Source organism: Arachis hypogaea, chromosome 4 (genome assembly GCF_003086295.3).
Source record: "Arachis hypogaea cultivar Tifrunner chromosome 4, arahy.Tifrunner.gnm2.J5K5, whole genome shotgun sequence".
NCBI lineage: Eukaryota > Viridiplantae > Streptophyta > Magnoliopsida > Fabales > Fabaceae > Arachis > Arachis hypogaea.
The window spans coordinates 61,951,260-62,012,207 of record NC_092039.1 but is presented as its reverse complement, the minus strand read 5'-3'; the positions used below and the strand labels follow the sequence as shown (position 1 = coordinate 62,012,207).

Sequence of the window (60,948 nt, the reverse complement as noted above, 5' to 3'; positions counted from 1 at the left end):
TAACAAAAAATATTATTACAAAACATCCATATTTTGACACAAAAATTTTTTGTAACAAAAAAAAGGTCAGTTGCAGTAAGTCCCGTTACAAAAAGATTTTGTAACGAAAAATAAAACTGTTACAATTCAATAGCATATTTTGTAACAATTTTTTTTGATACAAAAAACTAGAAACCGTTACAAAAGTGGTAACAAATTTTGATCTTGAAGGTATTTTTCGTGACAGTCAATTTTTTTCCTATCAAAAAAATTTGTTACAAAATATAACATGATTTGGTAACATTTTTTTTCTTCAGTTACGAAAGCAGATTAATTATTTTGTAACAACTTTTTTTTATTACAAATTACATACATAATTTACTAAATTATTTTTTAAATTAACTAATATATTAACGCTTTTAATAAACAAGTTTACATGTATTTAATATGCAAAAACATACATAAGTCCAATAAGATCCTTTTAACTAAAATCGTCTTGAAACAAAATAACATTAGCTAGTGAGTACATTGATAAGTTCAACCAAAACATAAAAGTTCTAACATAAAAGTTCAACCAAAACATAAAAGTTCTAACATAGATTAGTGTCTCTATGCATCAAAACATTCTTGAGCCCTCAAGGTAGCATATGGTCACCATTTCAGCACTCCTGTAAATAAGAAAAACCGAAACCAAAAAGTTAGAAACAAGATATAACACTATCTATAATTTTTCCACTAAGTTTTATCCAAACTGTTTAGAAAAAATTCGGCAAAACCTCCCCTAAAACTTGGATATTTTCACCGTCCACGGTTCCAACAAACACAACCAATTCACAACTTATGTCTCAGCCATACCCAACCAAATTTATCAAACCAAATAATAGGACATTTATCATTTTTCAACCATGACACAAGTAAAATGTGATAAATAGATCCATATATAAATTAAAGTATACTAATATAAAATGGGAATCACCTACGAGTTCAAAACTTAGAAGTTAAAATTAACTAATTCCTTAAGAATATATTCTCAGAGTTCAAAACTAGCCAATCAAAAATGCAAATTATCAAAAATTAATAATTCAATATGCAAACTTGGGCTAACTAATCACAATTCAATCACAACTTAGTGAACAAATTTATTAAATTTATATAAGTATCAATTGTCAAACAATTAAACTTAGGACTCGTATAACAGAGAGTGGCATAGTTGATGATCCATCAATGTCAGCAAACTACAACAACAACAACAAAGCCTTGTCCCACTAAGTGGGGTCGGCTACATGAATCAAACGACGCCATTGTGCTCTGTCATGTATCATGTCTACAGAGAGACCGTTTACATGTATCAATGTCAGCAAACTAAGATAAAAAAAATCAGATGATGTGCAATAATATTCAATTATTGAAGGAATATAATTAAAACACAACAAAGACTCATATAAGGCTTTTTTTAAATAATTATTCAGTATTTTACCCAAACCAATGATATTGTTAAACCTTATATTCTAAATAATTTTTTAAAATAAAGTATGAGAATCACAAGTTCCCATGTACAAGCCATAATAAGCAATTAAGCATGACTTGAAATATAAGCAGGAAACAAAAAATTCAGCAGCTAAGAAACAGAGACAAAGTATATCATGAAGCTCTCTAATCAGAAAAGTAATCAATGTTTGCCAAAATTAATATCCTACTTAGTCCATCAGTCGGAAGGGCAAAAGAAAATGTAAAATATGAAATAGTAATGTGATACACTCATACACTCAAACTTCCATTATTGAAATGAAGGTACCTTTGAAAAGTCTTTGTATACGCGACGCTGCAGCTTTGCGAACCACAACAGCATCAGATACTACTTCCAGTACATCCTCGACTAGGAGTCACAAATGATCAAAATGAAAGAATTATGACTTGGATTTGTTAACATAGGATGTAGACTTTCATTTCCAATTGGATTGGCAAAAATTGCATGCTATTTTGAGTTCTAAACTTGGTTTTATTAACCTTACAAAGAGGCACTAACTTACCAAACTTGAAGGCATAATTGATAGTCCAAATGAATCAAGCTCAAGTTCTTCAACAGCACCTGAATTGAGGCTGAACGTGTATCTACGCACCTAAGAGACACTTCTAGAATTTTTTTATCAAGTAATTTGTAGAACTTCTTTTTAGTGTTCTTTCTTTATCATCAAATGATTTACGAAATGATAAGGAAAAAAAAACAAGAGGATAGATAAGGGGGTTTTTCTACTAGACCTCTAAGATACCTGTTCTTAGCAACCTAGGTCACCAAAAAGGATTCCCTACTAGACCTTCAAAGAACTTGTCCTTGACAACCTAGATCAGAGGGGCGAAAACTAAAAGAAATCACCACGCAGATCACCTTAGTGTTGGATCCTCCAATCTTTCTCATGCAACAAGTGAAGCAAATCACTCACCTCAGTTCTCACACAATAAAAAGTGCTTAAAAGCAACTGAAATTTATTCATCAAAGTTATGTAAATTGTCTCACCAAAGGTGTTTAAATAGGCACCTAACAATTAACTAAAAGATAAGATAACTAATTTAAATCAGATTTGATCTTATTGGATTAGATCAGATTTGATTTAAATTTTAAAATCCTAAAGATATGATAACTAATTTAAATCAGATTTGATCTTATTAGATTAGATCAGATTTGATTTAAATTTAAAATCCCTAAAAATACTACTAAGCATAGCAGATTTAAAACAAATCTTCTAACAAACTTTTGACCACATAACAAACTAAAACAAAAGTCTAGAATTTCGAAATTTAAAGATAAATTATGCCTCCCACTGAATTCGGAAAGCATTATTGGGCTTCTTGCTGTCCTGACTTAGCCCAATGGGCCTTGCCCATTCTTCCTTGGTTAGAACTTGATGTAACTCCATATGCACAAGCGCTGCCAAGTTCCCAAAACTCTCCTTGAGCTTCTTTGCACGTGCTCTAGTGATGGGGCCCTCTGGAAGTGTGAAATTTCCATTATGCCCTTTTGTCTTAAAATGCCCCTATTGTCTTTCTGAGCATGTATCATTCTCTCCTTCCTAAAAAAGATTCATCCTCGAATCTGTGTCCATATCAAAAGGAGAGAGATCAAAAACATTGAAAGTAGCAGAGACATTATACTCACCTGGTAGGTTAATCTTGTAGGCGTTGTCATTGATCTTCTTAAGCACTTGGAATGTGCCATCCCCTCTAGCATCAAGATTAGTCTTCCTCTGAGCAGGAAATCTCGCCTTCCTCAAATGTACCCAAATCCAATCTCCTGGTTTGAAGACTATATGCTTTCGGCTTTTGTTAACCCTTTCAGCCGTGGTTTTGTTCTTCCTCTCAATTAGGTCACGAGCCGTTGCATGTATTGCTTTAACTTTCTCAGCCTTGCTAGCTCTATCTAAACTAATAAGATCACTCAAAGGTAAAGGCATTAAATCTAAGACAGTGAGAGGATTAAAACCATAGACAAGTTCAAAGGGTGAAAAACCAGTAGAAGAATGGATTGTCCTGTTATAAGCAAACTCAATAAAAGGTGAACAATCTTCCCAAGTTTTTAAATTCTTACCAACAACAGCACGCAATAAGGTTCCCAATGTCCTATTTACGACTTCAGTTTGACCATCAGTTTGAGGGTAACAAGTAGTTGAGTATAACAATTTTGTTCCCAGCTTACTCCATAAAACTTTCCAAAAGTGACTTAAGAATTTGACAACACGATCAAAAATAATAGTTTGGGGAACACCATGTAAGCGTACAACTTCTCGAAAGAATAGGTCAGCAATATGTGTGGCATCATCAGTTTTATGGCAAGCAATGAAATGAGCCATTTTACTAAATCTATCTACCACAACAAAAATGCTATCTCGACCTCTCCTAGTTCTAGGCAAACCAAGAACAAAATCCAGAGAAATATCAACCCATGGATGCACAGGAACAGGTAAAGGAGTATAGAAACCATGTGGTAAAGATTTAGATTTAGCTTGTTTACATGCAATGCATTTAGCACAAAATTTCTCAACATCTTTACGCATGTGGGGCTAGTAAAAATGCTCAGATAAAATATCCAAAGTCTTATGCACACCAAAATGACCCATCAAACCCCCACTATGTGATTCTAGAACAAGTAACTCCCAAATAGAACAAGTAGGTACACAAATCCTATTACCCCAAAAAAGAAAGCCATCATGCTTATAGAATTTGTTATATCCACCATGTTCACATGCAGCATAGATAGAGGCAAAAGCAGAATCAGTTGCATACAATTCCTTCACACGCTCAAAACCTAACAGTTTAGAAGTAAGGGTGGTGATTAAGGAATACCTTCTAGATAATTATCAGCAACCACATTCTCTTTACCTTGCTTATAGGCGATTACATATGGAAACGATTCAAGGAATTCTATCCATTTCGTATGTCTCTTGTTCAGCTTCCCTTGACCCTTCAAGTGTTTGAGGGATTCATGGTCAGTATGTACCACAAAATCCTTTGGTAGCAAATAATGCTGCCACACTTCCAAAGCTCGCACCAAGGCATAAAGCTCTTTATCATGAGTGGAGTAGTTGAGGTGGGCCACATTCAACTTCTCCCAGAAATAGGCGATTGCTCGCTTTTTTGCATCAAAACAGCACCTATACCAATTCCGGAAGCATCACATTCGATTTCAAAAGTTTTAGAAAAATCTGGTAAAATAAGAATGGGGGCAGAACACAATAATTCTTTCAAGGTGTTAAAGGCAAGTTCTTGTTCCTGATCCCATTTAAAGTTGACATGTTTCTTGATGATTTCAGTTAAAGGTGCAGCAATAGTAGAAAAATCTTTAACAAACCTCCAATAAAAACCCGCAAGACCATGAAAAATTCTAACATCAGAGACACTCTGAGGTGTGGGCCATTCTCTAATAGCCTTCACCTTCTCATCATCTACCTCAATTCCTGCAGAACTTATCACAAAACCTAGGAATACGACTTTACTCAGTCAAAACGAGCACTTTTGGAGATTAGCATACAATTTTTCCTTTATAAGTACCTCTAAAATAGATTGAACATGCAAAATATGATCATCAAGACATTTAATGTAGATAAGGATATCATCAAAATAAACAACCACAAATTTACCTTGAAACTCTCACAAAACATGATTCATTAGTCTCATGAATGTACCTTAGTCAAACCAAATGGCATAACTAACCACTCATACAAACCATATTTAGTTTTGAAAGTTGTTTTCCATTCATCACCAAGTTTCATTCATATTTGATGATAACCACTCCTTAAATCTATTTTAGTAAAAATAACAGAACCATGCAATTCATCAAGCATATCATCAAGTCTAAGAATAGGATGGCGATACTTTACCGTAATCTTATTTACAGCTCTGCAGTCAACACACATCCTCTATGAGCCATCCTTCATGGGTACCAATAGTACCGAAACAACACAAGGACTCATGCTTTCTCTCATAAAACTCTTAGCCAAAAGGTCCTCGACTTGCCGTTGCAGTTCCTTTGTCTCCTCAGGATTGGTCCGGTAAGCTGGCCATTTAGGAATGCTTGATCCAGGGACAAAGTCAATCTGATGTTCAATGCCTCGTAATGGAGGTAAACTTGAGGGCATCTCATCCGGAAATACATCGCCAAATTCCTGTAAGAGTGAGATAAAAGTACTAGGCAGGTTATGGTTAGTTTCAATGGTAGAAAGTAAAGACTCTCTAAATCGTACTAACACCAATGCTTTTTTTCCTAAACTAGCATGCTTCAGATCCCTCTCTTTGGCATAAATACATATTTTGTGAGCACTCTCACTCTCCACAGATGCTTCTCTTTTAGAACTCTCTTTTTCACTCAGACCTTTACTTTTTTTCTCACACAGTTCATCTCTTAAAGCCCTCTCTTTACCCTCTTGGTTTTCAATTTTCTCACATCCTAATGACTCTTTAGTAGATTTGCGCATGCTCAGTTGCTCCAGGTACACTTCTTTAGGTGTCAAAGGTGCAAGGGTAATCTTCTTCCCAAGATAAGTGAAGGAGTATCGGTTTGTGAAACCATCATGGACCACTTCCTATCATACTGCCATGGACGGCCTAGGAGTAGATGACAAGCCTGCATGGGAACCACGTCACAAAGTACCTCGTCACTATATCTCCCAATAGAGAACTGTATGCGGGTTTGCTTCATAACCTTCAACTCACCAACATCACTTAGCCACTCCAGTTTGTAAGGGTTAGGGTGTTTGGTGCATTTCAACCCTAATTTTGTGATCAAAGTAGCGCTAGCAACGTTTGTATGACTTCCAGCATCAATGATCATGAGTCCAACCTTACCTCCCAATAAAACTTTTGTATGAAATATGTTCTCTCGCTATTCTAGACGATCATCCTTGGCTTGTACATTTAAGATCCGCCTAGTAACAAGGGTCTCACCACTAATAGCATACTCAACTATATCTTCATTATCTGTATCATCATCCGCATGTGGCATGTCTTCGTACCCATATGAGTTATCAGATTCTGAGAAAATATCATTTGCTTTAATTACCATGGTCCTTTTATTTGGACACTCGGAAGTATAATGGCCTAATCTGTGGCACTTAAAGCAGGTAATATCACGATGCCCTGCAGGAGGTTTAGAAGTGGAATTAGGTGTGTGCGGATTCCTGTGCTGCTATGTGGGCTTCTCCTTTGATTCGGTAGGTTTGGATCCAGTATTCTCCCTGAAATTAGCATCTCTCGAATCCCACCTTGAAGTAGAATTACGCAGCCCTTTCGCCTTTTGCTGTCTTTCCACTTTGATAGCTAGGTTCACCAAGTCTTACATAGTCACAAATGGGAGATGTTCTACAGTATTTGCAATGTCTCGGTTCAGCCCACTCAAGAAACGTGCCATAGTAGCCTCAGACTCCTCCTCAATGTTTGCTTGGATTAGCAGCATCTCCATCTCCTTATGATACTCATCTACAGACTTAGAACCTTGGTATAACCATTGGAGCTGTTGATGTAGCTCCCTGTAGTAGTAAGAAGGGACAAACCGTTGTCGCATGACCTTCTTCATCTTTTCCCAAGACAGAATTGGTGGTTTTTCATTCTGCCTTCTCTGTTTGTCCAGCTCGGCCCACCAGACAAGGGCATAATCTAAGAATTCGGCAGTCGCTAGCCTTACCTTTTTCACATCAGTGTAGTTATGACACTGAAATAGGAGCTCTACCTTGCGTTCCCATTCCAGGTACGCCTCAGGGTCACTTCTGCCTTTAAATTCTGGGATGCGCATCTTGATAGCATTAAGGTTATTATCAACATCTACCGGTTGTCTATGATGCCGGGATCTGGATGAAGTTTCCTCCTCATACTCCGTAGAATCATTATAAATAGATTCTCGTGACTGTGCTTTTCACCTAGGGGAAAAAGAGTTAATTCGAGAATCCATGTCAGCAAGATGTTGTTGAATCCCTATAAGGATGCTGGCAAATGCGTCGAGGCGGAAAGTTAGTTGTAGATCGGGGTTCCCTTCAGTGTTAGCCATCAATGAACCTATAAAAGAAAAGACCTTACAGCACTCTTCTCACGTGTATCACTCGGAATAGGACACTCATGTTTCACTCAATACGTGGCTTTTACCCTCTGATGAGCTTACCACTCTTGCCTTTTTCCACTCTTGGATTGCCTTAACAAGTTGCACTTCGGAAGATGAGGAATTGAGACACCAAACTAAGATAATCTGAATGATAGAAACGTTCAACTTGACAAGAAGACAATTAAAGTATGTGAAAAAATAAAAAGGAAATAAGGAGTGATACCAGGATGACAAAAACTAGCAAAATTGAATCCTAAGTGGAACCCAAGGAAAATTTGAAAAGATAAAACAACGGGAAAATTTAAAATTTCGTTTTTTTGTTTTTTTTCACTTTTTTTTTACGTTTTTTTGTTAACTGGAATAAACAGAAATTGCAGTAATAGAATTTAAGGAAGATTTTTTTCGTTTTTTTAAATCTAAAGTAAATTTGCAGAAATTGAAGAGAAAAATAAAGAGATTAAACAAGACCCATGGAACGTGTAGATAAATAAGAATTTACCTACGACCTATAACTGATACCAGATGATAAGGAAAAAAAACAAGAGGATAGATAAGGGGGGTTTTACTACTAGACCTCTAAGATACCTGTTCTTAGCAACCTAGGTCACCGGAAAGGATTCCCTACTAGACGTTCAAAGAACTTGTCCTTGACAACCTAGATCAGAGGGATGAAAATTGAATCACTCAATTTTTTCCATGCAACAAGCGAAGAAAATCACTCACCTCACTAAATCACACTAAAATAAACGTGCATAAAGCACTAAAGAAATTTTATTCATCAAAGTTATGTAAATTGTCTCACCAAAGGTGTTTAAATAGACTCCTAACAAACTAGCTAAAAGATAAGATAACTAATTTAAATCAGATTTAATCTTATTAGATTAGATCAGATTTGATTTAAATTTTAAAATACTAAAGATATGATAACTAATTTAAATCAGATTTGATCTTATTAGATTAGATCAGATTTGATTTAAATTTAAAATCCCTAAAAATAATACTAAGCAAATCAGAAGTAATTCAAATCTTCCAGCAAACTCTAATGACAAAACAAACTAACATAAATGCCTAAAATTCGAAAATTAATAATAAATTATGCCTCCCATTGAATTTAAAAAGCATTATTGGGCTTCTTGCTGTCCTGACTTAACCTATTGGGCCTTATGAGTTGTCGCCCTTTCAGCACTACTGTTTTTGAGACAGACTCTTGGTCTTCTTGATGTCCAAGACTGGCATGGTACAATTCTTCTAGTATTCAAATCCTTGAATATTAGAAGATTACCATTCTGTCCCTTAACTCCAAACTGACGAAAATGCCCTCCTGAGCATGTATCATTCTTTCCCTCTTCAAAAAGATTCGTCCTCGAATCTTGAATGAGATGCTCTTCGTCCCTCCAAGGAATCCAAACCCAATCTCCGGGTTCAAATACCATTGTTTGATGGCTCTTCTCTATCCACTGAATTGTAGCTATGTCCCGCATGTGTGCAAGTTCAATCTTTCCAACCATACTTTTACCATCTTGTCCAAGGTGTGCAATTTGGCTTTCTTCCTTTTCACCCCTATTAAAGCCTCCATAATTGACCAGTGAATCTACAAAGCCTGAAAAACTTGATATAAAAACACTAGGAATTTCATGGTTAGATGTATGAGAAACTAAGGACTCTGTGGATTTTAATGAGACTAATGCACTCTTATCTAAGCTAGAACTTTCTAGATCTCCCTTACAAGTGTGTTTATTGAACTCAGTTTCTTTTTCGCTCATCGACTCCTCTCGCTCACTATTCTCATATTTTCTCTCAAAACTCTCGATTTCAATCAAACATGGATTCTTTTCACTCAAACACTCAATCGCTTCTCTCATATTCTTCAAATTGCTCACATCCTAAGGACCCAGTTGAGAAATTTTGCATTGTTAAATCTTCCAAGGACACATCATCCTCTACAGCATACGCAACAAATTCTTCCATCTCTGGCTTTGAAGAAGAATGAAAGATAGGTGTAGAAGAATTCCTCTTTTTATGGCGATCTATCATTTGTTGCACTTGCTCCCAGTCAATGGCCAATTTGACCAAATTGTCCATGGTCGTGTAACGGTAATGTTGGACTTCATCTGCAAGTTCTTCACGTAATCCAAACAAAAATAGGTCCTTAAGAACCTCAGGACTCCTTTTAATATTAGCCATGTCCATCAAATATAGAAACTCCTTGTGGTACTCCATCACTGATTGTGAGCCTTGTTGTAACGTAAAAATTTTTCCAAAAAATGTATTGTGGTATGATGATGGTACAAACTGCCTCCTCATGATTTTCTTCATCTTCTCCTAGCTTCTAATTGGGAGCTTTTTGTACCGTCTTCTAGATCTTCCTAATTCAGTCCACCATATATGGGGAGCATTGGAAAAATTGGCTTGTACCAGTTGAACCTTCTTTTCTTCTGAAAGGATACAATTTGCAAAAATCGATTCTACCTTCCTTTCCCATCTGAAATACGCTTCAGGATCATTCCTCCCTTTGAATGCAGGGATTTGAAACTGAGAACTCTTTTTTGCATATAAGCTTCCTTCATCATCACTATCGTAATACTCAATCATTATTTTATTTTTATTTTTTTCCAGACACTGACTTAAAGATAGAATAATTGCAAAAAAAAAATTAAAAAATATTTTTTTTCATTTTTTTTCGTTTGACTCTAACGTGAATTTACAGAAATTAAAGAGAGAGAAAAAAAAAGACTAAACAAGACCCATGGAACGTGAAGATAAATAAGAATTTACCTACGACCTAGCTCTGATACCAGATGATAAGGAAAAAAAACAAGAGGATAGATAAGGGGGGGTTTTCCTACTAGACCTCTAAGATACCTATTCTTAGTAACCTAGGTCACCGGAAAGGATTCTCTACTAGACCTTCAAAGAACTTGTCCTTGACAACCTAGATCAGATGGGCGAAAACTGAAAGAAACTACCACGTAGATTACCTTAGTGTTGGATCCTCCAATCTTCCTCATGCAACAAGTAAAGCAAATCACTCACCTCACTTCTCACACAATAAAAAGTGCTTAAAAGCAACTGAAATTTATTCAACAAAGTTATGTAAATTGTCTCACCAAAGGTGTTTAAATAGGCACCTAACAATTAACTAAAAGATAAGATAACTAATTTAAATCATATTTGATCTTATTGATTAGATCAGATTTGATTTAAATTTTAAAATCCTAAAGATATGATAACTAATTTAAATCAGATTTGATCATATTAGATTAGATTAGATTTGATTTAAATTTAAAATCCCTAAAAATACTACTAAGCATAGTAGATTTAAAATAAGTCTTCTAACAAACTTTTGACCACATAACAAACTAAAACAAAAGTCTAGAATTTCAAAATTTAAAGATAAATTATGCCTCCCGTTGAATTCGGAAAGCATTATTGGGTTTCTTGCTGTCCTGAATTAGCCCAATGGGCCTTGCCCATTCTTCCTTGGTTAGAACTTGATGTAACTCCATATACACAAGCGCTGCCAGGTTCCCAAAACTCTCCTTGAGCTTCTTTGCATGTGCTCTAGTGATGGGGCCCTCTGGAAGTGTAAAATTCCTATTCTACCCTTTTGTCTTAGAATGCCCCTGTTGTCTTTCCGAGCATGTATCACGAAACTTGTTTTTAGTGTTCTTCTTTAATGGGCTTGTTTTTAAAAAGGAAAAAGTTCACGCTTCCATGTTTTCGTTGAGTGGTGGATAACTTTACTATTTTAATATATCAAAAGTTAGTTTTTCAAAAAAGGAAGGTCTGAATTTAAATTATACTCACCAACTCCAACCACTCATGAGCCATGACTCTACATCTACAAACGGCATTATTTTCAGATCCATCCATAACAAATGAATTGTGAAAACAGATCTAAAATGATCCTAAAGAACAAACCACTTATACAACAACAAAAAGATATTAGATCATGTAACTATGGATTCTTCCACTCTGCTTGGGGCACGGATTCTATGTGTCGAAGACGTTTGGTGTTTCGGTGCGCATATTCTTTGTCTTCGACTGACCGGTGCGCCTGATGATGATGGCCGTCAGATCTTACTTGTTTTTTAATCCAATGACATAGATCATCCTAGCTCTTCCCTCATTTGATTGGCTAGTGGACATCTTGTGTCACAGGGGATAATTTGCAAAATTTATTTTATAGCTGATAAACTCCAATTTTGTAGTTTATCTTGTGCTTAATTTGGGGAATTTTATCAACTTTTCTCACATTTATTCAATGAAATAGCATGGTTTTGCAATTCTCCCTTAATTTGCGCTTAAATGTGAAAACATGCTTTTTAGGCCTTAAAATAGCTAAATTTAACTCACTTTAATTCCATTCGATGCCTTGATATGTTTGTTGAGTGATTTCAGGTTCATAAGGCAAGTATTGGATGGAAGAAGTGAGGAGAAAAGCATGCAAAGTGGGAGAACTCATGAAGAAATGAAGGAACCGTAAAGCTGTCAAGCCTGACCTCTTCGCACTCAATCGACCATAACTTGAGCTACAAAGGTCCAAATTAGGCGGTTCCAGTTGCGTTGGAAAGCTACATCTGGGGCTTCAAAATCATATAAAATTTGCCATAGTTGCCTGACTTCTAGGGACGCACACGTGCACTGTACATGTGCGCGCCGATGGAGCAGCATGATTCACTAAAGTGAAATCGTGGCCTGCGATTTGTAGCTCATTTTGGGCCCAATCCAACTCATTTCTGATGCTATTGAACCCACGGATTGAGGGGGGAATGAATCAAGTAGTCATAGTTTAGTTTTCATCATGTTTTAGGATAGAATTCTAGAGAGAGAGGCTCTCTCCTTTCTCTAGAATTAGGATAGCAATTAGGGTAAAGTTAGGTTAATCACACTCAAATTTCTCTTTCAATTCTTGTTTTGATTTTAGGTCTCATTATATTTTAGTGTTCTATTGTCTTAATCTTCTTAGTTTCTCTTGTTAATTTCTTGCTTTGCTCTCTTTTATGTTGATGAACCATTGTTGAATCTTAATTTTCTTTAATGTAATTTTATGTTTCTATGTCCTTTTTATGTTCATCTTAATTGCTATTGTTGATTTCTTGCTTGTGGTAGTCATGGATTTCACTAATTCTTGCATTTTGTGATGTTTACTTTTATTGCATATTAGGTGTTTGATAGAATGTTTCCTTTAGTTTTTTAGTAGTTCTCTTTACTCTTGGCCTAGGCTAAGGGAATTGAGTGACCCTGAGTCATTGGGTCTCAATGATTTGGTGATTTGAGAACCCTTGGTGATCAATTTTGATACTCATTGACACTAACCCACTACTAATCTAATTAGTAGATAGGTTGGGACTTATGGGTTGATGTGATCAAGCCTATTTGACGTATTTCAAGCTTAGGAGTAGATATTACGTACTTAAAGCTTTTAGAAGTAGACTTAATAGGTTGGCCTCTCATAATTATAAATATATGGTTGTAGACAAGGATGGTGATCTCAATTACCTATGTCTAGCCAAGAGAGTTCTTCCTTTCTTTTATTAATTTTTGCCATTTACATTTCTTGTTCCTTATTACAAAAACCCCAAAACATTCCTTCATAGCTAATAGTAGAGCATTTCATTGCAATTACTTGTGAGACGACCCGGAGTCTAAATACTTCGGTTAATTCTTATTTGGGGTTTGTTATTTGTAACAACCAAATTTAATTTGATGTGAGATTTATTTGTTGGTTTGGAGCTATGCTTACAACAAAATTCTTCTTTCTATAAGAGAAATTCCTAACCAACGCAATTCTCGTTATCAATAGTTGGTTATTTTTATTACATTCGAAAATTATTTGGGTTTAAGTAGAATTAGTTTAGAATGTTTTAACACCTAAATTAATGGCAGTTAGTGATTCTGTTTAACGCTAAATCAAAGATGATGGAGGTGGGCTTGGAAGGAAGGAGAAGCGCCGTGAACGTACGGTCAATGGAGTTACAGGAAACTTTCTCCTGCAGAATTACAGTGCAAAGTTGACTCTTTAAATGACGCATCTGTCGCGACTCATTGGTTAGGAGGATGACGATCTGAATAGTGTCATCGCTGGAAGGGGTTTCGATCGCCGTTGATAACAAGGAATATTGTTTCGGGTAGACGTATGGCTTTGCTGAAGACAATCAACAAGGAAGGTTTCAAGCGGTTTCGTCTTCCTCGTACGTGCTTCTTGTTTTCTGTGCCTACCATTTTTCAAAATTCCGTCTTTCACTTGTCCACAGTTACCTTCAATATCCAATTGGAAGATGGAAACTTTTCAGATGCCAAAGAACAATTTGCAACCTTATGTTTCAACGGAAGTATCTGAGAAGCGTTTCACAGCTTTGTTTCTTATATATGGTCTGAACCCAGCTTGTTCTCAAATCTCATACGAGCATGCATTCCCACAAAGTCTGTTTCTTTGGGGAAGCAGCTTCATTCTTTGATTATTACCTCTGGCTGTTCCTCTGACAAGTTCGTTTCCAACCATCTCCTTAACCTGTATCTGAAATTTAGGGAGCTCCAAGCTGCAGTCTTACTGTTTGATAGAATGCCTACTAGGAACATTGATGAGCGGATAATTTATACGCTTTTTGGCATTGTTTTTAGATAGTTTTTAGTAAGTTTGAGCTACTTTTAGGGATGTTTTCATTAGTTTTTATGTTAAATTCACATTTCTGGACTTTACTATGAGTTTGTGTGTTTTTCTGTGATTTCAGGTAAATTCTGGCTGAAATTGAGGGACTTGAGCAAAACTCTGAAGAAGGCTGACAAAAGGACTGCTGATGCTGTTGGAATCTGACCTCCCTGCACTCGAAATGGATTTTCTGGAGCTCCAGAACTCCAAATGGCGCGCTCTCAACGGCGTTGGAAAGTAGACATCCAGAGCTTTCCAGCAATATATAATAGTCCATACTTTATTCGGAAATTGACGACGTAACTTGGCGTTGAACGCCAAGTACATGCTGCTGTCTGGAGTTAAACGCTAGAAAAACGTCATTATCCGGAGTTGAACGCCCAAAATACGTCATAACTCGGAGTTCAACTCCAAGAGAAGCCTCAGCTCGTGGATAGATCAAGCTCAGCCCAAGCATACACCAAGTGGGCCCCGGAAGTGGATTTATGCATCAATTACTTACTCATGTAAACCCTAGTAGCTAGTCTAGTATAAATAGGATAAGTTACTATTGTATTAGACATCTTTTGACAGTTTAATCTCTTGACTGTTTGGCCTTTGATTATTCGGTCTCTTGATCACTCAAGGGGGCTGGCCATTCGGCCATGCCTGAACCTTTCACTTATGTATTTTCAACAGTGGAGTTTCTGCACACCATAGATTAAGGGTGTGGAGCTCTGCTGTACCTCAAGTTTCAATACAATCACTATTACTTTTTATTCAATTCTCTTTTATTCTTATTCCAAGATATACGTTGCACAACACTTTGATAAATGTGATGATCCGTGACACTCATCATCATTCTCACCTATGAACGCGCGTGATTGACAACCACTTCCGTTCTACCTTAGGCCGGGCGCATATCTCTTAGATTCCCCAACAGAATCTTCGTGGTATAAGCTAGATAGATGGCGGCATTCATGAGGATCCAGAAAGTCTAACCTTGTCTGTGGTATTCCGAGTAGGATCCTGGGAATCCAGAAAGTCTAACCTTGTCTGTGGTATTCCGAGTAGGATTCCGGTATTGAATGACTGTGACGAGCTTCAAACTCCTGAAGGCTGGGCGTTAGTGACAAACGCAAAAGAATCAATGGATTCTATTCCAACCTGATTCAGAACCGACAGATAATTAGCCGTGCTGTGACAGAGCATTTGGACCATTTTCACTGAGAGGATGGGATGTAGCCATCAACCAAGGGTGATGCCTTCAGACGATTAGCCGTGCAGTGACAGCGCATAGGACCATTTTCCCGAGAGGATTGAAAGTAGCCACCGATGATGGTGAAGCCCTACATACAGCTTGCCATGGAAAGGAATAAGAAGGATTGAAGGAAGAGCGAGTAGTGAAGCAGAGTTTCAAGAGGAGCACAGCATCTCCATACACCTATCTGAAAGTCTCACTATTGATTTACATAAGTATTTCTATCCCTTTTTTTACTTTCTTTTTATTATTAATTTTCGAAACCATAAATAAATTTAATCTGCCTAACTGAGATTTACAAGATGACCATAGCTTGCTTCATACCAACAATCTCTGTGGGATCGACCCTTACTCGCATAAGGTTTATTACTTGGACGACCCAGTACACTTGCTGGTTAGTTGAACGGAGTTGTGAATTCAACTGGTGCCACAATAATGATTTCATACAAGTACAAAAGAATATGGATCACAATTTCGTCCACCAAGTTTTTGGCGCCGTTGCCGGGGAATGAAAAGCAATGAATTTTGCAAAATGGAATAACAATTGAATCACAATTTCGTCCACCAAATATCATGTCGTGTAACATCATGATCAAAGCCCATCTTGAAATGGGTAGTTTTGAGAGTGCCAAGAAATTGTTTGATGAAATGCCCGAGAGGAATATTGCTGCTTGGAATGCAATGATCACGGGGTTGGCCAAGTTTGAAATGAATGAGGAGTATTTGTTCTTGTTTTCACGGATGAATGAGGGGTAGAGAAATCACCCAAATTTTGGATGGAGGGACCAACCTTAGAGACCTCAGAATTTCAGCAATAATTCTCAGGGTGACTTCCAACAGAACAATTACAATAACCGCCAATTTCAGTCTCAGCAACAACAACCACCTCAGTAGGCAAACTCTAAATCCCAAGAAGATTCTAATTGGGAGATGATGAGGAGTTTTATGCAGGAAACCAGAGCCTCTATTAGAAACTTGGAAGTGTAAATGGGCAAACTGAGTAAGCAAATACCTGAGAGGTCTGCAAGTACATTTCCAGGTGATACAGTGGTGAACCCAAGAGAAGACTGCAAGGTTATTCAATTGAGAAGTGGTAAAGTAGCTGGCTTCGAGACCAAGGTTAATGAAGAGTTTGTTGAAAAAGAAGCTCCAGAGGAGAAGAAGGAAGAAGTAGAACACGCCCCTCCAAAGCGTGCAGACAACCCATTCCCTGATTCTCTTGATACTTATCCCACATTGCCAAAGGCTCCTGAATACAAGCCAAAAATGCCATATCCTTAGAGGCTTTAGAAGGCTTCCAAAGAAAAGTAATTTTCTAAATTTTTAGATGTCTTCAAGAAGCTACAGATCAACATTCCTTTTGCAGAGGCTCTTGAGCAAATGCCTCTCTATGCTAAGTTTATGAAAGAGTTGTTGACCCATAAGAGGAATTGGAAGGAACAAGAAACAGTGGTGTTAACCAAGGAATGTAGTGCAATTATTCAACACAACCTTCCTGAGAAAATGCCAGACCTAGGGAGCTTTGTCGTTCCTTGCACCATTGGAGATGTCACCATTCAGAGAGCTTTATGTGATCTTGGAGCTAGCATCAATCTAATGCCACTTTCAGTGATGAAAAAGGTTCAAATTGAGGAGGTAAAACCCACTCATATTTCTCTTCAACTTGCTGATCTTTCTATTAAATTACTTATGGGTGTTGTTGAGGATTTACTTGTTAAAGTAAGACTATTTACTTGTTGATTTTGTTATCTTAGACATGGAAGAGGAGGTAAAATCCTCTATTATACTTGGTAGACCCTTTTTAGCTACAGGTAGAGCTCTGATTGATGTGCAAAAGGGTGAATTAACCCTGAGGGTTAATGAAGAACATGTGGTCCTTAATGTTTTTGAAGCTCTCAAGCACCCTAATGATTCTGAAGGGTGTATGAAAATAGATGTTATTGAACCTCTTGTTCAAGAGGTACTAAAAGTTGAGGTATTTGATGACATTCTGGATCTTATTTTTGAGTATGAATTAGTGGAAGTTGATGATTCACCACCCCAGAAGGCTATGGTTCACACGCCTAAAGCAGAGGAGGAAGCCCCAAGATTGAGCTCAAACCTTTACCTCCTTCTCTGAAATATGTGTTCTTGGGTGAAAATAATTTATATCCGGTGATTATTAGCTCTTTTCTGAAGTCTGAAGAGGAAGAGGCGCTTATTTCAGTGCTCAAGAGCCATAAAATAGCTCTTGGATGGACCATTAGTGACTTAAAAGGGATTAGTCCAACTAAGTGTATGCACAAGATCCTCCTTGAAGATGATGCTAAACCAGTTGTGCAACCACAAAGGAGACTCAATCCAACCATAAAAGAGGTGATCCAAAAAGAGGCAATGAAATTATGGGAAGTAGGTATTATTTACCCTATTTCTGACAGTCCTTGGGTAAGTCCTGTGCAGGTAGTTCCCAAGAAAGGAGGAATGACAGTAATCAAGAATGAAAAGAATGAGCTTATTCCTACAAGGACAGTCACAGGATGGAGAATGTGTATAGACTACAGGAGGATCAACACTACTACAAGGAAGGATCACTTCCCCTTGCCTTTCATTGATCAGATGCTTGAGAGGTTAGCTGGTCATGCTTTTTATTGTTTTCTGGATGGATATTTTGGATATAATCAAATTGTAGTGGACCCTCAAGATCAAGAGAAGACAGCATTCACATGCCTTTTTGGAGTGTTTGCCTACAGGAGAATGCCATTTGTACTCTGTAATGCTCCAGCAACTTTTCAGAGGTGTATGCTTTCAATTTTTTCTGATATGGTTGAAAAATTCATTGAGGTATTTATGGATGATTTTTCTATTTTTGGTAATTCTTTTGAATCCTGCCTTAAGCATTTATCTCTTGTCTTGAAACAGTGTCAAGAATCAAACCTTGTTTTAAATTGGAAAAAATGTCATTTTATGGTTACAGAAGGTATTGTTCTTGGACACCGAATTTCAAATAAGGGGATTGAGGTTGACAGAGCAAAGGTGGAGGTAATTGAAAAATTACCACCACCAGCTAATGTTAAGTCAGTCAGGAGTTTTTTGGGTCATGCAGGATCTTATAGGAGATTTATAAAGGACTTTTCTAAAATTGCTAAACCATTGAGCAACCTATTGGTTGTTGATGTTTGTAACATCCCGAATTTTTAAAAATCTAATTATGAATAAATTATGATCTTATTTTATTAAGTTTAAACTTTATAATTTTAGAAATTATTTTGTTAGAAATAATTAAATAGATTCGGAGATAGTTTTATTTTGAAATCAATTAATATTTTTAAGTAATCTTATTATAACAGATTATTTTGTAAAATTTTAGTAATTGAAAATTAAGAAAGAATTGTACAATTTAATTTAAGTAATTTTTATTATAAATAAGTTATGACTTATTATTAATTTGAAACTCTTTATTTTATAAACTGAACAATTAAGAATAATTAAATTAGTTTTGTTAATATTCGGAGTTAAGTTAATTAATATTTTTGTGTAAATTTTTATAATTTTTATGTTATATAATTTTAAATTAGAATTCAGTAATGGAAGTGTTATACAATTTAATTTAAGAAAAGTGTATTATTATTAAATTACGGTTTATTTTATTAATTTGAGTTCTTAGAGATTAATTTATTATGAATGATTAAATTGATTTTTATAAATATTTTAAGTTTAAGTCAATTAATATTTATGTACAACTTTTATTTTAATTAGTCATTTTATATAAATTGAAATTAAAGTTATGATAGAAAAATAATGAAAGGTCATATAATTTAATATAGGTAATTGATATTTCGAGTTTAATCGTATTTTATAAAATGTGATTAATATGCTTATTTTATAATTTAAATTAAAAATAATTGTTTGAGCTCATTGATATGTTGATAAGTAAAATCTTATGCATTTTGAAAGTAATTTTTATGAAGTAATTTTTATGGTATTATATTTAAATCTTAAATTGTTATTCTATCTCAAATATTTTATAAAGATTGTTATATTACTCATATACATTATACCTTAACCCTAAATTCCTAATTAAAAACCTAATTTTACCCTAAATTCACAAAACACACGCACAAACAGAATGGGAAAGAAAGGAAACAGGGGAGACGAGAGACTGAGAAACAGGGAAAGGGGGAGTAAGAGAGCACGAGATGCAGAGGGAAGAGGGGAAGGGGGGAGTAGCGCCGGTGGGTGTCTCTGCCACCGTGGCTGCTGTTGCTGTCGAATAGAAGAGGGAGGGAGGCTGTCGCACTTCTAGCTGCCGCTGAAGCTCCCCTCACCACTGTCAACGTTGGTTAGGGCAGAGGAGAAGAGGAAGAATAACGGAGAAGAGAGACTGACGGGGAGGGTAATACGGTTGTTGTTAATTTGGAGCTGCTACAAGAACGGCGCTTCCTGCTTCTAATCTCTGTCCTTTTGATTTTTGGAGCTGCCGTGGATGGAGCTTGTAATCAGAGAAAGCAAGCTGCCGCCACCAACTCTTAATTCAGCCAGTGTCTTCCTCCTTGTTCTGATTTCAATTTTCCTATTTTTGAAACCGTAACACTCTCACCCTTACTCTGATTATACTTTGTTTCTCTTCCATGTGCTTGTTTTAATCATGGTTGCCTATATCTTTGTTGCTCAGCCCCTTTCTGGCACCTACTTCCTGTTACAATTAGGTCGAGTATTGAAGCTGGTGCTGCCATGGGACGGTTGAAGCTGTTACTGATTCTGATTTTGCTATCTCGGTACTGGTCTTATCTTCTCCTTAGAGTTGATCCATTTACACGTTTTGTTTTGTCACTGCTGTGGTTGCCATGTTCTGGTTTTAATTCTATTTTAGTTCTTGCTTTGTCTTGAATCCTTAGAGCTGAAATTGCTTTGGATTCCTCTTCCAATTTGAATCCTCTATCTTACTGCAACCATGGTCAGTGCTGCGAAGGCTAATATTGTTGCTGTTCCGGTTGCGTGAGAGTTACCGCTGCTGCCCTGAAACCAAAAGAGAAGAGAGTTGTTACGTTAAAGTATGCGATTGCGACATTGAGGTAGGGGGTTTAAAATGATTTCAATTTAAGAATGCCTACAAGGTTTATTGAATAACTGCAAATAGATTTAATACCTGTGAGTAGTTGATTGACTATGTGAATATTGAATTGTGGCTGAAATTGTAATTGGAATGGTTGGGATTGTGATTTGGAATTGTTGATTAGTGATATTGATTGATTGTGTGGACTGGGAATTGTTTGATGACTAATTGTTGAGAATTCCTGAATTTTAATGGGTTATGTTGGATTTGTTGCCGTTGAGTTGTTATTTGGTATATTGTAATGTTAATGAACTTGGTTGGTGGTTGGTTTGGAATTGGTTTTGAGGGGTTTTGAAGGGTTGGATTTTGAATACTAAATAGATTGCTGAAAATCTGATTTTTGAAATTAAAAAGTGACTTTGGAAGTGAATCAGTTATTCAACGATAATCGAAATGGTGTAAGAGTAAAGGCCGAGTAAAGTATAATAAAAGTTGTTGTTGAGACTCAATTTTGACAAGTTTGAATTAATTATAGAACTAGTTATGATTTTTCAAAGTTAAAATGTAAAACTTGATTTTCTGCATTATTTTTAAAGGAAGCCGGAAACTTTGAAAAACTATAACTATTTCTGTGATTATCGGAATTGCGTGGGACCAAGTCCGGATTGAGCTTGGGAATATAGGGAACTGGACTGCTGAATTTGAGACTTTTTCACTAAGTTTATGATTTATGGTGAATTTTTGAATTGGGGACGTCAAATCTGGTCTTTCTGCAGAACGTTTAACACAGCAGCAACTTGATTCCTTTATTGGAAATTCTGCAATTTGAATTTTGAAATGGAACCAATTTTAAATGAAACTTTGGTCCTAATACTTCCATTTCATAAAAATTTAGAATTGTTAGAATTGTGGTTTTAAAGATTTGGATTTTCAAAGAAAGATGTATTACGCAGTAAAAGTCAGGCTTTGTTTTCTAAGTCAGTAACTTTGAGGCTTTATAATTTTTAATTCTGGAATGATATTGAGATGCAACCAATTGGAAGTAAAAATTAAGTATGTTTAGCATATGTGACTTAAATTTCAGGGCTATCCATGTTTTAATGAGTAAGTTATGGGACTTGGAAGAAGATAGGCTCATTAACTTTTAAAGCAGAATTCTGCAGAAAATTAGTCAACTTCTAGGTTATATAATTTCTTTATTAAAAATGACATTGACCTGGGACCAATTGGAAAAGAAACCTGGATGAGTGAAGTTGAACTGTATTAATTTTTAAAGTCATTGGATTTAACTTGGATTTTATATTAAATTTTGAATGTCACATGCTGCTGCTGTTTTTCTGGTTTTACGCACTGCAGAGCAGTCTCGGTTTTTCCTTTATTCCTAAAGCTAGAGAAACCAGAAAATTATGATCTTTGGTTTGTTAGAAAGCTTATTTCAAGATGAACGCCTGGACATAAAGTTTGCACAATTCCGAGTTTATTTGCTATATTAAAAACAGAAAAGAAGATAGAGTGTTGAGGATGTCCTAGTGACAGTTATGAGTTTATAAAACTAAAGATGAACCTTAGTGCTATATGGCTAATTCAATGTGGAATTTTGCTTGATTCTGAGTTGATGTGATGCTGGAAAGGTTGAAAAGAGTAAAGTGAATTGTTTGGTTTGAACCCGTAAGGATGGTTAAGTCCTATTTTCAGAAGAGATTATGTCCGAATTTTTATAAAAGTATAAGGACTTGATCAAAATAAATATATAAGGCTTATTTAATCATAATAACTTCAATGATTCTTTTAAGAAAAGATTATTTGGTTTAAGAGATTGTTGGCAAGGGCGTGGGTCTAGTCCCGCTTGCGTATTTGCAGTTATGAAAGAAAAAGGAAAGAGTAAAGTACTTATTGTATGGTTATCTGTTGCTTGAAGCAACCCAAGAGATATATATATATATATTAGTTGCTTGATGCAACCCAGAGCTATATTTGATATATATTAGTTGCTTAATGCAACCCAGAGTTTCTGTAGGGAAACTAAGTTACTTACAGCCATTTTCCGCTTCCCCAGAGCAGAGCAGAGTATATATATATTTTCCTGCAGTAAGCAGAGGCTGTCTCAAATGAGCGGCTATTATCATATGCGCATTTATTTAGGAACGGAAAATCGTATCCGGGAAATCGGGATTACTCATGACCGGATAAATGTCGGGATTGCGGGCAGCCAACCGACACATGAGCTCATGGCCTGCACTAGGACTAGACATTCATCATATGCATCTATGTGATATTGTTTGGGGGTGTATATTGTAATTGGTTTGCCTAAGTGAATAATTCTGTTTAACTGCTAATTGCTATACTTGATGTAATTGCTCTTGATTGGGTTTGAACCTCATTACCTGTGTTTGTAACTGATTGTTTGGATTGTGGTGATTGGATATTGATTGAGTTGTTTGGGCCTGAGGCCGTGATTGGTACGTTTGAGGTCTAGTTTTGTATAAAGTATCTGACTGGTTCAGCATAGACTTAATGAACCTATGCTTGGAGCAGGATGATCATTTATACTACGTAGGTAACTTCTTTTATGTTAAGGTCTAGTAAAGTATGAAAAATCAAACTAGTTCAGCATAGACTTAATGAACCTATGCTTGGAACAGGTTGGTCATTCATACAGTCTAGGAAAACTTTTACGAGTTTTATAAAGAAAATGTGGGTCTAGGAATTTGAATAACTAACAAAAACTTCTAAAGGTTAATTTTCTTTTAGATGTCTCCGAATGAAATTAACTATTTGCGCTTTATTCTTTACTTTCACGGCATTCTCGACCTCTACTGAGAACATGTGGTTTGGTTCTCACCCCCAAATTTTCCACCCTTTCAGTGACACAGGTTTGAAGACGCAATTTGAAGCTGCGAGCGATTAGTAAGTTTTCTTTATGGTTTTAATTGGTCTGGTAGAATCCCTTCGCCGATTGTCCCTCGAGATTTTATTTCATATAGAGAGGTAGGTTTGGTATATTGTATTCGAGTTTTATTTGGTTTCTTTTGTATAAGAATTATTATCAATAATATTTATGTGATTATTACTATTTGTAAATGTTTGAACTATGTCTTTAATGAATAAAAACAAAAATTTCTGGAATTTTCTTAAAACTGAAATGCGAAATCGATACAAAGGCTCAGTAAATAAGTAGTTAATATTAGAAAAGGTCACGTAACGTTCTTTCTAGTAGAAATACCCTGACTTAAGCAAGGTATTTTGCTGGAAGGGATGTTACAATGTTCCTTTTGCCTATAATTCTAATTGTCTACATGCTTTTGAAACTCTGAAAGCAAATCTTACCTCTGCTCCCATTATAGCTCCCCCTGACTGGGATTTACCATTTGAGTTGATGTGTGATACTAGTGACTTTGCTATAGGAGCTGTTTTAGGACAGAGGCATGGTAAACTTATACATGTCATTTACTATACTAGCCGTGTGTTAAATGATGCCCAAAAGAATTACAGAACTACAGAAAAATAATTATTAGCTATTGTGTATACTGTTGATAAGTTTAGGTCCTATTTATTTGGTTCTAAGGTTATTATTTATATTGATCATGCTGCTTTGAAGTATCTTCTAACCAAACAGGATTCTAAACCAAGATTAATCAGATGGGTGTTACTCCTTTAAGAGTTTGTTATTGAGATAAAAGACAGGAAAGGGTCAGAAAATCAAGTAGCTGACCATCTCTCCAGAATTGAGCCTGAAGCAGGAGTACAACCACCTACAGGTGTGATTGAGACGTTTTTGGATGAGCAATTGTTCCTCATTCAGCAGGCTCCATGGTTTGCAGACATTGCAAATTACAAGGCCATGAGTTTTATCCCAAAGGAGTACAGTAAGCAACAAGTAAAGAAGCTATTGACTGATGCGAAGTACTACTTTTGGGAGGAACTATACCTTTGTAAAAGGTGTTCAGATGGTATCATCCGGAGATGTGTCCCAAATGAAGAAACACAGCAGATTCTTTGGCATTGTCATGGTTCTGATTATGGAGGACACTTTGGTGGTGAATGGACAGCTACAAAAGTCCTTCAGAGCGGGTTTTACTGGCCGACTCTCTTCAGGGACGCAAGAGCATTTGTGAAGCATTGTGACAGATGTGAAAAAGTCACGAATCTCCCTGCTAACCATGAAATGCCACAATAGGGGATTCTTGATGTTGAGTTGTTTGATGTGTGGGTTATTGATTTCATGGGACCTTTTCCACCCTCACATTCAGACAACTATATTCTTGTGGCAGTTGACTATGTGTCCAAGTGGGTGGAGGCGGTGGCTCTACCCACCAACGATGCCAAGGTGGTAATGAATTTTCTTCAGAGATATATCTTTAGCCGGTTTGGTGTCCCAAGGACACTCATTAGTGATGGAGGAAGCCACTTCTGTAACAGACAGCTGGACTCTCTTCTGTAGAGATATGGAGTCCGTCATAAAGTGGCAACCCCTTATCACCCCCTCAGACAAGCGGACAGGTTGATGTTTCCAATAGGGAACTCAAGAGGATTCTAGAGAAGACCGTCAGTGTTTCAAGAAAGGACTAGTCTAGGAAGCTTGATGATGCTTTCTGGGCATACCGGACAGCGTACAAGACTCCCATTGGCATGTCCCCTTATCAGTTGGTCTATGGCAAAGCTTGTCACTTGCCAGTTGAGCTAGAGTATAAAGCTTACCGGGCAATCAGGTATCTAAATCTTGATTCAGAAGCTGCAGGAATTAAGCGAATGCTTCAGTTGAATGAGCTTGGTGAATTCAGATACTCAGCCTATGAGACTACCAAGCTCTATAAGGAGAGAACCAAGTTATTGCATGACAAGAAGACTGCCATCAGAGTTATTGAGCTAGGCCAGAGAGTGCTTCTGTATAATTCAAGTCTCAAATTCTTTTCCGGGAAGCTGAAATCCTGGTGGTTAGGACCGTTTGTGGTTACCAGAGCTTCACCATATGGTCATGTGGAAATATAGGAAGAGAATTTTGACAGGAAATTTACTGTGAATGGCCATCGGTTGAAGCACTATCTTGGAGGCGAAATCGATCGTCAGTGGTTTCCTCATCTGCTAAATTAGCAGAACTGACCATCAAGCTAATGACGTTAAAGAAGCACTTGTCAGGAGGCAACCCGATAATTTCGTATCCTTAGTTATTTTTCACAGTAGTAGCTTTCTTATTTATTTGATTTTTATTGAGTCTTCACTATTTTTCCTTCGTTTTACATGTGTTCTGATCATGCAGCTATTTTAGAGCAGAATCCAACAACTTCAAAAAAAAAAAAAAAGAAGAGAACAGAAGAAGAAGAAAATTCACCCGAGAGATAGGCCGGAGTGGTGCTGGAAGCGTTCCTTGTGCACAAGCAAGACCACGCGTAAGCGTCCCTGACACGTACGCGTGACCCTGGAAATCAGCGTAAATAGGTGTTTGGCCAGCTAGTTGTGATGGCTTGGGGCTCGAATTGTGCTAGAAGCACAATCTTCATCACGCGTACGCGTCCCTGATGCGTGCGCGTCATTTTCATTTTGTCCCCATCCACGCGTGTGCGTACCTGACGCGCACGCGTCATCTGTTTATCTAGCCCTCATGCGTATCAACCCAAGAGTTGTGCGTGCGCGGGGCTGCCTTCGCACAATTCGCACAAACTGAGAGCACGCGGACGCGTCCCAGATGTTTACGCGTCTCTTGAGCTTCATGCGACCCACGTGTACACGTGCTGTACGCGGACGCGTCGAACGTGCCGCATCACTTACGCAGCGCGCCGCCCTATTTTCATTATCTCTCCTCCTAAATCCTAATTCTCTCGTTCTTTTCCCCTTTTATCATTCTTTTATCATACTAATTGTTTTTATGCCCCTCTCTGTTTTCAGTTCTTCTTTGCTTGAGGACAAGCAAACCTTTAAGTTTGGTGTTGACGCTTCGCTTATGGCTTCTTTGTTTAGCACCAAAGGGAGATGAATGCTTTTCATGGAGGAATGAGATGGCCACCAGCATAACTGAGGTGGTTGAGTTCCTTTCGTTCTATTTCTCTTCTGTTCTCATTTTGTTGTCTTCTATTTTCTGTTGCTTTGATTGCTTGCATGATTTTTAGTGCTTTTATCTAAAAATTAAAAAAAATAAAAAAGATAAAAAATAAAAAAATATATATCTGTCTCATGTATCACTCACTGAGCTTGAATTCAAAAGAAAAAGAAGTGATGTATTGCATGAGAAATTGAGTTTATATTTAAGAGTAGTCTTATTTACTTAAATGTGGTGGTATTATTTGTGATTTTAAATGCATGACATGAACAATGCATATTTGAATTTGAATCAAAGGATGTTGATGTATAAGGAATAGAAATTTAGAGAATTATTATGACTTCTCTAAAACAAACAAAAATTTAATCCTGGAAGCAAAAGAAACAGCAAAAGATAAAAAAAACTATAGAAACAAGGTCCAAGGCTCTGAGCATCAATGACTAGGGAGGTCAGACATGATTAAAAGCTCAAAGAATTGTTTCCCTAGTCATATGCTTGTGGTGTGATTGTGTCAAGTAATTCTTGAGACAGAACACTTAGAGTCGAGACCAAGTGTGTTTAACAGAGTATGCCAAAGGTTTTGAGCACCATTGTCTGGGAGTAACTGAAAGAAAAATCAGAACTTAAAGAGAGTCCTCCAGTTAAGTGCTTGTGGTGTTTCTGTGTCAAGTAACCCTTGAGACAAAATATTTAAAGTCACGGCTAGGCTCAAGGTGCAAAGCACTAAAGAAAAATAAATTAAAGTAAATTTTGCTGTGTTCAAGGATTAAGCGGGAGTATAAAGATGAGAGAATTCATAATATGATCCGGATTCTAATTCCGAATGACACTGACGACCCTCTGATTCAAAGGAGAGTGAGATGCCAAAACTGTTCAAAATTACAATGAATAAACCCCATTTTAAGAATAGACTTGAGCATGACTAAACTCTCACTTCTCATGCAAATTCATATCTTAATCATGCACTTATTTTGGTTGCTTGAGGACAAGCAACAATTCAATTTTGGTGTTGTGATGCGTGAGCATCTTTCTTATCTTTTCCTAGTGAATTTGCATTTAAATTGTTGAGTTTAATTAAGAATTAATTATCTTTTAGCTACTATGGATGCTACTTTGAGTCTCGTGCAATTTTGTTTATTTTAGGTAGCATTTGGCTGGATTTGATGGAGAAGAAGCTTGCACAAATGGAAGGAGCACAAGAATTAAAGGAGATGATCAGCGAGGAGCGACGCGTGCGCATACCTGACGCGTGCGTGTGATTTGGAGAATTGTGCAGTGACGCATGCGCGTACCAGACGCGTACGCGTGACTGACGCGTACGCATAATATACGCCACGTGCAGAAAATGCAGAAAACGCTGGGGGCAATTTCTGGGCCCTATTTTGGCATTTAAGTAAGGCGCAGCTCTTTGCCAAGTTAGGCGCGGATTCAGTGAAGCCAAGCGGTCTCCACGTTACAAGGCACGGATTATTTAATTAATTATGATTTAAATTTAAATTTTAAAATAGGAAAAAGATATTTTAATTAGATTTTAAATTAATTAGGATTAGATATAAAAGATAATATTATTCTATTCCAATTTACATTCCGTACTTCTACAGTTTACCTGAATCCTTATTTTCTCTCTGAACCATGAGCAACTAAACCTCCACTGTTAAGGTTTGGAGCTCTGTCTATTGTATGGATTGATACTATTATTTTTCTATTTTAATTCATGTTTTGATTTATATTTCAAGAATTGTTTTCGTTCTTTATCTTATGAATTTGAGTAGAACGGAAGTATGACCCTCTTTCCAATTGAGTTCTTGTATAACTTGGAAAAGCTCTTTACTTGAACAACAGCTTGAAAACAATTTCTCCTAAATTCTAATTATCTGGATTTAACGGGATACGTGACATATAATCCTCTTATATTTGGATAATTAGGATTTTTATGCATAATAACTAGAATTAAACTTCACCCCCTAATTGGAATTAATTGACCAAGAAATTGGCGATTGATGAATTTTAGAGGAGACTAGAAAGGTTTAAGAAATTAGGGTCTAGTCACATATAGTTTGCTATGAATTAAATCTTGCATGATTAAAATAGTTAGTAAGAAAAGTCAATCCAAAAAATAGATAACTCTGAAATCTTAACTGCCTTCTTGATATTGTTTCTCCCAACTTATTTACTTGCTTGTCTTTCTAATATTTTGAATTTATTGTTTATGCTTTTGAATCTTCAAAACTATTTTCTGTTTGTTTGACTAAGCTAATCACTCAATTATTGTTGCTTGATCCATCAATCTTCGTGGGATCGACTCTCACTCACCTGATGTATTACTTGGTACGACCCGGTGCACTGGCCGGTTAGTTTGTGGTTAGAAATTCCGCACCAATATGTACCTATATTCGTAATATAAGCTCACTTTATTACCCTCATTGATTCCCAAATCCTCATTAGCAGTTCTGTAGAATGATGCTGTTACACGATCATTTCCTTTGTTGACGTATTTAAATAAGTACTTGATTGACTTTGATTGATTTCACCATTCAAGATTAATGTGAGCTCCATGTTTCAAAAGTAGATGCCTATTATGTGGTACTACATTGTTGACTAGGTCAAATCAAAATCAGATTCCTAATTCCGTTCATGAATTTTTTATGTAAATATAATGAATTATAATTCTTTTCTTTTTTCGATTTAGCTTAATTTTAGTAATTTTATGATTAGAAATTTTTTCTTTATTTTAGGATAGCATTTTTCCCTTCTTTCCTATTTTATAGTTATTTCTATTTCTGTAATTCCTCTATAAAGAGGCTAGTTCCCTGTACATTTGATAATACAATATATTCAAATACTTCAACTTGGTATCAGAGCAGGATCTCTGCACTGTGCCTCTAATTTATAACTATGGCTGACAGTTCCTTAGTCATGAATCCTGAACAGAAGGAGAACACCACTCCTACTCCATCAGATTTAAAATCTGAGCAATGGATACTAGTTAGTGCTGACTCCCATTCAGTTCAGATCATCACATTTTGACTCAATGGGTCAAACTACCTTAGGTGGTCTCAATCAGTTCAGATGTATATCCATGGAAGAGGGAAGATTGAATATCTCACCGGTGAGTGAAGCCAGCCTAACGTCACTGACCCACAATATAATGCATGGGATACCAAAAATTCTATGGTGATAACATGGCTGGTGAACTCAATGGAGGAGGATATCATTAGTAACTATATGTACTATACCACTGCCAAAGAATTGTGGGATAGTGTCAAGGAGATGTACTCTGATCTTGGGAATAAATCATAGATTTATGAACTTACTCTAAAAGCTAGAGAAATTTAACAAGGGAGTGACAATGTCACAAATATTTTCACACATTGAAGCGAGTGTGGTAGGATCTTGACCACTGTAATAACTACAAGTGGAATTTAGCTGCTGATGCCAAACACCATCAACAAACAATGGAAGAAGGGAGAATATTCCAGTTTCTTGCCGGCCTCAACGTGGAGCTAGATGAAGTTCGTGGCAGAATTATTGGAAGAGCAATCCTACCCTCAATTGGAGGAGTATTTTCTGAAGTTAGATGAGAGAAAATTCGTAGAGCTGTGATGATGGGGAAAGGCAAGATTGAACATACTTCTTCGGAGTCTAGTACACTCTTAGTGGCACCTGCTGCACTTAAAAGTTTATCAAATCAGAAGCACCCCTCCAATCTTTGGTGTGACCACTGCAATAAACCTCGTCACACCCGAGAAACATGTTGGAAGATTCATGGAAAACCGACATATCTTAAAGAAAGCAAACCTGGTCCCAAAATACGCTCTACCCTAACTGCTCATGAGGTTAAAAAATCATCATTAAGTAAGGAACAGGTTGAGCAATTCATAAGGCTGTAAAAAGTTCTAGTTCTGTGTCTAGTATTCCTAGTAGTTCTTTGGCTCAAACAGATAATTTTAGTATTCCTATGTCCTTTAATTGCACCTCAAACTTGAATGCATCATGGATTGTCGATTCAGGTGCATCTGACCATATGACCAACCTCTACCCTTTATTTAAAACATATTCTCCTTGCTTTGAAAGTGAGAAAATTAGAGTTGCTCATGGTAGTTTTTCATCTATTTGCCGGAAAAGGTACAATTAAACTATCCAAAAATATTGACCTAAGAAATGTCCTACATGTACCAAAGCTTTCTTGTAATTTCCTCTCTATTAGTAAAATCTGCAAGGATTCCAATTGTACTATGATATTCTTTGACACTCATGGTATTTTTCAGGACTGGACCTCGGAAAAGATGATTGGCAGTGCTAAGTGATGGATGGACTTTATCATTTTGAGGATATTTCGGAGGATAAAATAGGTCAAGGATTTAGTGGTATAAGTTATATGCCTATAAAGGACCAAATAATACTCTGGCACAATAGACTAGGACACCCTAGTTTTTCATATCTCAAACATTTGTTTCCAAGTTTGTTTAAGAATATTGATTCTTCTTTACTTAAATGTGAAAGTTGTATTCGTTCAAAGAGTCATAGAGTTTCTTATTACTCTCAACTTTATCATGCATCTAAACCTTTCCACTGGATTTATAGTGATGTATGGGGTCCATCGAAAATAACAACTCAATTTAAAAAAAATAGTTTGTAATATTTATTGATGACCACACACGACTATGTTGGATCTATCTCATGCATGAAAAATCTGAGGTTTCAAAAATTTTTCAGTATTTTTCAACAATGGTGGAAACACAATTTGACATAAAAATTTCAATATTAAGAAGTGATAATGGTACTGAATACTTTAATAAAAGTCTTGGTAAATTTCTTCAAAAGAAATGTATTCAATATCAATCTACATGCCTCAATACACCCCCAACAAAATGGCATTGCTGAAAGGAAGAATAAACATCTTCTTGAAGTAGCACGTGCCATTATGTTTGAGGGTAATGTTCCAAAGTATTTATGGGGAGATGCTGCCCTAATAACAGCCTATCTCATAAATCAAATGCCCACACGTGTTAAATTATTGCACACCATTGGATACTTTCAAAAAGAAATTTTCAGCATATAGGTTGCATTCTGACTTACCTTTAAAAGTATTTGATTGCACTGTGTTTTTACATACACCTTCATATCAAAGTAAAAACTTGATCCAAGGGCAGAAAAATGTATTTTTATTGGCTATTCCCCAAGTAAAAAGGGTTATAAATGTTTCAATCCAAACACCAAGAAATTTCATATAAGCATGGATGTTACTTTTTTGGAACATGAAACTTTTTTTCAGAAAAATTCTCTTCAGGGGGAGAGTCTAAGGGAAGAAAATTTTTTGCATGAACCTTTACCCACTCCTATCTTACATATTGAGGATACAATATTCACTAATCAAGTAAATTCTAAAATAATTGCAAAACAAGATGTGGAAACTAATTTTGTAATTGTGCCAGAATTAGTTAGAATCCAAACAGAAAAAGAAATACCATAATCAGAAAAGGAGCTTCGGTGTTATGTTCAGAAATATCCCAAGAAGACTAGAGACCAGCCCATCATCTCTGTACCAGCCCAATCTGAAAATCCAGAAGACGGTCCAACTGTGGTACTTTAGGAACTTCTAGGTAAATATGAAATTGTCACTTCTAATAATAACTTGCCAATAGCCCTTAGGAAAGAAACCAGAACATGCACCAAAAAGGTACTCAAAACCAGCTCCAACCATCCTATTTCCAATTATGTCTCTTACCAAAATCTCTCTAAAAAACATCGAGCTTTTACTTCTAAAATTATGAATCTGATTAAGCCTAACATAGAGGAAGTACTAGATGATCCCAACTGAAAATTAGCAATGATGGAAGAGTGGCATGCACTCAAGAAGAGTGAAACTTGGGAGATTGTAGATCTGCCATAGAATACAAAATTGGTTGGCAGCAGGTGGGTTTTTACAATCAAGTGCAATGTTGATGGAAGCATAAAGAGGTATAAGGCTAGGTTAGTAGCTAGGGGATATACACAAACCTATGGAGTAGACTATCGAGAGACTTTTGCTCCAGTTGCCAAACTCAGCTCTGTGCCGATTCTCTTATCTCTTGCTGTGAATTACAATTGGCCTTTACATCAATTGGATATAAAGAATGCTTTCCTAAATGGGGAGCTAGAGGAAGAGGTGTTCATGAAACTTCCACCTGGATTTGAGGCTGAACTAGGGAGGAATAAAGTATGCAAACTAAAGAAATCTCTCTATGGATTGAAACAACCCTCAAGAGCTTGGTTTGAACGACTTGGAATGGTGGTGAAGGGACTTGGTTATACTCAAAGCTGAGCTGACCATACGCTTTTCTATAAACATTCAGCAGCTAATAAAACTGCCATCTTAATTATATATGTGGATGACATTATTCTGATAGGTGATAATTTTTTGGAGCTAAAAGACCAGAAGGAGAAGCTTGCCACAACATTTGAAATCAAAGAACTTGGCTCATTAAAATACTTTCTTAGAATTGAATTTGCAAGGTCTAAGAAAGGCATTTTTATGAACCAACGAAAGTACATCCTAAATCTTTCAAAAGAGATGGGATTACTTGGTTGTAAAGCTGTTGAAACACATATAGAGCCTAATTTAAAATTGAAGCCAGCTGAACTAGAAAATGTAACGGACAAAGGGAGATATTAGCGGTTGGTAGGGAAGCTAATCTATTTAACCCATACACGCCCAGATATAGCCTTTGCTGTGAGAATGGTAAGCCAGTTTATGCATTCGCCTGGTCAAGAACACATGGATACTGTCTTTAGAATCCTAAAGTACTTGAAGGGGTCGCCTGGAAAAGGGTTACTCTACAAAAAGCATGGTCATCTTCAAGTAGAAGCTTATACAAATGCAGATTGGACTGGGAATGTCATGGGTAGAACATCAACATCTGGGTATTGTACTTTTGTTGGCGAAAACCTGGTTAGTTGGAGGAGTAAAAAATAGAGTGTTGTGGCACAAAGTAGTGTAGAAGTTGAGTTTAGAGCAGTGGCTCATGGAATATGTGAAGCACTATGGGTACAGAAAATCCTACAAGAACTAAAAGTTTCCATTTCTCCACCAATGAGGTGGTATTGTGACAACAAATCTGTAATTTCTAAACATGTTGAAGTTGACAAGCATTTTATCAGAAAAAAGATTGAGAGAGGACATATTTGCATCTCTTATGTTCCAACCACAGAACAATTAGCAGATTTTCTAACTAAAGGATTACCCAAGAAGACTTTTGATAGAATAATAAGCAAGATGTCAATGAATGATATCTTCAAGCCAGCTCGAGGGGAAGCGTTGACTAGATCAAATCAAAATCAGATTCCTAATTCCTTTCATGAATCTTTTATGTAAATATAATTAATTATAAATCTTTTCCTTTTTTGGTTTAGCTTAATTTTAGGAATTTTATGATAAGAAATCTTTCTTTTATTTTAGGCTAGTATTTTTTCCTTCTTTCCTATTTTATAGTTATTTCTATTTCTGTAATTCCTCTATAAAGAGGTTGATTCCCTATACATTTGATAATACAATATATTCAAACACTTTAACTCACATATCTATTATCAAGCTCTATTCCAGATTTATTTATTGTTTTACCGTCGTCCCTTCGTCTATATACTGGATAGCCATCTTTGTCTACCATTGTAACATCAACAAATTTCTTCGGAAAATGACGTATGCATTTCCCATTCTCCATATATGGTGAATTTTTCCTAGCCGCTACACATGGACCGTGCATCATGTGTTGAGCTATTGCTTCAAAGTATTCTAGATCTTTATCCTTGTTTGGTATTTCAGCTGAGATAATCTGATCGATATCTTTGCCCATCGGGTACTTGTCTTCCCAATGTAGAAATATCAATATGTGCGCATGGGGGAGCCCACATTTCTGAAACACTATCGTGTAAACCACTATAACGATAAAAAATTAACACATCTTAAATACCACTCAATAAATGTACACGTTTTGTCTTGCTCAATAAAGTCCAGCAGCATGAGTATTTAAATTATGTTTAGCTAACTTTATTGAAGGTTGAACAAATTATATAGAGCTAGACACTTTCACTAGGTGATTTTACTTTAAACATGTGTGCAGATAATTTTTTTGATAGACTAATCTATTCATGAGTGCAATGGATTATGCAACCGTCCTATATAATTCTAACAAAGTTTTGCATGTCTGTAATTATAACATGTTCATAATTATATAGGATCGTTTAATTTACTAATGAATAACCTATATAAAATTACCTGCTATGACCTTTCCCAAAGATTTTGTTTTCTCTAATATCTTTTATAAGATGATCCAATTTCACCTTGAAAGGCCTACATACCATATTTGGTTGGTTTTCTGGATTTACTTCTCTATTACTGAGAAAATCTTAGGATTACATGTGAAAGTGATAAAAAGATCACGGTAGTCCACTGTTTTACATATAGCCATTACATCTTGATAATTTTGTATCATGTACCTTGGTCCCCCAGTAAATGAAGACGGTAATATAATGCGTTTCCTCGAGATGGTGTAGTTTCTCCGTTCAATACAACTTCTTTAATTCCTTTGTACATCTCCACTTTAAATTTTTCTTGTTTTAGCTATATAAAATTTAATCTTGCTGATTCAGCCATTAAGTAGGCATCAACCAGAAACTGCTGGAGAAGTCTCCTTGCATACAATAAAGGGGATGAATCAGAATATCTCTCTTGAATCATGTAACAAAAAAATATTTCAGTGAAACTTCATCCCTTCTATCCATCGTTATCCTTTTTTCTATTGAGAGGTATACTGATGAGCAGATATTTTATACGCTTTTTTGGGGGTAATTTCATGTAGATTTTAGTATGTTTTAATTAGTTTTTAGTAGAATATCATTAGTTTTTAGGCAAAAATCATATTTCTGGACTTTACTATGAGTTTGTGTATTTTTCTGTGATTTCAGGTATTTTCTGACTGAAATTGAGGGAGCTGAGCAAAAATCTGATTTAGGCTGAAAAAGGACTGCTGATGCTGTTGGATCCTGACCTCCTTGCACTCGGAATGGATTTTATGGAGCTACAAGAGTCCAGTTGCCGCGCTCCCAATTGGGTTGGAAAATAGACATCCAGGGCTTTCCAGCAATATATAATAGTCCATACTTTGCGCAAAGATAGACGACGTAAACTGGCGTTCAACGCCAGTTTCATGTTGAAGTCTGGCGTCCAGCGCCAGAAACAGGTTACAAGTTGGAGTTCAACGCCCAAAACACATTACAACCTGGCGTTCAACTCCAGAAACAGCCCAAGCACGTGAGAGGCTTAAGTCTCAGCCCCAGCACACACCAAGTGAGCCCCAGAAGTGGATTTCTGCACCAATTATCTTAGTTTACTCATATTCTGTAAACCTAGGTTACTAGTTTACTATTTAAACAACTTTTAGAGACTTATTTTGTACCTCATGACATTTTGAGATCTGAACTACATACTCTTTGACGGTATGAGTCTCTAAACTCCATTGTTGGGGTGAGGAGCTCTGCAGCGTCTCGATGAATTAATGCAATTGCTTATATTTTTCCATTCACATATGTGTGTTCCTATCTAAGATGTTCATTCGCGCTTAATTATGGAGAAGGTGATAATCCGTGACAGTCATCACCTTCCTCAACCCATGAACGTGTGTCTGACAACCACCTCCGTTCTACATCAGACTGAATGAATATCTCTTAGATTCCTTAATCAAAATCTTCGTGGTATAAGCCGGAGTGATGGCGGCATTCATGAGAATCCGGAAAGTCTAACCTTGTCTGTGGTATTTCGAGTAGGATTCCGGGATTGAATGACTGTGACGAGCTTCAAACTCCTGAAGGCTGGGCGTTAGTGACAGACGCAAAAGAATCATTGGATTCTATTCCAACCTGATTGAGAACCGACAAATGATTAGCCGTGCTGTGACAGAGCATCTGGACCATTTTCACTGAGAGGATGGGAAGTAGCCATTGACAACGGTGATACCCTACATAGAGCTTGCCATGGAAGGAACTTTGCAATTATGTTATTGAGTTGAATATTATATTGCAGGGATTCAGAGGACAAAGCATCTCCAAAACCCCAACATATTCTCCATTACTGCATTACAAGTAATTAATTCACGCTCTTTTATTTTTCTAATAATTTAAACTGATAATTTTAATTGAAATCCTGACTAAGAATAATAAAATAAACATAGCTTGCTTCAAACCAATAATCTCCGTGGGATCGACCCTTACTCACGTAAGGTATTACTTGGACGACCCAGTGCACTTGCTGGTTAGTTGTACGGATTGCAAAAGTGTGATTGCAATTTCGTGCACCATATACCTTCTCTATAACCATCCTCTCCATATGAAAATAATAAAGGGTATTGTAAACCCAAATAGGATGGATTGAGCTGATTAATGCATTGTAATGTTTCACTTTGAGTCTCAATCACAATATCTCTATCGATCTTGTTTATATCAAAGTCACCCACAATTAATGCTGCAACCTCATTGGCAGAAGGTAAATTATACCTTCTATCATCTTTTCCCCTCTTTCCTAAGAGTCTTGACTTCACATCACATCTAGATTCAAACCCGATCGACTTCCTAACCATGCGAAATGATTTGACCAATATATTGTGCTCGTCAAGCATGTTCTTTAAGTTAGTAACAATATCTTCATGTATGGCATTGCTCTCACTGCCCTTACAAATTTAATCAATTATATATGTGCTCAGAATACGTATCAAAATAGTGTCGAATGACTTCAGTAAATTACATTCTTGTACGGATACCTGATAATTGACATGCAATTTTGTATCTCATTATGGGTGTCAACTACATAGAGTTGGGAAAACTTTGCACTTTTATCTTCTGATGGTAGAAGACTGCCCATCAAATGGTAATTTTTACCAGATATAACAAATGTAGGTGGGCCTCTTGTAGAATTCATGCTTCGCTCAACTCTAGTTGCCATTGATGTGAATTGAAATAAACTATTGTAAGTCCTTATATTCTCTTGAATGTGTTTTCTTTTCACATTTTTACCAAACACCAATTCATACAACACTCTAGGAGCTTTTCGTGGTTGTGGTAGTTGTACTTGCTCGCCTCTACGCACATTGTATATTTTAGGTCATTGGTGTTGAATATTATTTTGTTCTCTTATCGTACCATAACAGAGCATAGCAAAACTGAAATTCATGTACTGCATCACTAATATTGTAGTATTCTGAAAAATAGAATCATTTCATATATTAATTACCTTGTAAACATTCAATGGTTAACACCAATCATTAGTCCATGAATTAGGAATTTGTTTTATATTAATATATAACTAGTTGATGATATGTCATAACTATTACCATTTAATTGTCTCTCTACATGTGGTCTTGCATTCTTTATAGTCTTGGTCCCCTTAATTTGATCTATTGTGGTTATTAAGTATAGGTCAAAGTATATTTTTAAACTTATATTGCACTACATCTTATAAATGAGTAATTCATATACTACTCTTATAAAAAATAAGGAACAAATTGTGATACCTATAATATGGAGAATACAGGTTAATGAATTCACTTCTAACTGATCTACATCTTCCGAAGTTGCTTTTGTGATATGTGAATTACTCATATACCCAGTGGTTAGCATAGAGTCCTGGCATGAAACTCGTTTATTTGAGGTTTGTACACCTGAAATGTTTTTATGGGATTGACAATGTTAGCATTAAAAATGTGGTATCGGTTATGTGCAAATCTTGATCAATCTTACAACTTGTAAGGTATTAAATATATACCGACTGAGTTTTCTAACATTTGTCAATGTTAAAACGGAACCTGCATAAATGGAATTTAATAATATATTTATATGTTATGTATATAATGCTTTAGCCGATTTGTTCCGATATAAAATCAAGAAACAAAATTAAACATTACTTCTCTTAGAATGTTTAGAATTGGGATATCTTCTTGCATTTAGCCTTGCCATCCTTTCCTTTCTAGCCTTTCATGTAGCTTCTGTAATTTATTAATAATTGTATCTTTCGATCAAATATGAATAATAACAAAGTAATATTCCATACAATCATTAATCACACTCATCATTCTCACAAAAAATCACCCTAACCATGTAATTGTTTCACTCGATATAACACAAATTAGCAAGTACTAGTTGCCTAAATTGGTGTCTCTTTCAATTAATTTTTCATCATCTCACTCAAGATTCCAATATTCTTTTGTCTAAAATGAAGCATATAAGTTATGTCTTTATGATTTTCTTAGTGAAATATATTCCTTTGTGAATATTATTCTCTTGACCTGTGAATAGGAATCACAAAAAATAAACAAAATTTAACTTCCATTACTAATGCATTCTTATATGCTTCATTTTCACACTCATTATTTATCCATGTGACAATTCCACTCATTATTTTGGTTTTGGTTTGTTGAAAACTATTTGTTAGGCAATTTGTATAAGATTACCTGTTGTCTGGGATGTCTCTTGCAATGAATTTGATGTCATTTCAACAGAAAGTCCACATATTATTTGGGTACTATATGCATTGTTAAGTGTGTCTTTGGTGTGAGTCGGCTTCATTGGTGGATTGGTATTTTCCTTATTCTCTTGTGTACTATATCTTCGTGTCCAATTATGTGCTATGATCATGTCTGCACCAGAGTTTGTATTAATCGAGGCTTTATATATACTCAGTAGTAACATAATAATCCATAAACGTGTAGACTCACCTGAATATTGACTATCCTGGTTAGGCTAGTCATCAGTTGATCTGGTTTGCATATTTCTCTGAAATGAATTTGGTGGGCGACCTTGCTCTTCATTGCAATAATAATCCTCAGTCTTCCTTTTATTTTTAGCAAATTTCCATCCATGGTAACTTGTGATCAAAGAAAGAAGAATCGATTTTATAGACTTCTTTTTTAGTGTAATGCGTTCTTTTATGCTTAACATTGACTTAGACCAATGTTTCTTCTAATGCTAATTCTTTCAATGAATACATGGCTTGTTGTCAAACACTTGCCTGGAGTTATAGAGTATGAGTTGGGGTCGATCTGAATCAGCGGTGCTCGTTCAGACGGGTAACTACTCATTTCATCATTTGAGTTTGTAACCCTTTTCCTCTTCTAGTATAGAATGAGTTTTCTTTGGCTTCTTGCAAGAAATGCTCTATCTTGGTGCATTTCTTGAAGAGTTTTAGGAATATTGGTTTGACTAAAGCAACAGATGAATATAAACTGCTTTCATGAACCTTTCTTCATTGGTAAAGAACTTGTAGCAATTTGTGTATTTTTTTTGTTCAAAAGAGAACTTATTCTTTTTGTATGTCATGCCAAAACATTATTCTTTTAGTAACTCTACTTCCCAAAGATGAAAATATTTTAATCACTATATTACTTTCCACGTAATATAAGCTCGTTAGTTTTAAGCAATATATATTTTTATTACTTTAATCTCATAGATTAATTTTCTTACAAATAATTTACTTGTAAAAGGCATCATTATCAACTCTTTTTTATGGATTACTTCTTTTATTAAGACCTACTGCCATACATAAGCTTGTTTTAATTTACATCACCATTAATAATATTTATTTTAGTAGCTCTTATTGTGGTTTTTTATTCATTTATGAAACAAAGCTATCTATGTGTACATTGCACAATAACTCGTACTCTCCTTTATATCATTTTAGATTTACTCTCCATCTTTATATATTTTAAATTTCCATTAACTCATGATATTGCAACTCTTGTTAATAATTGGATAATCACACGAAATATTACTTTAAAGATATCAGTCGATCTATTATGAATACTAGTGTAAAACTCACGATACGCGCGGGTCGTATACATAATCTATTTTATTGTATTTATATATAGTTTATTTATAAAAAGATTAATATATTTATGATATAATGTATATATATCAACTATGTTATCTTATTTATATGTGTTGGATCATTTTTTTTCATATAAAAAACATAAATAAATTTTCATATACATATTCAAATATCAGTTTGCAATTTAAGAAATATACTGTTTGTAACACCCTAATTACCCTAAGCCTTACTTCGCGTCGTAAGGCAAAGGTTAATCAAAGGTTACGACAAGTCTAAAGCTTATACATATAATAAATAGAAGAAGTAATATAGTCTAGAAGCTCGATGAAGGATACAACTCAAAAATAAGAGTTGATAAGCGCAAAAAGTACACACGAAGCTACTAACTTAATGCACAAGAAAAAGATATAATATAACAAAATATCAGAGTATAAAATCTAGCCTCAACTCGTGGAGTTTAAGCCGGCTAGCTATAAACAAACCATACCAAAATCTGAAAGTTAAAATCAGCTTATACAAGATTTTCTCTCAAAGTAAGCCTCTAGGCAAAAGTAAATACAAAAGTGAGAGGAATAAAGAAAATAATAAAAAAGACTCCAAAACATATCTAGGATCCTCCGCTCTATCACCATCAAAGCAACTCACCGAGGTGGGTGGTGACCTATATCTGAAAAACAACAGCAAAGTATGGAATGAGAACCGGAGGTTCTTAGTATGGTAACAGTGCCCAATATATAAGATGTATGGCTCTGGGACGCCGAAGGCAATCCTAGAACTTCGCATCAAATACGGATATTCAAACTTAGAATAAATTAAATAAATAAAGAACTTAAGCCATAAACCGGGTTATCTAAACTTAGGGGTATTCTAACTAATACTAATCACACCGCTGTATCCCACAGCCATCACTAACCTAACCTCCGTGCGATCCCATCGCCACCGTCTACCTACCTCCTCAGCACCAGACAATCACAAATAATACTAGCAAGTAAATCACAAGTAATATACATGTACGCCAAGTAAACAACTAGCAAATAAGCATATTATTCATTTAGGCACGAGATGCAATTAGGCAAAGCAAACAAAACACATAGTAGATGCACATGATGAATGCATGTCCTATTGGCTCGTGATATCACTTGTCGGTCTATGAATGCCAACCCGACACATCCTTTCAGATGTTGCCTTTATGCCACGTCCGAGGATATAGTGCCTGGCACGCTTTTGTTTCGAGGATATAATGTCCGGCACACTATCGTTCCGAGGATATAGTGCCTGGCACACTCTTGCGCCAGAGAAGGAAAACAACAATAACATCTATTTCATCATAAATCATTCCAAGGATATAGTGCCTGACACACTATCCACATCCAACAAGTCCATCGACCTCACAGCATCACTAGTTATTACCATTTTTCATCTCAAATCACTTTCAATTATCAATTCTCAACATTCCAATGATATAGTTCTTAACACACTTTCCCTCAATATCCATCAAGCTCATAATAGCCATCATCAGTTCTTAATTCCATTTCGAACTCATTAGTTCATCAGCTTCTCAATTTGTTGTCAATAATCACCAAGTTCACTACTTTTCCTTCTCTCTCAACCAAACTAATCCTTAGTACACCAGAAACCTAAGCCTCCGTTCTCTAACTTTTCAAGGTAATATCAAATTAGATCCCCTAGGACCTTTCCCATGTTTTGATACCCAAAATTAAGTCAAACAGCCTTAAATAGGTGTCACAGAAGTTTACAAGCTTGTTGAGAAGGTGAAACAGTTGAAAACAAGGTTTTAGTTGAAATACGGGGCATGTGCGTACGCACAGGGGTTGTGCGTATGCACAGGTGCAAAATTTTACAATTCTATTCACTCGTACAAGGCGTGCGAATTCCCTCAACGGAATGCACCTTACAACGTGTGCGTGCACACAGCTTGCAGAATTTCGTTGGTTATGTGCGCGCACAGGTTGTTCTAGCGCTCTTAACTACAAGCCTTCCCCTGCGTGTGTGTGCGCACAAGGTTCTGCATGCGCACAGGTTCAAAAATTCACAGGGGTGTTCGTGCGCACACAAACCAGAAATCACAAGTCTCTGCAACATTGCAGAATTCAGATTTTAAACCAAAGTTTGAAAATCATAACTTCTTTTACAAAAATGCATTTCCTATAAACTTTATATCCATTTAAAGATTTTTCAATGAACTTTAACTTAAAGCAAGTTTCAACAAATTTTGAAAACTGAGGCACAAGTTATGATCTGTCAAATTCACCAAAAATTTGTTTTTACTAAAAGTCTCAAAACCACAATTTTACTAAAACTCCCAATTCAAAACCAAACAAATCACAACCCAGACAATACCAAAACAATATAAAAGTGCATACCATTCCTCTCCTAACTCAACCATCCATAATATCCCAATTACACTATTCAACACCTTCAAAACCCTTAATCATCAACATCGAAAACCATCATAAACATTCATAATCATCATCAATCAATAACAACATGAACAACCACTACAAATCCTCATCAATTTCAATAATCATCACCAAATAATATCTAACATTACCCAAATTCATCAAAATATTTATTCCTCACATTATTCTCATAAAAATCACATCTTTCACCCTTTTGTCATCAACATTAATATTCATACTCATCCTCAATTAATCTCAACATTAGCAATCATTATCAACATTCACTTTCCTACTATCCTCATAAACAATAATAAAACACAACATTCATCATTAATCTTCACAGTCACTAATTACCAACAATCAACACCAAAATTTATATATTTCACATTCCAAAACACTATATCATCATCCCCACCATACAACTAATGAGCGGATAATTTATACGCTTTTTGGCATTATTTTAGGTAGTTTCTAGTAGATTCTAGCTACTTTTTAGTATATTTTTATTAGTTTTTAGGCAAAATTCATATTTCTGGAGTCTACTATGAGTTTTTATGTTTTTCTATGATTTCAGGTATTTTTTGGCTGAAATTGAGGGAGCTGAGCAAAAATCTGATTCAGGCTGAAAAAAGACTGCTGATGCTGTTGGATTCTGACCTCCCTGCACTCAGAATAGAATTTTTGGAGCTAAAGAAGTCCAATAGGCGAGCTCTCAACTGGGTTGGAAAGTAGACATCTAGGGCTTTCCAGCAATATATAATAGTCTATACTTTGCGCGAAGATAAATGACGTAAACTGGCGTTTAACGCCAGTTCCATGTTGCATTCTGGTATTGGACGCCAGAAACAAGTTGCAAGTTGGAGTTAAACGCCAGAAACAGGTTACAACCTGACGTTTAACTCCAGAAACAGCCCAGGCACGTGAAAAGCTCAAGTCTCAGCCCCAGCACACACCAAGTAGGCCCCAGAAGTGGATTTTTGCACTATCCATCTTAGTTTACTCAATTTCTGTAAACCTAGGTTACTAGTTTAGTATTTAAACAACTTTTAGAGCCTCATTTTGCATCTCATGACATTTTAGATCTGAACTTTGTACTTTTTGACGGCATGAGTTTCTAAACTCCATTGTTAGGGGTGAGGAGCTCTGCAGCGTCTTGATGAATTAATGCAATAATTTCTGTTTTCCATTCAAACACGCTTGTTTCTATCTAAGATGCTGATTCGTACTTAACTGTGATGGATGTGATGATTCTGTGACACTCATCACTATTCTCAACCCATGAACGTGTGCCTGACAAACACCTCCGTTCTGCATTAGATTGAATGAGTATCTCTTAGATTCCTTAATCAGAATCTTCGTGGTACAAGCTAGAATCCATTGGCAGCATCCTTGAGAATCTGGAAAGTCTAAACCTTATCTGTGGTATTTCGAGTAGGATTCAAGGATTGGATGACTGTAATGAGCTTCAAACTCGTGAGTGTTGGGCGTAGTGACAGACGCAAAAGGATCAATGGATCCTATTCTGACATGATCGAGAACCGACAGATGATTAGTCGTGCTGTGACAGAGCATTTGGACCATTTTCACTGAGAGGATGGGATGTAGCCATTGACAACGGTGATGCCCTACATACAGCTTGCCATGGAAGGAGCCTTGCATGTTTGAAAGTGAGGAAGCATTATGTTACAGGAATTCAGAAGACAAAGCATCTCCAAAACTCCAACATATTCTCTATTACTGCATAATAAGTATTAATTAATCCATGCTCTCTTGTTTATTTGCAAGTCAATTGATAACTATAATTGGTATCCTGACTAAGATTAATAAGATAACCATAGTTTTCTTCAAGCCAACAATCTCTGTGGGATTCGACTCTTACTCACGTAAGGTATTACTTGGACGACCCAGTGCACTTGCTGGTTAGTTGTGCGGATTGCAAAAGTGTGATTGCAATTTCGTGCACCAAGTTTTTGGTGCCGTTGCTGGGGATTGTTTGAGTTTGAACAACTAACGGTCTATTTTGTTACTTAGATTAGGAAAAATTTGTCTTTTTTTGGTTTAGAGTCACTAGAGTTGCATCTTTTATTATTTCTTTTAAAATTTTTTTTTCTTCAAACATATTATTTTTCTTCATTAATTGTTAGTTCTTCTTTGAGTCCAGTTTCTTGATTTAAGTTTGGTGTCAATTGCATGCTTTTTGTGTTCCTTCAATTTTTCAAAAAATAGTTTTTCTCCGTTTAGTTCATGCATTTTTTAAATGTGTCTATTTTCTTGGGAATAGTTTCCCCTTTGAGTTTTCCTTTTTAAAATCTTTTTAAAAATAAATTTTCTTTGATTAATTCTTGTGCCAAACTTTAAGTTTTGTGTTCTCTTGTTAATTTTTCTTTAATTTTCGAAAATTTTATTGTGGTTTTCTAAAAATTTTAAGTTGGTGTTCTATATTCATGTTCTTGTTGTTCTTGTGAGTCTTCAAAGTGTTCTTGAGTCTTCTTTGTGTTTTGATCTTAAAATTTTTAAGTTTGGTTTTCCTTGGTATTTTCCCTCCAAAATTTTTGAAAAAAAGGAATATTAGATCTAAAAATTTTAAGTCTTGTGTCTTTTGTGTGTTTTTCTCTTTCATCATAAAATTCAAAAAATCAAAAAAAATATCTTTTCTAACTTTTTTTAAGCAAATTTTTCGAATTTTTTTAAAAAAAAATTCAGATTTTAATTTCAAAATTTTTCAAATCTTATCCTTTTTAAAATTTTAAAAAATCATATCTTTTTCAAAAATATCCTAACCACTTTCTCTCTCCTCACTTTTTTGAAAATTATTTTTAAAATATTTTTTTAAGTTTTATTTTTTTATTTTAGTTTTTATTTTATTTTATTTTATTATTTCAAAAATTATTTTTTTATATAATAAAATAAATAAAATAAATCCACATCATCTCCCTTTCTCCATTATGGACCTAAGTGGAAATGAACAGTCTAGAAGGACTTTGGGGTCATATGATAACTCCACTACTGCTTCATGTGGGAGTAGTATCTGTATACCCTCCATCGGAGTCAGTAGCTTTGAGTTGAATCCTCAGCTCATTATCATGGTGCAGAAAAGTTGCCAGTATTTCGGTCTTCCACAGGAAGAACCTACAGAGTTTCTGGCACAGTGTTTACAAATTGCTGACACAGTACATGATAAGGAAGTAGATCAGGATGTCTATATATTGTTACTGTTTCCATTTGATGTAAAGGACCAAGCTAAGAGGTGGTTAAATAACCAACCTAAGGACAGCATAAAGACATGGAAACAGCTATCAGAAAAATTCCTGAATCACTATTTTCGTCCAAAATGGATAACACAGCTAAGGCTGAGCATCCAAGGCTTCAAAAAAAGAGATAATGAATCCCTTTATGATGCCTGGGAGAGATACAGAGAGATGCTAAGAAAATGCCCCTCTGAAATATTTTCAGAGTGGGTGCAGTTAGACATCTTCTATTATGGGCTTACAGAGAAAGCTCAGATTTCTCTAGACCACTCAACTGGTGGATCTTCCACATGAGAAAGACAATTGAAGAAGCTCAAGAGCTCATTGATACAGTTGCTAGAAATCAGCATATGTACCTAAGCAGTGAACCTTCCATGAAAGAAGAAGCTAAAACAGTAACTGCTGAACTCAATCCTGCAGAACAAGTTACAGAATTCAACCAGCAATTAGATTTTCTGACAAAATAGCTAGCCAAATTCAAGGAGATATTACAAGAAACAAGAATGGCTAATATGAATACGGAAGTGCAGTTGAAGCAAACAGAACAGCAGTTATCAAATAAATAACAGAAGAGTGCCAAGCAGTTCAATTAAGAAGTGGAAAAAATTAAATACCTCACTTCAAGGCAGCAGGAAACCAAGAAATGAACAAATTTTGAACCAAAATCCCTCTGAGGACAGTCAAAGCCCAGAGAGGAATAACTCTAACGCTCAAACGCCATAAAAGGTGGTGAAGAGCTGGCGTTGAACGCCCAACCTATGCTCAGTCCTGGCGTTCAACGCCAGAAACAGGCAAGGAATTAGCGTTGAATGCCCAAAGGAAGCACAGTTCTGGCGTTCAAATGCCAGAAACAGGTAAGGAGTTGGTGTCTAACGCCACTCCAGCTTCCACCCCTGGCATTCAAACGCCAGTGGGGGATTAGACACATAGAAGTGATGATAGCAACCCCTCTAAAAAGGCTTCTCAACCCACATCTGTAGGTAATAAACCTACAGCAACTAAGGTTGAGGAATACAAAGCCAAAAAGGCTTATCCTCAGAAACTCTGCCAAGCGAAACAGGATAAGCAATTTGTCCGCTTTGCAGACTATCTCAGGACTCTTGAGATAAAGATTCCATTTGCAGAGGCACTTGAGCAAATACCCTCTTATGCTAAGTTCATGAAAGAGATCTTAAGTCATAAGAAGGATTGGAGGGAAACTGAAAAAGTTTACCTCATTGAAGAATGCAGTGTAGTCATTCTGGAAAGCTTACCTGAGAAGCTTAAAGATCTCGGAAGCTTTACGATACCATGCACATTAGAGGGTACTTGTACCAAGCAAGCTTTATGTGATCTTGGGGCAAGTATCAACCTAATACCTGCATCTACTATCAGAAAGCTTGGTTTGACTGAAGAAGTCAAACCAACCCAGAAATGTCTCCAACTTGCTAATGGCTCCATTAAATATCCATCAGGCGTGATTGAAGACATGATTGTCAAGGTTGGGCCATTTGCCTTTCCCATTGACTTTGTGCTGCTGAAAATAGAGGAGCACAAGAGTGCAACTCTCATTCTAGGAAGACCTTTCCTAGCAACTGGACGAACCCTCATTGACGTCCAAAAAGGGGAAGTAACCTTGAGAGTCAATGAGGACGAGTTCAAGCTGAATGTTGTCAAAGCTATGCAGCATCCAGACACCCCAAATGACTGCATGAGCATTGATATTATTGACTCTCTGGTAAAAGAGGTCAATATGACTGAGAGTCTCGAATCAGAGCTAGAAGATATCTTTAAAGATGCTCAGCCTGATCTGGAGGAACCAGAGAGAATAATAGAACCTCTGAAAATCCCTCAGGAATAGGAGAAACCTCCCGAACCCAAGCTCAAACCATTACCACCATCCCTGAAATATGCATTTCTGGGAGAAGGTGATACCTTTCCTGTAATCATAAGTTCTACCTTAGAGCCACAGGAAGAGGAAGCACTAATTCAAGTGCTAAGAACACACAAAATAGTTCTTGGGTGGTCCATCAGTGATCTTAAGGGCATTAGCCCAGCCAGATGCTTGCACAAAATCCTATTGGAGGGTGACGCTAAGCCAGTGGTTCAATCACAGAGGTGGCTGAATTTAGCCATGAAGGAGGTGGTGCAGAAGGAGGTCACTAAATTGCTTGAGGCTGGGATTATTTATCCTATTTCTGATAGCCCTTGGGTAAGCCCTGTCCAAGTCGTCCCTAAGAAGGGTGGCAAGACAGTTGTTCATAATGAAAAAATGAATTGGTTCCTATAAGAACAGTTACCGGGTGGCATATGTGTATTGATTATAGAAGGCTCAATACAGCTACCAGAAAGGATCATTTTCCTTTACCATTCATAGACCAGATGCTAGAAAGACTAGCAAGTCAAGAATACTACTGCTTCCTGGATGGATATTCAGGTTATAATCAAATTGTAGTAGATCCCCAGGATCAAGAGAAAACAGCATTCACATGTCCATCCGGAGTATTTGCATACAGAAGGATGCCATTTGGTCTGTGCAATGCACCTGCAACCTTTCAAAGGTGCATGCTCTCTATTTTCTCTGATATGGTGGAAAAATTTCTGGAAGTCTTCATAGATGACTTTTCAGTATTTGGAGACTCATTCAGCTCCTGTCTTGACCATTTAGCACTTGTTCTAAAGAGGTGCCAAGAGACTAACTTAGTTTTAAACTGGGAAAAATGTCACTTTATGGTGACTGAAGGAATTGTCCTTGGGCACAAAATTTTTAACAAGGGAATAGAGGTGGATCAAGCTAAGGTAGAGGTAATTGAAAAATTACCACCACCTGCCAATGTTAAGGAAATCAGAAGCTTTCTAGGGCATGCAGGATTCTATAGGAGGTTTATAAAATATTTTTCAAAAATTGCCAAACCTCTGAGTAATCTGCTAGCTGCTGACACGCCATTTATCTTTGATAAGGAGTTTCTGCAGGCGTTTGAGACTCTGAAAGCTAAGCTGGTCACAACACCAGTCATCTCTGCACCAGACTGGACATTACCATTTGAACTGATGTGTGATGCCAGTGACCATGCCATTGGTGCAGTGTTGGGACAAAGGCCTGACAAGCTTCTGCACGTCATTTACTATGCCAGTCGTGTTTTAAATGACGCACAGAAGTACTACACAACCACAGAAAAAGAGTTACTTGCATTGGTTTATGTCATTGACAAGTTCAGATCTTATTTAGTAGGATCAAAAGTGATTGTATACACTGACCATGCTGCTCTTAAATATCTACTCACAAAGCAGGATTCAAAACCCAGACTCATTAGATGGGTGTTTCTTCTGCAAGAGTTTGATATAGAAATAAGAGACAGAAAAGGGACAGAGAACCAAGTAGCAGATCACCTATCCCGAATAGAACCAGTAGAAGGGGCTTCCCTCCCTCTTACTGAGATCTCTGAAAACTTTCTGGATGAGCAACTCTTTGCCATCCAGGAAGTGCCATGGTTTGCAGATGTTGCAAACTACAAAGCAGTGAGATTCATACCCAAAGAGTACAGTAGGCAGCAATCAAAGAAATTGATCACGGATGCAAAGTACTATCTTTGGGATGAACCATATCTCTTCAAGAGATGTACAGACGGAGTAATCCGTAGATGTGTGCCTAAAGAAGAAGCACAAAAGATCCTCTGGCACTGCCATGGATCACAGTATGGAGGACACTTTGGAAGTGAGTGAACAGCCACAAGAGTCCTCCAATGTGGCTTCTACTGGCCTACTCTCTATAAAGACTCCCGAGTGTTTGTACTTAATTGTGACAGTTGCCAAAGATCTGGCAATCTGCCTCACAGTTATGCCATGCCTCAACAAGGGATCATGGAGATTGAGTTGTTTGATGTATGGGGTATTGACTTCATGGGGCCTTTCCCACCATCATACTCAAACACTTATATTCTGGTGGCAGTGGATTATGTATCCAAATGGGTGGAAGCTATTGCAACACCCACTAATGATACTAAAACAGTGCTGAAATTCCTCCAGAAACACATCTTCAGCAGATTTGGTATCCCTAGAGTGCTAATCAGTGATAGGGGCACTCATTTCTGCAATAAACAGCTTTACTCTGCTTTGGTTCGATATGGAGTTAGCCACAGGGTGGCCACCCCATATCATCCACAGACAAATGGGCAAGCTAAAGTCTCTAATAGAGAACTTAAAAGAATCCTGGAACGGAAGGTGATTAACCGTAGAAGGGATTGGGCAAGAAGCTTGGATGATGCTCTACGGGCATACAAAACAGCATTCAAGACTCCTATAGGAACCTCTCCATACCAGCTTGTGTATGGAAAAGCCTGTCACTTGCCAGTGGAACTGGAACATAAGGCCTACTGGGCAACCAGATTCCTAAACCTTGATGCCAAGTTAGCTGGAGAAAAATGATTATTCCAGTTAAATGAGCTTGAGGAATTCATACTCAATACTTTCGAAAATGCAAAAATTTACAAAGAGAAAGCAAAAAGATGGCATGATAAGAAACTATCATCCAGAGTCTTTGAGCTAGGGCAGAAAGTTCTACTGTTTAATTCTAAGCTCAAATTATTTCCCGGGAAATTGAAATCCCGGTGGAGAGGTCCATATGTGATTACAAGTGTGTCACCATACGGATATGTAGGGCTTCAAGATAATGATTCTAACAAAAAGTTCATTGTTAATGAACAGAGAGTCAAACATTATCTTGAAAGAAATTTTGAGCAAGAATGCTCAAAACTGAGACTTGATTAAAGCTCAATAATAGTCCAGCTAAAGACAATAAAGAAGCGCTTATTGGGAGGCAACCCAATTTTTATTTATCTATATTTCTATTGTTCTCTTATGTTTTTATCAGGTTTATGATCATGTGGAGTCACAAAACAATTGCAAAAATTAAAAACAGAATCAAAAATAGCAGAAGAAAAAGCACACTTTGGAGGAAGAGCTATCTGGCGTTTAAACGCCAGAAACGTGCATCTGTCTGGTGTTTAACGCCAGAAACAAGCACCAAGCTGGCATTTAATGCCAGAAACAAGCATCTGGCTGGCGTTAAACGCCAGAAACAAGCTACATTTGGGCATTTAATGCCAGAAACAAGCAGCAGTCTGGCGTTAAACGCCAGGATTGCACTAAGAGGGCGTTCTACACGCCTAAATGGTGCAGGGATGAGAAATCCTTGACACCTCAGGATATGTGGACCCCACAGAATCTCCAGCTACCTCACCATTCAAATTCAAACCATCCCTTCCCAAACCCACCAATTCACACACCTCCATCTCCTCCACTTCTCCTTCTATGTTTGGTGTGGTAAAAGCATAACTTTTTTATTTTTCCATAACCATTGATGGCACCTAAGGCCAGAGAAACCTCAAGAAAGAGGAAAAGGAAGGCAATTGCTTCCACCTCTAAGTCATGGGAGATGGAGAGATTCATCTCAAAGGTCCATAGCTCAGTAGTAGAGTATTTGACTGCACATCAAGAGAGCCCACTCATGGACCTCAACAAGAGCATGAGGAATTCCCTCATCAAGAAATCCCTGAGATACCTCAAGGGATACATTTTCCTCCACACGATTATTGGGAGCAACTAAAGATAGGAGCACCAAAATCACTAGGGATCAAGCAACAGAGGCAAGGAAGGGACATAGAGGAGCTCAAGAGCACCTTTGGTTCTTCAAGAGGAAGACGCTACCCTCAGTAAGGTGGACTCATTCCTTAATCTCCTTGCTCTTATTTTTCTGTTTTTCGATTTTATGCTATATGTTTGTCTATGCTTTAAGTCTTTACTACATGATCATTAGTATTTAGTAACTATGTCTTAAGGCTATGAATAATTCCATGAATCCTTCACCTTTCTTAAATGAAAAATGTTTTTAATACAAAAGAACAAGAAGTACATGAGTTTCGAATTCATCTTTGAAATTAGTTTAATTATATTGATGTGGTGGCAATACTTTTTGTTTTCTGAATGAATGCTTGAACAGTGCATATTTTTTATCGTGTTGTTTATGAATGTTAAAACTGTTGGCTCTTGAAAGAATGAGGAACAAAGAGAAATGTTATTGATAATCTGAAAAATCGTGAAATTGATTCTTGAAGCAAGAAAAAGCAGTGAAAAAAATTTGGCCAAAAAAAAAGAAAAAAAGAAGAAAAAAGAGAGAGAGAAAAAGCAGGCAGAAAAAGCCAATAGCCCTTAAAACCAAAAGGCAAGCGTAAAAAGGATCCAAGGCTTTGAGCATCAATGGATTGGAGGGCCCAAGGAAATAAATCCAGGCCTAAGCGGCTAAATCAAGTTGTCCCTAACCATGTGCTTGTGACATGCAGGTCCAAGTGAAAAGCTTGAGACTGAGTGGTTAAAGTCGTGATCCAAAGCAAAAGAGTGTGCTTAAGAACTTTGGACACCTCTAATTGGGGACATTAGCAAAGCTGAGTCACAATCTGAAAAGGTTCACCCAGTTAAGTGTCTGTGGCATTTATGCATCCGGTGGTAATACTGGAATACAAAGTGCTTAGGGCCACGGCCAAGACTCATAAAGTAGCTGTGTTCAAGAATCAACATACTAAACTAGGAGAATCAAAAACACTATCTGAATTCTAAGTTCATATAGATGCCAATCATTCTAAACTTCAAAGGATAAAGTGAGATGCCAAAACTGTTCAGAAGTAAAAAGCTACTAGTTCCGCTCATCTAATTAGAACTAAGCTTCATTGATATTTTGGAATTTATAGTATATTCTCTTCATTTTATCCTATTTGATTTTTAGTTTCTTGGGAACAAGCAACAATTTAAGTTTGGTGTTGTGATGAGCGGATAATTTATACGCTTTTTGGCATTGTTTTTAGGTAGTTTCTAGTAGATTCTAGTTACGTTTTAGTATATTTTTATTAGTTTTTAGGAAAAATCATATTTCTGGACTTTAATATGAGTTTGTGTGTTTTTCTGTGATTTCAGGTATTTTCTGGCTGAAATTGAGGGAGCTGAGCAAAAATCTGGTTCAGGCTGAAAAAAGACTGCTGATGTTGTTGGATTCTGACCTCTCTGCACTCAGAATGGATATTTTGGAGCTACAAGAGTCCAATTGGTGCGCCCTTAATTGGGTTGGAAAGTAGACATCCAGGGCTTTCCTGCAATATATAATAGTTCATACTTTGTGCGAAGATAAATGACATAAACTGGCATTTAACGCCAGTTCCATGTTGCTTTCTGGTGTTGGACGCCAGAAACAGGTTGCAAGTTGGAGTTAAATGCCAAAAACAGGTTACAACCTGACGTTTAACTCCAGAAACAGCCCAGGCACGTGAGAAGATCAAGTCTCAGCCCCAGCACCCACCAAGTGGGCCCCAGAAGTGGATTTTTGCACTATCCATCTTAGTTTACTCAATTTCTGTAAACCTAGGTTATTAGTTTAGTGTTTAAACAACTTTTAGAGACTTATTTTGCATCTCATGACATTTTAGATATGAACTTTGTACTTTTTGACGGCATAAGTTTCTAAACTCCATTTTCAGGGGTGAGGAGCTCTGTAGCGTCTCGATGAATTAATGCAATGATTTTTGTTTTCCATTCAAACACGATTGTTTCTATCTAAGATGCTGATTCTTACTTAATTGTGATTGGATGTGATGATCCGTGACACTCATCACCATTCTCAACCCATGAACGTGTGCTTAACAAACACCTCTGTTCTGCATTAGATTGAATGAGTATCTCTTAGATTCTTTAATCAGAATCTTTGTGGTATAAGCTAGAATGCATTGGCAGCATCCTTGAAAATCCGGAAAGTCTAAATCTTGTATGTGGTATTCTGAGTAGGATTCAAGGATTGGATGACTGTGATGAGCTTCAAACTCATGAGTGTTGGGCATAGTGACAGACGCAAAAGGATCAATGGATCCTATTCTGACATGATCGAGAACTGACAGATGATTAGTCGTGCTGTGACAGAGCATTTGGACCATTTTCACTGAGAGGATGGGAAGTAGCCATTGACAACGGTAATGCCCTACATACAGCTTGCCATGGAAGGAGCCTTGCATGTTTGAAAGTGAGGAAGCATTATGTTACAGGAATTTAGAAGACAAAGCATCTCCAAAACTCCAACATATTCTCCATTACTGCATAATAAGTATTAATTAATCCATGCTCTCTTGTTTATTTGCAAGTCAATTGGTAACTATAATTGGTATCCTGACTAAGATTAATAAGATAACCATAGTTTGCTTCAAGCCAATAATCTCCGTGGGATTCGACCTTACTCACGTAAGGTATTACTTGGACGACCCAGTGCACTTGCTTGTTAGTTGTGCGGATTGCAAAAGTGTGATTGCAATTTCGTGCACCAACAACTTATCTTTAAACATCAAAATCACAAACAATTAAACATACACCCAAACATCCAATCCTATCTGAAGGTCAACTGGCCTAAGGTTCACGAAACATTACATATTACATAAAGGAAACCGAAACCATAACTTGGCCGATTCCCGATATGCTCAAATGCGAAACATGATTCCACCAAGCTCCAAACCACCAAAGCCAAACCAAAAGCCACCGCCAACTCCAAAGACAAGCTTCATACATACAACATAACCATGCATTAACAACTAAAGCTCACACCTGATGACTGCGCATCATGATGTGTTTTTCTATGCTTTTTCATACAAGAAATTAAGAATTAATGTTTAAATATTGAGTGTTTTAGTGCTTAAATAGTATATTGCTTTGATTTTTTGATTTTATAAATTTTTTAGGAAATAAGAAGAAAAAACCAAAAAAAGCACAAATTAAGCACAAAATGAGAAAAGAAGAATCTTGGGGCACACTTTGAAGTTTGAGCATGCTTTGGAACTCTTGGCCACGCTTTTAAAGGCCTGGCTCATGATTTAATCAAGGAAGAGTGCTCTTTGGAGCAAGCACTATGCTCCTCGTTCAAGAGCCCCCTGCGATATTGAGGCTGGAAAATTCGCTAGCGACGCGTATGCGTACGCGTCGGTGTGACATTTGTGAAGAAGGACGCAAACGCGTGAATAAAGTGCAGCGTGAAAGTGGCATCTTTGATGGGCCACGCGCACGAGTGGGTGACGCATACGCGTGGGTCACCCGTACGCGTGTGCGACGCGTACACGTCGATGAGCCAAAATGCAAAGGACGCGCACGTGTGGGCGACTCGTTTGCATCAGTGAACGAGCGCTATGTTGTCTTTAAGAACGCTACGCTCTCCTGGATGCAGTTCCTTTGGCCCAATTTACATCACTCGAGTCCATTTAAACTTCAAGTAAGTAAGCCCATTCATATTACTCAATCAAGGCCACAAGAATCATCTAGATTTAATTTTCATTTGATTGTAATTTAGTTTTAATTTCTTTTCAATTTGTAATTTAGGAAAGCCTATATAAAGGCATGAGTTTCAATTTATTATGGGACTGAGTAGGTTGGCTCAGGGAGTTCTTGTAAAGCACTCAACTGGCAATAGGAGTAGTAGTAGGAGTAGAGGCTGGAGGATTAGAGACTCCAGAGAGCTTAGCTTAGAATTTCTTTTTCTTTTTTGCACTTTTACATTTCAGTTGTATTGAATTTAGTTTAGTTTATGTAATTTCAATTTCTGACACTTCTCTTCTGCAATTTTCCTTTCTGCAATTTTACATCTGCTTTGGCATTGAGATTGATTTACTTTCATGCAATTTAAATTTTCTGCACTTATTCTTAGAGCAATGACCCACTAAACCCCACTTTATTAGGGGAGGAGCTCTATTATAATTCACATGATTGAGTGAACTTCTTTTTCTTCTCAATCGTTTGGGTATCTATAGGATATCCTCTATTTTGGTTGAGATTCATTCACTCTGGAAGGGAGTTTGAATCTGTTGAATGCTTGTGCGAGCCTTGGAAGGGGAATTATGGGCATTAGAGTTGGGGCTCTATCCTTCACAATTCTCTTAACCAACAATATTCGGGAGGAATTGAGGTCTTGAGAAGAAAAGGAATGAGAAAGGAGTTGAGACCCATTTGATTCATTGTGGATGACGATATCTCTAATCTCTAATGAATCTTGTTCTCTGTTATTTCTCCTTTTAATTGCTTTAAGCTTCATTTAATATTCTTCCATTTACTTTTAGCACTTTAAATTCCTTGCAATTTACATTTTGTTAATCAATTTCACTCAATTCACCACTGTTAACTTAACTAAACTAATCACCTCACTAAAGTTGCTTGATCCATCAATCGTCGTGGGATCGACCTCAATCTTGTGAATTTTACTACTTGATGCGACCCGGTATACTTTCCGGTTAGTTTGTGTGGAATTAATTTTCACCCATCAACACCAAACTACAGCAAAAGGATATAGAGGTTCCTTACCTTATCTAATGGTGTTTGGGACAAAACCCGATAATTACCCGCTACTAGAGATCACCTAAACAAGCAAAATCACAAAAATTTACTCAAAAACTCTAACCCAAAAATGCAGAAATCTATGGCTGGAAACTGGAGCTTGAGCTTCGAGTTCTTACTATATTTTCTTAGATAGAAACGAAGAGCTCGACAAGAGCTTTGCGTGGCCGCAAACGGCTCATCAATCGGAGCTCCGTAGCTCAAGATATGGCTCCCAAAAGGTGGTGATGAATAGTGTCACCCCCTTTCTTCTCCCTTTTCTCTTAATCCGCGCCTCTCTCTCTCTCTTGGAGGTCAAAAATGAGCTGAAAGCTCATTAAACATGTATTTATTATGTTGGGCCTTGGGTCTGGTTTGGGCCTGGTCCAATCCGTTAGCATTTTTAGTCAGTTTGGCCCACTTTGGGCCAAAACCTTTAAGATTAGTGCCCAGCTTTCAATTCTAAATTATTTTTGTCCTTTCAAAACAAAAAATCAATTTTCAAAATCTTATTTTCCAAAATACGCGGTACTGGACAAACTAGAGCCGGTATTGCCAGCTTAAGCGCTAGTATGCATTTTTACAAAAACTTTGCGCAAAAGATACATTTTCCAACTTAGAAAAATTCATTGAAATCAAATTTTACCTTTATATATTCAAATTAAAATTTCTAAATTTTGAATCTATCTCGGGCACTTAAAATTATTATTTATATTAAAACGGTTTTACGGGAGAAAACTTCTGTTCTTACATTCTCCCCTCCTAATAAAATTTTTGCCCTCGAAAATTCAAATTACTCGATATACCATCCTCGAAGTGCTCTACCGTGTCGATATTCTCTCTCTCCTTCTGCTGCATCACTCTGATTATCGTCATTAAGAATCCAACTACTCGGCTACATGCATCAAAAGCCTCCTTCTCTTAGTCCCTCTAACAAATTTCAAAATCCTAATAACATATCACAACAACTTTATACGCTTACCTCGCATTAGCTGATCTGACTCTGTCGCCTCTTTTGCATCCTTGGTGAACACACGGCCTGGTTGTTGATTCTAACTCCTGTTCTGGTTTTCCTTATGACGGCAATTCTTGGCTAGATGCCCAGGTAGTCCACAAGTATAACACAGGTGACTCCCCTTCATATGGTGAAACTAGGCATTGTTGTCCCTTCTGAAGTTATCTTGACCTTGCAGATGCTAAGGTGTATGTCCATCTTTCTTAAAGTTCTGTCCCCTTGGTCCAAAGTTATCGTCACGTTCCCTCTTAGTGTTTCCTTCAAAAGCGTCCCTTGACGAGGCTACTGTCTTTGCATATTCCTCAACAACTCTCGCCTTGTTCACCAGATTGGAGAAAATCCAAATCTCCAAAGGAGCCACAGCAGTCATGATATTATTCTTCAAGCCCCTTTGATACTTGATGCACTTCCAGCTCTCGTAGGTCTCTGGGGCACCCTGACACACCCTAGAGAACCCCTCAAATCGACTAGTATAGTCCGCCACAGACAATGAACCTTGCTTCAGCTGCGTAAGTTCCATCTCCTTCGCTTCCTTTGCAGACTCAGGAAAGTACTTCTTATAAAAAGTCGTCTGGAATACATCCCATGGGATATCGGCATTCTGAAGCTATAGCAAGCAGCATTCTTCTTGCCACCAATGCTGAGCCTCCCCCAAAAACTGATACGCAGCAAACTCCACATACTGGTTATTCGAAACATGCTATGTGTGTAACGCACGCTCCATGGCATGGAACCAATTATTCGCTTCTGTAGGATTGGTTGAACCTCTGAAACTTGGCGGATGAACCTTGAGAAAAGTAGCCAAGGTTATTGGAGCACCACTCATGTTATCACCATTTATTCAGTGTCATCATTCCCGTCTGCATTGCCATTCATGTTTCCAGCTAGTTGGCTTAAATTCTACATAGCTTGCAGAGTCATAGCAGTATTTGCCTCCATGGTATTTGCAAGATTAGCCATTGGTGCCATGAATTCAGCATGGTTATCAGCCAGTTGCGCATTTCTACTCTTTGCTCGTGAATGCATACAACCTCGTCCACGAGTGGCCATTAGGGTTCCTGTCTACACCAAACAATCGATATCAAGGTGATCAGTCTCAATATCAAAAGCCTAGTGCTTCAATTATCCCAAAAGGCACTCACAAACAAGCATGCTATGCAATATCAATGAGATAACCTAAATTGCATCAAAGAAAAAGACAGAGTATGCATTGAAGCACAATCAGTCCATCCCTCAGGCTCACGAGGACGAACTACTTTGAGATCACAAAATGTAACACCCTAATTACCCTAAGCCTTACCTCGCATCGTAAGGCAAAGGTTATAACAAGTCCAAAGCTTATACATATATAATAAATAGAAAAAACAATATAGTTTAGAAGCCCGATGAAGGATAACTCAAAAACAGGAGTTGAAAAGGGCAAAATGTACACACGAAGCTACTAACTTAATGCACAAGAAAAAGATATAATATAACAAAATATCAGAGTATAAGGATCTAGCCTCAGCTCGCGGAGTTTAAGCCGGCTAGCTATAAACAGACCATACAGAAATCTAAAAGTTAAAAATAGCTTATACAAGATTTTCTCTCAAAGAAAGCGGCAAAAGTAAATACAAAAGTGAGAGGAATAAACAAAATAATAAAAAAGACTCCAAAACATATCCAGGATCCTCCGCTCCGTCACCATCAAAGAAACTCACTGAGGTGGATTGCAACCTGCTTCTGAAAAACAACGGAAAAGTATGGAATGAGAACTAGAGGTTCTCAGTATGGTAACAGTGCCCAATATGTAAGATGTAAGACTCTGGGACGCCGAAGGCAATCCTAGAATTTCACTTCAATACGGATATTCAAACTTAGAATAAATTAAATAAATAAAGAACTTAAGCCATAAACCGGGTTATCTAAACTTAGTGGTATTCTAACTAATACTAATCACACCGCTGTATCCCACAGCCATCACTAACCTAACCTCCGTGCGATCCCATCGCCACCGCCTACCTACCTCCTCAGCACCAGACAATTACAAATAATACAAGCAAGTAAATCACAAGTAATATACATGTACAGCAAGTAAAAAACTAGCAAAAAAGCATATTATTTATTCAGGCACAAGATGCACATGATGAATGCCTGTCCTATTGGCTCGTGATATCACTTGTCAGTTTATGAATGCCAACCCGACACTTCCTTTCGGATGCCGCCTTTCTACCACGTCTGAGGATATAACACCTGGCACGCTTTTATTTCGAGGATATAGTGCCTGGCACACTATCGTTTTGAGGATATAGTGCCTGGCACACTTGCATGCTCATTCCGAGGATATAGTGCCTAGCAAATTCTTGCGGCAGGAAGGAAAACAACAACATCTATTTCATCATAAATCATTTCGAGGATATAATGCCTGACATACTATCCACATCCAACAAGTCCATCAACCTCAAAGCATCACCAGTCATCACCATTTCTCATCTCAAATCAGTTTCAATTATCAATTCTCAACATTCTAAGGATATAGTGCCAGGCACACTTTACCTCAATATGCATCAAGCTCATAATAACCATCATTAGTTCTTAGTTTCATTCCGAACTCATTCGTTCATTAGTTTCTCAATTCGTTGTTAGTAATCACCAAGTTCACTACTCTTCCTTCTCTCTCAACAAAGCTCATCCTCAGTACATACCAGAAACCTAAGCCTCCGTTCTCTAACTTTTCAAGGTAATATCAAACTAAATCCCCTAGGACCTTTCCCATATTTTGATACGCAGTGTTAAGTCAAAGAGTCTTAAATAGGTGTCACAAAAGTTTACAAGCTTGTTGGGAAGGTGAAACAGTTGAAAACAAGGTTTTAGTTGAAAAATAGGACATGTGTGTACGCACAGGGATGTGCTTACGCACAAGTACAAAACTTTACAATTCTGTTCGCTCGCACAAGGCGTGCGAACACCCTCAACAGAATGCACCTTCCAACGTGTGCGTGCACATATCTTGCAGAACTTTGTTGGTTATGTGCGTGCACAGGTCGTGCTAGTGCTCTTAACAGCAAGCCTTTCCCTGCGTGTGCGTGCACACAAGGCTGTGCGTGCACACACAAACCAGAAATCACAAAACTAATCACAACCCAGAAAATACCAAAACAACAGAAAAGTCTATACCATTCCTCTCCCAACTCAGCCATCCATAATATTCCAATTACACTATTCAACACCTTTAAAACCCTTACATCCAAAACCATCATAAACATTCATAATTATCATCAATCAACAACAACATCATCAACCACTACAAATCCTCACCAATTTCAATAATCATCACCAAACAATATCTTAGATTACCCAAATTCATCAAAATGTTTATTCCTCACATTATTCTCATAAAAATCACATCCTTCACCCATTTGTCATCAACATTAATATTCATACTCCTCAATTAATCTCAATATTAGCAATCATTATCAATATTCATTTTCCCACAATCCTCATAAACAATAATAAATCACAACATTTATCATTAATCTTTATAGTCCTTAATTAC

General features: G+C 36.8%; 1 long non-coding RNA gene and 1 pseudogene across 1 annotated transcript; one reads left to right on the top strand and one right to left on the bottom strand.

Annotated features, from left to right (window-relative positions):
* Nucleotides 1-2,786: 2,786 nt before the first annotated feature.
* On the bottom strand, nucleotides 2,787-9,781 carry LOC140184129 (uncharacterized; annotated as a pseudogene).
* A 9,718-nt stretch (nucleotides 9,782-19,499) lies between these two features.
* LOC112796781 (uncharacterized) lies at nucleotides 19,500-28,254 on the top strand. The gene is made up of 5 exons (XR_003199385.3): nucleotides 19,500-20,016; nucleotides 20,105-20,207; nucleotides 20,328-20,504; nucleotides 23,351-25,889; nucleotides 26,369-28,254. It is a non-coding gene; the product is annotated as an uncharacterized lncRNA (long non-coding RNA).
* The last annotated feature ends 32,694 nt before the right edge of the window (nucleotides 28,255-60,948 follow it).